Below are 72,089 nucleotides of genomic sequence, written 5' to 3' on the forward strand. Positions count from 1 at the left end.
ATAAAAAGGCTCTATTTTTTACACAAAAGGTTTTTTGTGGTTGCTCTAATGTACGTTTTACTATCAATGTCACTGACCTGCCTTCAGCGCTGAATCCATCAGTAAGTGTTCTAGGGCACTTAATGAGTCACAGAAAATTGGATGTTAGCTTGTGCTTCATGGGAATGGGGGGAAAATTGTTAGGAAGTTGGGGATATGATTTTCATCCTAGTCACTGTCTTTTAGTGGCTCTATTTTGTTTCCCAACTGCAGACTTCTTTAGCCACCATCACATCTGATACAAAAGGCTAACAAGTTGGACTTGTTCAAAGTCAGTGAGTGTTTTGAAATGATTTGACAAGGTGAGATCAAGGTGTCTTCTTAATTTCAAAATGAAGAACAACCAAAATTATTACTTCCACTGATCCAGGCTGTGAGCAAATTTGACTGGTGCACAAATCCATGACAAAGAAATGTTAACAGAAGTCATAATTCTGACCCCTCCTTGAATTGTGAAAAGCAAATCCGAAGCCATACAGCATACCCAGCTCCATTATTAATCTCACACCTGAGTAGAGCTGAACAGTTAAGTCTTCACTGCATACATTCAAGCCACAACAGACAACTGGACTCAATGATAACACAAAAGAAAAGTTTAGTTTAAAAAAATGTGAAAACAATAAAATACAAGGCTTCCTTTCACCAAAAGTTGCTTCAACTAAAATTCAAGTATTGGATGTGATCATAATTTATGTGAAAATAATGTAAACTATCAATGAAGCCAAAGCCTAAACTAACAGAATAAATTAATTTATAAAAATAATTTTTCAGGTAATTCCACAAATGGCTATTCCTTGACTATTCCTTTTGCCTGAAATCTGAATTATGGTAAAAGTATTCTCCTCTCTTTATTTTTCTATCCTTAATTGTCATAGTTATTTTTATATTCTGATCAATGTTTCAGTTTGGTAATGCAGGTCTCTCCTAATTATCAATTTTTCTCAAATAATTTTGTGATCCTTAGAAAGCCTATATAAAGTGTTGAATACATAGATCATCATTAAGACAGTGGCCTGTATTATGAATAACTATAAATATATCCATTGACTGAACTGTTAAATAAAGGGGCAATGTCAGTTTAGAGTGGTATTGGCTTAGGATGGAAAGAGCGGAAATCACTTAGAAAATATTTTGCTTACGTATTTATGGAAAGCTGTTTTTTAAGGTATTATCGAAGTAATTTTAATGTAATAGTTTCACCTGACTTTTAGCTGTTTTCAACATAAAATATAACAATTTCTGCACACAGACACCACACACAATTGTGCTTGCTTTTGTCTTAAGCCCTACATCTGTTTCAAGCTGATAAATGAGACTTTTTGGTGGTGTGAATTTTCTAGTCATCGGACATAAATAATGGTCTCATGTTCACTTTGCATTTCACTTTCTTTGAACAAGGAAACCTATATTCAGTTTTCTAGATGAACATCCTCTTTCCTAACCTAGTAACTACAGCTGTGACCCATCCATCAGATGAGTAGATGATGTTAACACAGATGTTAACAACAAAGACAATTAAAAGAGAAAAAAATACTGGCCCAGCTGGCATGGCTCAGTGGTTGAGCGTTGATCTATGAACCAGGAGGTCACAGTTTGATTCCTGGTCAGAGCACATGCCCGGGGTTGCAGGCTTCATTCCTGTGGGGGGGAGGGGAGGCATGCAGGAGGCAGTCAATCAATGATTCTCACTCATTGATGTTTCCTCTCTATTCCCCTCTCCCTTTCTCTCTGAGATAATTAAAAACATTTTTAAGTGAAAACATTGGTTTAAAAAGTCATATGTTCCTCAAAGCTAGTTGTTATTGATTTTCATATTTTTTGAAGCTTGTTTCAAGCAAAATCATTTAGCAAAGTATAATTTGAATTTTGAGAACTCAAACCCTTTCCTGAAAGCAAATGTCAAAAGCTTTTGACTTAAATGGTTCAGTTTTGCCCTGGCCAGGTAGCCTGGTTGGTTGAAGTATCATCCCATACACCAAAAGAGTTGCAGGCTGGATTCCCAGTCAGAGCATATACCCAGGTTGCAGGTTCCAATCCCTTTCGAGGTGCATGTTAGAGGATGGGGGACAGTCAATGTTTCTCTCTCATATCAGTGCTTTTCTCTCTTTCTCTCCTTCTCTCTAAAATTACTTTTTAAAAAAACACACACACACACACACATATCCTCAGGTGAGGATTTAAAAAACGCTCAGTTTAATCTTTCATGGTTAAAGGATATAAAATTTCTCCTCATGACAAAAGCACAGTTTAGTTGGAAAATATTTTCAAGAGGTTGAACAATAAATAGGGCAATTTATGCAACAGGTAAGAGAATTGTAACTGCTTGAGATCTAGATAAAGTGAAAAATGGACTAGGCTGATAGAGTTTCTGAAATGACTTTTTTGAACAGATTTACTGGTAAGACCCACCACCGTCTTGCCTCATGTTATGACTAGCCTACACCAAATCTCACCTCAGAGGAACATTTTTAAGATTTATGAGTATATTTTGAGCTATTATGATTGCCATTTGATTTATGATTTGTATAGTATATTTTCTAGCAATATGCAGTAAAATGACATATAATTTGCAAGTCATTTTTCCATCAAAATGCAGAAAAGAGGGATTGAAATAATAATACATTAGATAGCATTCCCTAACTTGTCTCACCTCCCCTTTATTCCCCATGTCCCTTTTGCCAACAGTCTCATGTCATAGTCCATCCTGTAGGCATCTTATGCTTTTACCTCAGCTTTCGGCTAAAACATCTTTGATCTATGCTAGGGGTGTCGAACTCAATCAGAGAAGGGGCCAAAATCTAAAATCCAGCCTAAATCGCGGGCCGAATGGTTTACTGAACAGTCATAAACTGTCATTGTGATGGAAACGCAGCGAAGTGCAGTGATGACAGTGCGGTGCGGGCCACATTGCAAGGCCTGGCGGGATGGATTTGGCCCACGGGCCTTGTGTTTGACACATGTGATCTATGCGTTCACTGTGTTAATGTTCCAAAAATTTTCATAAGAAATCAATGATGCTAATTTTTTCTACAGATATCCAGGAGGCCAGGGGTGAAAGGGAGGTTATTATTTAATCTGGTGATTACAGTTAAAGAAGTTTAAAATCTAATATGGCTTTCCATATTCTCACTCCATAGGCATAGTATCTAAGTTCATAAAGAAGACATTTTGTTTGATAGAATCTATATATATATATATATATATATATTATATAAGGCTAAGTGACCTTTGCATCCAAAACAACAGAATGGATGACTGAACAGGTTATGTGGAGTGACCAGGCTGACAAGAGGGTTAGTGAGGAGGTACAAAATGACCAAGCAGCAAGCCTCATGGGGCGACTAGGCTGGCAGGGGGGTTAGTGAAAGTGAGGAGAGACCAAACTACCAAACAGCAGGTTGTGTGGGGTGACCAGGCCCGCAGGGAGGTAGGACAGTTGGGGCAACCAGGCTAGCTGAGGGGGGGGAGGGGGGGCAAACAGTCAGCAGCATCCAAAGGACTGAGCAGCAGGCTGCATGAAGCAACCAGGCCAGCAGGGGGGTTAGTGAGGGATGACCAAAGGACCCAGAAGCAGGCTGCATGGGGCAACCAGGACCACAGCGGGGTCAGTTCAGGGCAACCAGGTCAGCAGGGAGGTTAGTGAGGGACAACCAAATGACTGAGCAGCAGGCTGTGTGAGGCAACCAGGCTGGGGGGAGAGGGGTAAGGCAGGGCTAGAGATGGGGGGGGGGGCAGTTGGGGGCAATCAGGCAGACAGGCAGGTGAGCAGTTAGGAGCCAGTGGTCCTAGATTGTGAAAGGGATGTCCCAGATTGGAGAGGGTGCAGACTGGACTAAGGGGAACCACCACACCCTTCCCGTTCACAAATTTCATGCACTGGGCTCTACTATTTACATAATCAGAAAAAGAAGACTGAACAAACAGCACTGATGAATTCCCTTCAGCAAGCATCTACTCTGTTCTTTTGGTGGTAAAATCATAAAATCACCACTCTGATCATGTTTAAACTAACAGAAAGCCTCAAATGTTTTTCTGACCATAGAAAGATGTTTGAAGATTGGGCCAAATAGATAAAGCCATGAGATATATTCAGTTTTTAGTCAGATATCATTATTATATTTATAGTAGTTATATCACCTCAAAGACATAAAAAGAATATGAATGTAGAATCTTCTAGATTTTGAAGATTTTTATAACTTACAAAAGATGATATTTAAATATGAAAAGCTAAAAAATGCAGAGTCCAATCAGATAATATAGAGCATCATGGGTGAGCATTTATGATTTCCATGAGTAGCCTTAGAAAATAGACTTCTAGGGCTACTAGAGTTATGCCTTTAAGTACAAGAAATTATAAATTCAACCTAGGACTTCCCATCATTGTCAAGAAAGATTGTATAATGAATATTCTGTCAAATGTCTCTGGTTATTATGTAGTCACAACAGGTTTAGACAATATCCCCCAAATTGCTTGAGAGGATAAAATTATTAATTTAACAAATAAGTTTCATTAAACCTAAGGAAGATATAAAATTAAGTACAGAAAGGCCTAAGATCAAGCATATGGTGTTAATATTTTTTTTATTAAGATATCTGGGTTTTTAGTTTCTATGATATGTAATGTTCAAGAGAATTTGTCCTATCAATACAACCTTGTAATTCCAATTTAATATATGTCACTGAATAATTTATTTCAGCTCCTGATTTAAAGTTGAAAAGTGTCAATGAACTGCTAATGAAAAGTATTGGATATTTAATGGAATTTACAAATACCATTTTAATAAGTTTAATAAGTAAAAATATTACTTGATTACTTAAGTACTTGAAAGTTGGTCAGTCATAAAATTAAATTACTTAAAAAGTACATTTGACTACATCAAATAAGAATTTAGTTAAAATATTTACTGTTAATATTTAATGAGCACCAATCATTAATTAAATATCTCTTTAAAGTATTACTAAATCCTAGTTTATAACTATATAAATTCATTTATTAGGCTAAAAAAGAAATATACATTAAAATGAATAACTAATATATTTAATATTAATTTTAAATAAAAATATCTGAATAAGCATTGTGTGTGTGCGTGTGTGTGTGTGTGTGTGTGTGTACAAAGAAAGCTAAAAGTCATCTGTAAAATCACACTCAAAGTCATCTGTAAAATCACATTCAAGACAATGACTTTTGAAAGAAAAATAATTTTGATTTTTTCCCTTTGAAGTACATATTATGCCTGGACTACATAACAAAATGTGAACAAGAACTGTTAGAAATCAGCAATTTGCTTCTAAAGTAAGTACATTGTATAATAATTTCAACAAAAGAGGTGATCTAACTATATTCATTCTTTTTTTCTCTTGAACTCAGTAAAATTTAAATTGTATGGAAAGACACAACTAAATCTATTAATGATCTGGTTTGACTTACAACATTCCTACTTCATTTCACTTAAAATTTAGTGAACATAATTTTGAAAACAATGGAATGGTAGTTATTTTAGTTAATGGGGGGAGTTCAAGCAAATAATCATTAGAAATAATTAATTTTTATTTTAACATAAATACACATATATTTGTTCACCTTTCTTTATATATAGTTATTTGTTTTTATTATAAGTTAACAGGCTATTACTCTCCACATTCAGAAACTCACTATCTAAAATTTCCAGTTCTGTGTTTTTTTAAAGGGGTCTAAGACCGTACATGTACTAGCAACAGAATCTGAAACAGAAAACATCAGATGGTATTCCTTATCTGAGTCTTTTCACAGTTATTGCTCAGACCTAGAAACCCTTTCTCAGTGACTCATCTTTAGAATTTTTCCAAAGCATTCAAACTGGTTTTCATAGAAACAAAAATAGATCTTCTACTGTATCTAGGTAGATATGTACATATGTCAAAAAATATAATGAAAGTGTGTATTATAAAAATCTTATTTCTATCCCCATGTCAACACCATAAATGAGTAACTTTATTATTTGTCCAAACTGACTTCTGCCCATTCAAGTCCTTGATGTGTGCAACAAACCACCAAGAACAAAGAGGAGGAAGAGCAATGTGGGACAGAAGAGGAAAGAAGGAAGGAAGGAAGGGAGGGTTGGGGGAAAGGCAGACATCATATGAGTTCAAGCTTTACTATTTTTTACCTATGTTAAAACAAACAATATCAGATAGCATATATACAGAGTAACATTCTAGAGCCAGCACATATAAGGTCATAAGAGTCCATTTTTAAATTTTCAGGAAGTTTGAAAGTCAGTCACTAAGCACAGCCATTATTAAAAAAAAAAAAAAAAAAAAAAAAAAAAAAAAAAAAGAATTATATAAACTTAAAATTAAATAAATTCCATTAAAATCAAAGGCAGTAAATGCTCAAAACTCATTCCTTCCTCGTTATTTTAATGCCTTTTATGTCTTATTAGCTATGTCCTTGAGGGTATTTATATTTGTTATATGTAGGGTATCCAAAAAATGTATATACACACTTTGAATAATTATGAAGGCAGTGTTTATTAAAATACACTTCATTTTCAAAATTGAGCTCTCAGCTGGTAAAGTGTGTATACAGTTTTGGGGGACATCCTGTATTTCTAGTGGAAATATCTATCTCTCCCTAACTCTTCTCAGCAATATTATACTGGACCTTGAAATTAGCCATGGTAGAAGTATTTATACCATGGAAACAAGAAAATGCAGCAAAAAGGGGTTGATGCACTTTGGGGTGAGGAGGATGGAGGACACAGCTGCTAAACATTTACCAGCATACCATTGTATTTGGACCTAATATATTATTAAAATACATATTGTAAATATTTTTGTCATCTTCTTAAAGTACTAACATTTATTTCTGGACAATGAACCTTCAAAATATTCCTGTAGGTCATTTCTAAATGTGTTATCCAACTGTACTCAAAAAGAAGAATAGTACTTTGGCAGGCTCCATGAGAAATCAATAAAACACTCTGTCTTCCAGTCCAGACTTGACTCATTGAATTTCATTTCATTAATTGTTAAAAATATCTGTCAGCATATATTTTCAATCATGGGATGAGAGGCCAAATGACTTCATGTTCTATTTTATACATTTATATAACACTTACAAATTGAATTGAAAATGTTCCCACAATGAACATAATAACTTCCCAACCTCAGTTCCCTACCACTTTATTTCTTAGAAAGATTATTTACCTGCTCCAGACTTGTGCTGAACTTCAGACTTTCATTGGGCTAACTGGAATAATGGGTTGAGAATTCTGCCTGTACAACCTAAGTTGGTTTATATAAGAAATAACTGAGCTACACTTGGGAGAAAATTTAAAAATCAGATCATCTAAGGTCAATGTGGGGGGGGGGGGCGCGAGATATATGTACTAATATATGTAATATTTTAAACAATAAAAAATAAATAAACAAACAAACAAAAATATCAGGTAATCTGGAACAAAAGTGTGGTAATGTAATAGACTTTTTAAAGAAACAAGAGAGAGACTTTTGAAAAATAGCTGCCACTGTTAGGAAGAACAATATATAAAAGCTTTTAGAGACTTATCACAATAAACATTTTGTTGATTATTAATTACATAACAGGTACTTTTTAAGTGACTTGTATGTATGAACTCAACTTAATCTTCCTAAAACCCCTATAAGATACTAATTTAATCTTAGAAACATCTATTTTACACATGAGAAAACCCTGGAACATTGAAAATGAGTACATTGCAAAAATCAATTGAAAAGTGGCAGTTGGAATTCATACCCAGGAACTGTGCCTCTTAGCTCATGCACTTAACCTTTAGACTGGAGGTAGTTTATTTAAAAATATGCTTTCTGGCTATGTCAGAAACATTTACAGAAAACATCAAGAAAGACATTTTACTTTCCAATACTTTTGGAATTAAGATTTGTGTTTCTATTAATCATGTTAACACATTTGAACTGGCCTCAGTGGAGTAGTTTTATTCAGATTATAGAAGCAAAATTAAAAGAATCTGAAAACCAATGCCTTCGTCACTGTGACATTCAAGGAAAATTAAATATAAAATGCAATTGTCCTACTTAATGTGCTGTGGCTAAACACTAAAAATTTGACAAAATTTTCATTGTAATGTGGGTGCGGTTTTTTGGCAATTTATATCAATTTGCACATTAAAAATCTTTATGTATGGTCTCATATCTTCTTTTAGTTAATGGGAATTACAACAGAAAAAACTTCTAGACTAAAAAAGACAAGAAATATAAATTCAAAGTTTATTTTGCATTAGGTAAGAACTCATTAAAACAAAGCATAACCTTTCTAGGCATATGCTATCCTAGGAAAAACATCCACTTAATTTACTTGTGGCCAGAGATTCAGTCTTTGACCTGTCCTTAGAGGTTTATGTGCTAGAAAATGCTGGAAATTAATGAAGTGGATATGCCATTTAAACATTAGCAGCAGAGAACCAGGAAAAGGCCAGAGGGAAATTAAGAAATAAACCAGGTTCAGAAAAGAAGGGAAAAAAAAAAGTAGTCACACACAAAAAAAAAGTTTGCACAGTCACCCTCCCACCCCTCACTCCTTTTAACTTCTGTCTATGAAGGTGAATGGCATTTTATCAAATTTAAGACATTACCAATTTTAAGAGGCACCACTGGTTCCTGTACAGCTTTTATATTTTTTATTTTCTTCCAAGTACTTACCATTATTTGATGTCATCTTGGTGAAGTGTTTCTCTACTTAGTTGGCTCCCTCTACCTTCTAGAATATAAGCTCCACACTGGCAAGAACGATTTACCATTATATTCCACTGCGGAGACCAAGGCCTGGCTTAGAGCAGAGGCTCATTAGTATATACCTAATGAATGAATGGAAGCCAAACAATTAATTGTTAAACATGTTTATTCTATAATTGTAGTCATTCAAACGACTAGTGAATGACTACTAGGTCCTGGTTCACTTAAGCAGGGGCTCACATAAATTGGAGTAAACTATGAGCATTTCAGAGAATTATGATATATCTAGAATATCAGAGTATGGGGACATTTTTACTTAATTTAATACTTTAGCTATCTAAATCACTACTGTGTATCTGTAACTTGGGTTATATTCATGAATACTTTCTGTGAGGCAGGGTTGCTATAGGCCTCTCTATATACTATATGACATCATTTTGTCCTTCCATAAACTCTCAGAAGATTAGGTGACTTTCCAACATCTCATATCTAAAATGCTGTGTCACTGGGATTGAATTCAGATTCCTTGAAGGACAAACCTGAAGAAATGAATGTAGTCATTCAATTTATTAACTGATTCTAACCGTCTTTTAATAATTCAAATACAATTCTGAAAATATTGCTATTCCATAATGAAACGTGGGGTTGGGGGAGTGGATCTCCTCTCTGCAGGTTTTTGCCTCACGAAGTTTGAAAAGTAAAATGCATGGACTAAAAGGGCTTGTTAGTAAAATGGTGGGAATTTATTAGATGCAAATACAAACTCCCCCATAGGGAAGGATTCCCGATGGGGTAACAAACTAAGCCCCTTTTTCTAAGGTTTTAAAGGCTGGAAGTTCTTTGTCTCTTTATGCTCCCTTCTAATTGGACCCTTTCCCCGTTTGATGATGATGTGCTTTCCTAATTGGTCACTCTTTTGCAGAATATCAGTTTCAAAGTCCAAAACCCATGTGGTGCCCCCCCCACACACCTTATCTTGCAACATTTCTCTATCTCCTGTGAAAATATGTTCCCTCTTTCCAACATTTATCGACATTTCTCTATTCTTTGTGAAAGTATGTTTCCTTCTTCCTGATATCTTGTGTGACTTTACTTTATCCTCTGAGAATGTAGGCCTTCCTACCACACACTAAACCACCTTATCCTGTGACAGTTTTCTGTTCTCTGTGAATGGATGCCTTCTGGCAGCTCTAAGCCCTCACCTATGCATTCCTCCCCCCTGGACCCTCTTTATTCCTTAAACCTGTCTATTTTGTCCCCATTCTTTTCAATAACATAATTTAAAAAATAGTTATCTGAGCTCCTTGGGTTGTAAAGAACAAGAAAATAGGAGAGTTTACTGTTTCTATAAGTTATCTTCTCTGTGGAAAACCCCTATAAGCTGATGCCTCTGGGTTTATTTTCTGATATGTTTATAGAAGATGTAAAGAAAGAAAATCTTGTCATCAAAATAACCTGGTTTACAATGATATGATTTTAGTAAGGAGACCAAATCTGCCCTCTTCTATGTCCATGACCTGAAGGGAAATATATTTTCAATGAGAATTTAAAATTTTCTCGTGTAATATTTATAAGAATGTTAATCCTGCCATAGTAAAGAAAATCAATAATAATTATTAGGACAAATAATTTTTTATGTAATCAATTAAAATTATAAGAAAAGAATGTATTATAAGCAAATTGGTGTTAGGCTAGTCTCTTGAACAAGCCAACAAGGAGACAAAGAGAAAGTTTCACACTGTCTCATGGGCTGTTTATGTGCCTATTTAAAGATTGCCCTCCCACTTTGGACCTAATAACATTTTCTTTGGCTTATTTTCTCATTTCTTTTTATGTTGCAATAAAGTGCAAGTTTCCTCAAAAATGACACTCACATACACACACAAAAATAGAATTTTAAATCAAAAAGTTGTCTTGAGGTTTTGTTTCCAGATCTTCTTGTCAACACTTCTCCTAATGCTGCTATATTTAGTGGAACTCCCTTTATAAGCATGTAACGACCCCTTCGGCTATAACTATCCCTGCTAATATTAACAGCTAAAGTCTGAGGTGTGATTGTAAATGACTTTTCAATGCCAAAAGTGGTTTCTTTTATTTTATTTTTCTGAAGTGTCAAATCTTTCTTTAACTGCTGCCTTTACACAATGGCTACAATAATCCCAAAAGAGCGATTTCAAAAACTATTACCTAAAAGTTATTTCAAGATAAAGTGTTTTTAAATTATAAATACTCCCAATGTGTGCTAAGTATAGAAAAGTTAGCACTGCAGAATAATTATTAAAAACATTTGTGTCTCTTTTCAGTTGCCTTTAAGGAATCGTATAATGGCAAAAGAAAAGGTTAGTCTTCTGAATGATACACAAGAAAGAAATCTAAGCAATCCATGTGTTAACCCTATGGCCACATAAAAATTATTACAGCCATGATAATAACCATAGAGAAAAATATGGTTTGAAAATTTTTCTAATGGGTATACTCATCTTATTACACAGTGCTGCCATCACACACGCCCCAGGGTATATTGCTTCAGTGAGTTTTCAGTAATTCAATTTTACTAGGTCTTTGTTGCCCTGTTTCTCAGTCTCCCTCTGAGACTGAGAAAAGACCACCACATACTGGAGGAAAAGCCGTCATTATAAGAGCTGCAGCTTGTGTTTGACACAGAGCAGACAGATTAGCCTAAGTGGGGCTGATGTTGGGTCCTTGTTTATGGACTCCCAGAGGCGGGGCTGGAATTTAACCAGTACCCCCCGTAAACTATGTCTTTGCCAGTACGTGAAGCAGTAGACTTGGAGATTCAACTCCTACATTTCCTCCATAGGAAGGGACCACTGACATTCCTCATTGCGTTTAATCCTCCTCCTAACCCCACCAGCTCCTGCCACAGTCCAGCTTCTCTCACAGAGAGAAGATACTGAGGCACAGCCAGTCAGTCTTGGGCAAGGGTTTGAATAAGAGCATCTTTGGCGACAGGTTATTCTACTGCTCATACTTCCTTTCCAGATATTGAAGATCTGAGAGATTTGGAAGTGCATAAAGAGGGCAAGGCAATGATTCTCAGTTGTTTAATGAATAAATAATGGAATATGTATATGAACATATACATATATTGAAAGATAGAGAGAGAGAGAATATACATAATGGTATACTAATGATTTGGGTAGAAAATACCAAGTTTTAAGAATGAATGTAAGAGAAAGGTAATTATAAAAATTTAAAAACAGAAGGATTGATGCTGTGATTGCTTATTCAGAAAAGAGAACTTTTCCCATATAAATTTCCATACATGAAATGACTCCTCTATAAGTATTTAAAACATCCTTCATAATGTTAAGAACAATTAATTGCTTTCTATTTTAATTTATTCTTTCTTAAATGTAGCCAGTTTTTTCTCTCTAATGTTATAAACTCATGCTTCACATATAGCATTAACAAAGAAAAAAAAAAAAGGAGGAAATAAAAGAATTAAGAGCTTGAACTTTATCCTCAGATTGCCTGGGTTCAAATTAACTTGCTGTTGGTGGGAAACAGGCTTTTCCAGAGGATTGCAAGGAAAGAAAGCCAGGGATTTGTGCACTAGATTGTGATGTGACAAGGTGATACGGCCCTTACCCCTGGGCTTCCAATGTCCCATTCCCCTCAGTCTCACCATGGAAAAAGTCCAGCCAAGTCTTTAGCAGGCTCAAAATAAAGCCAGTGCCCAGAGTTTCTGCTTCATAGTTCTTGGGAGCCCATGCGCAGTCAGCAGTGACCCAGATAGACACTGAACCTACTTGTTCACATACTCCCAGGCAAGAAAGAACACCAACAGACAGAACAGGGCTAGTGAGGAGAGAGAGAGAGAGAGAGAGAGAGAGAGAGAGAGAGAGAGAGAGAGAGAGAGAGAGAGAGAGAGAGAGAGAGAGAGAGAGAGAGAGAGAGAGAGAGAGAGAGAGAGAGAGAGAGAGAGAGAGAGAGAGAAGCTCTTTATTTCCTGGGATGATAACCAGAGCTTTTTAAAAAGCAACCAATTAACTTCCCAAGATTTGGAGGACTTGCTTTGGGCTTCATCCTCCAGCCAGTGATCTTTCCCCCAGGTTCAACTGACAGGCCCCTATGGCAAGTACCTGCCTGCTCCCCAGGACAATCCAGTACCAGAGGATCGGGAAGGGGTATTAATCCTCTAGGATGCAGAATGATTTCTTGGGTGTGAAGCTGTAGCTTCCTGGTGAAGCACACAGACTCGGTGTCCAAACTCCTCTTTGCTTCTGTCTGTCCCTTCATTAACATCTAGCTAACTAATCTAATATCTAATGGTGACAAACTGTACCTCTTTTTCCTCTCCTATAAAATGGAAACTGAGGGTTAAGTGAGGCGATACTAGCGAAGTATCTGCACACCTGATAAGCATTAAATGATAGCTCTTACATCAAAATAACAAGCAGCAGTGATCATTTAAATTTCTTAGACAACAAAACTGTTTCAATTGTCAACAATTCATACGATCTGCATTGGATTATTTTGAGTCAGTTCTCCAGCAAGTAAGAAACTTATTGATTGCCAGTCTACCTAAATCTTCAATGATAAGGCTTTCTTAAGTGTGAATGATACTCTTATGGCTACAAATACCTCATGCCTCTTGATCTTTAAACCACATTCTAAACCACTCATGAATCTCTTCATTTAGGCATTTGGAAGTGTAAAACCTGCATAACCCCGTCTAACAATATCCCTAAAGTTACATCACAAAGGATGTACAGGTAAACAGCAAAGGAGTCATGACAAGCATTTTCCTTCTTGTGCCTTTTTTGAAAATCTGCAAAGAATAAGGTTTATAAGTACAGCATTTTACCTCTGAAATTCCTGGTTTTGTGAAGGTTAGATGAAGGAGATATGGTTAAGCAAATAATGCTCAGGACTTCAAGCGTCAACTTGTATTGCCCCAGAAGCAGCTTCAAAGTAGCAGCTAGCATTTAGCCCTTGAGAGCCAAGAGCTCTTTGACTGCTTATTTTAACCCCAGGCTGCTCGCTGCTGCCGGAAAGGGCTCCCAGAGCTGATGATGAGGCACATTAAAGAATGAAGATGTGGCAGATTCCATCCATTCCTTAGGATCTGTGAAATCTGGGTGGAGTTTTGCCTTACCTTGCTTTGCAGCCATTGCTCAGCTGCTTTTGCTTTGTGTGCAGCGGAAACTTAGTCATCTGATTAGGTAGACTTTCACTTACAATTAAAGTATTGCAAAGTGAGTGCCCGTTGCCCTGGGTGGTTCACTCAAATAGGAGGAAAGCTGGGTTTGTTCTTGGTGAAGCTGTCAGTAATAAGAGGAGTCATGTTGGGTGCCTACAGGAGTTTCAGAGATCATAGGTGGGATGGCATAATATAATATCTCAATGACAAGGACTTTGATTCACCTATCAGTTTCTAAAATAGGGCAAAGACAAGTGCTCATAAATACATGAGTGAAGAAATGAGTAAGCCAAAGCCTTGAAGTTAGTAATTTAGGCAGTAAAAAAGAAACCAAGACTCAGCGTATAGGAGGAAAGGGAGAAAGAACTAGGTACCTATTACCTTAGGATAATAATAGGGTGCCACAGGCACAGGAAATCAAATATTCAACTAACCCAAACACACATTTATTAGTTACCATTTTTGTTGTTCGTTTTCTATATTCCATATTTCACTCATGTTTTTTTAGCTCCTTCACAATTTGCCATATTTAGACAACACCATATTTATACAACACAATTTGCCATATTTAGACAACACCTGGGGTTAAAAGACACTCTGTTGGAGTTGAAAACAAAGTGCTTTAAATGCTTTGTTTTCAAGAAACAAGATATTGTGTAAGAAACAAAGATAATGTAGCGATTCTATTAGAAATGCTCTGAGAAAGCCCTACAAAGCTTGGGAGAGGCCATGGTAGAAGCTTATCTCTGAGCATGACGAGGTGAAGAGAGACTTCCTCAGAGGAGCCCAGAATGTACCACTGCCCCTGTGGCTGTAAAGCTGCACCCCAGGCAAGGAGCCCAGCCCAGGGCGGCACGGACACCCCACTTCTTTCTCCGCACAGTCTACCACTGGGCTGCCTCCGCCTGAAGTAGGGACATATTTTTGGAATCATCTTTCCCAGATTCAGGGGAAGGATGGCTTTTGGGGAGCTTATCTGCCTGGAAGAGGCCCCCTTCTCTAATCCACCTTCCAGAGGGGCATCTTTATTCTCATTTTTGCAGACGTCGTTGAGCCACATGCCATGAATTATGAACCTAATGTCTGGCCAAGTGAGTTTCAATTTCCTTCCCCTTTCTCCACTTTCTTATTCTTATAAAGTAAGGTGGTGTGTAGTCTGAGTGTGGGGGATGAGGAAGCTTTACTCCTGGCTCTCATAGACACAGTAGTCTCTCTTCACCATTCTTCTTATCTATTCTCAGCTATAGAGATAGAATAATGGCTCTGTTCCTGTTCTAACGTTGTCACAAATTCCGTGACAAAGGGGAATTACAGCTATAGATGTGTGGACGAGAGGGACCACACGCTGACCTGACAAAGTCAGGGGAGGCCTGCATGATAGTCTTGCAAACTCAGAGACCTAAAATAACCACCAAGGATGGTCTGAAATTAAACTTTAACTAAACGCAGTTATGGTGGACAGTTACATCCTAGGCTGGTATCTTCACTGACAAGGTCAGCCTCTACCTTAACTGAGCCTATCTGTCTTTTTGCCTCTATGATAACATACCCTTGAAATGTCTGGGTAACTTGTAACTTCCCTTTTTCTGGAGCCCCTGGGGCACAACCGAATGTCGTGGGCACCTGGACAGATGCCACAAAATCTTCATTATCATGTTAATTGTTCCTGCACCCACCTAAGTATGTGTCCATCATTTTATTTTTTATCCAATCCCAGGGGTTTCCTCCGCTTTGCTTTATCCCACCTCCTTAATCGATCATCAATGAATTTCATGTAACCCACCTTTGGTTGCAATGTATAAATACAGATGTAAGCTGCCATTCTCCAGAGCATTATCTCAATTCCTTAAGGTTCTGCTTCCTGGCATATGTCAACAGTTTGGCTCAAATAAACTCACAAAAATTCTTTACAGGTCTCAATAACTTGTTTATGTTAACAGATGGAATTAGTGTTGCTAATTGGCTGACTTTAAAATAGACAGAGTATCCTAGAATACCCATGTAATTGGAATTTCCTTAAAAGTGGAAGAGGGAGGCAGGAAAAGAGGCCAGAGTGATGTGAAGTGAAAAGGACTGAATTCCGCACGTCTTCTCTGGAGGAAAGAGCCACAAGCCATGGACTGTAGGTGGCCTCTCAGAGCCAGAAAAGGATGGGCAGCAGAGCCTCCTTGCTGACACCTTGGTTTTAGCTAAGTGATACCCATGTCAGACCTACAGAACTCTTTAAGTAATAAATCTGTGTTGTTTTAAGCCACTACGTTTGTGGTACTTTGTAACAGCAGCAATGGGGAATGCATGCACCCTCTCTAGAGGTCCCAGAGATGACCTCCCTGTTGAGATTATTTTTGTTTACAGGATGCTACTTTTTCTTGTATCTCTTACCTTTTCACCACAATTTCTTTTGCTAATTTCTCTTTATTATCTTTAAAAATAAGTTCTTCCCCAGATTATTCAGTTAGCTCTTTTTTTTTCTCATGCTACAGGAATCACAAATATGCTGAACATAGGCCAGATTCAGTTTGAAGATTATTTCTGTCTATGCAGGGTTTTCCACAAGCCAAACTGAAATGCATTTCAGTGGATATTTGTCCGCTAGTTTCCCCCATAATTCATACTATTCCATACTGTCTTTCACCTGGCCTCCTTCCCTGGTTTACATAATTTGTTTTGTGTTAAAGGTTTTGAGTTGATGATCCCCCTCCTGAAACATAAGTTTGTGTTAAGATGTTACACTCAAAAGGATTCTTGGCTCAAACAGGTTTAGAAAATGCCAAGTTAGACAAAGTAAAGTAGCTTGTTATATGTCAGGAATTGACAGCCTTGATGATGCTGATTACCCCATATTCATGTACATATGTCTGCATAGAGTTGGCTATAGCATATAGCTGCATGTGGCGTGCAGCATCTCTCCATCTGATGGCCCAGTGGACCATCTTATAGATGAAGTGTTCCAAATATATACACTGAGATATACTTTCAATACACTCTTTTCATTTGGTCCCATTATATACAACCATACAGCTTTGATGACTTCCCAAAGCTATTAACATAATAAATCAGACACTTGTAAAGCATATACCATGCATCACATACTATTTTAAGCACTTCCACACACCTAAGCTGATTCACAACCTTGATTTAATAAGCATTGTTCTTATCCTTATTTTACAAGTGAAGAAACTGAAGTGCAGGGAACTTGTCATATGCTCAATGTCACACAATTAGAAAATGGCAAAACTGGAATTTGAACTCAACTTGCTCTAGAATCTGTGGGCTGAGCCCACACCTACATCTGGCATTCGCCTTGCTCTAGAGCTGGATCAGGGGGATTAATAGGAGTAAATACTTTTTACCAGAAGTAGATGAAATATATAGAAAGGTATCTCAGATCAGTTTGAATTCACTGCTCCTGGAGATGTTCAAGAAGAGGAAGGAAGACTTACTAATGAGGGAATTTTACAGGAAGCGCAAGTATTGAAGACATCTAATCCAACATTAAGATCTTTCCAAATATGAGATCTTAAGAAAATAAAAGAATCTCTGATGGCCAGATAAGTAACACGAGTAAAGGTGAGGAATGTTGTTTGCAAGACCAACCTGGCTATTATGACAAATTCAAGGAGAGGAGTAGTTGCAAGTCATGCTGCACAGGTAGGCTGGAAGCAGATGGTTGGAGGCCTTGAATATCAGAAAAATAGGCAATTGATCTTAATCCCTTAACTGATAGGAAGCTCTGAAAAGTGTTTCATCAGGAAAGTTATACAGTGATTTGAAGGAAATTAACCAGACAATAGTCTTGATCCATTGGGATTGGTCCATAATTCAAGTAAGGCCTCTTTTGCATCTTCTCCTCCTTTACACTAGGTGGCACCAGAACTCAAAATCAGGCATCTTGCAAAGTCTGTCTCTGTTCTAAGCCTTTATTGGTAGATGACGTGTATAAAGACATTCGATGTGATGTGAACATATAAAAAATATTTTCATTGCCAATTCCTAGTATGCCTTTTCATTCATCCTGGGGTATTTTTCTAGTAGTTAACAATTTTCAGCTCAATTGACTGTAACGTTGTGAAAAAAAGCTTATGAGGACCATGCCAGTGTAAAATACTGTTGTAGACCAACGGGATAACACGTCCTGCAGAAATTGATAACAGGCAGCTGGAAGTTGATACAGAGAAATTTATTCAACTCTTGATTACTTCAATGGGGAAGGGGGAAACTGTTCTCATTCACAATTCAGGGAGGATTTTTAAGGTGGCAGGTTGAATTACCTCCTAGACACTTAACTCTAGTTCGAGTGTGGAAGGGGTGAAAGCCTGAGCTAACTTATTGCCTAATTCTTCAGGAAAGAAACGTGAGAACCAGCTCTTGTCCCCTCCTTCCTTCCTGAATGCCTTTTCTCAGAACAAACTGGTTTACACGGAAGAGGCTCCTCCTCTATATATTTCTTAACTGAAACTTCTTTTCTTAGGGCCATAGTTCTACTTTTGCTTTGTCCTTTACAACAGGCTTTCGGTGTGTTGGAAAGTTAGTATTCTCACCAATGTAAATAAGAAGCAATCATTCCTGATCCCATGTAAATATGTATGTAGTGACAAAAGTACCCATAAATCAAGATTCCCATTTTAAACATCTAAGACTAATTCATATGATTCTAAGAATCAAAAGGCCAATGGCATATCGCCCAAATCACAGGTAAGTGAGCACATGGCACTTTTCCCTAAATCTTTCAAACTGAAATTTGAGAAGGTAACACAAAGTTAGTGAGCATGTCACAAAGGAGGTATTGTTAAAGATAAATAGGCTTTTGTCTAAATACCATAGTATCAATTTTTCTCTGATTCTAAAAAAAAAGAAAAAGGAAAAAAAAAAGAAAAGATGTATGGGCTCTACTTAATTTTGCTTACTTGAAATTTTTATGCTTTTCCTAGCCTGCCTCTTCTAAAATGGGCAGTGGAAGGGAGAGGTTAAAATAGATGAAAGACTTATGGAGTTGGATAAATAATTAATGGCCTGGAGTAATTAGCCGGAAGATACTTAATCATCAATCTGTCTGAGTCATCACAAGCATTTGAGCCTACTCTACTCACAAAATATTGTACTAATTATGAGTGTATCTGTGCATCTATTTTGTCAAAATGGAAATTAATATATGATGAGAATCAGCATCTTGAAAAATTCAAATATGGAACAAGACTGTTTGTCCACTCTTTATTTGTTAAAGATAAGTGCAATTTTACTTTTCTTTATTTTACCTAATACAAGGAAGTTGCATACACTCCTCTTTATGTACAACCAAGAAATCAAATTTCTTAGATAGTTTTGTCTTTCTTTAGGGACTTTTCCCAGGAGAGAAAAAAAAATAAAAAGCAAAAACAAAATCACCTCATTATTAAAGTTTCTGGTGAACAATTAGGGACTTAAGGGGGGAAAAGTGTCCTTTAACATAATGCAAAGTTTGCAATTTATGGCTGTGTTCTTCAATGTGGTGTTTTCCAATACAATTTTATTACAGCTTTTAAATTATACTTTCACAGGAAAGGTCTGCCTTTAAACTTTTAGGTCAGAATTGTTCAGATCTTTTCACACTGAATCAATCAGGTTTAAAGCTGGCAAAATCCTTGGCAGCCTTGTAAATCTTTCAAAAGATGTTATCCAATTACCCTTCATGGGCCGCAGGATTCTACAGAGTGACTATTTCCTTCTCTATGAGGAATTAAGTGCTCATTGCACATGAGAGGTTAGAAACCAATGGAGTTGAAAAGGAAGGTTCTGCACTCTTCTTCCGGTTCACATGGCATAGATATAGCTACTAATATGTTGTGGGATCTACCCCACACATTCTGACCTAGACAGTGGCCCTGTTATCACTGAAGTTTTACTTGTTTTAAATTAGCAAAAACACAAAGCAGAACAAAAATTATAATACCAGACTGTTTCCAGTCACAAAACTTTATTTTGGACATGTCTTAAGGATATAGCACAAAGAGAGACCCCAAATGGAAAGCACACAAGATTACTATTGCTCTTATTTTTTTTTTTTTTTCAAGGAAAACAGTTTTCAGGTACACCCAATAAATACACAGGGGATGGAAAAAGAAATAACAAAGAAGATAAATGCCCTTCCTTGGTTTGGGTTTTGTTCTTCTAAAAAAAAAAAGTGCTTATTTTCAATTTTAAAAAATGCATATTAATCTTAGTTCTTCCTCCTGTAGGTTGCCAATATAAAATACTAAGGAAAGGCTAAGAAGACATTCAATTTATATAAAAGCCTATTTCATGCCATTTGGTTTCAAGGGGAAAAAGCAATCATGGGCAGAATCATTTTGAAATAATTTTTCAAGGAAAAATGTGAGCATGCCTATGGATTCCTTCACAGGAGTTAGCAAAGCACTGCTCTCTTTTGTGATGTAAAAAGCCTAATGGAGGTTATGGGATTCCAGTTGCACTTTTGACCCCAAGGCCTCTGGAGTCATTCACTTGTCATGACCTTTGACCTTTGGCAAATTACAACCCTGACTATCTGTTTGGCTTGATTTTTACTACCTATTACAAAAGGTCTTTCCCTCTCTGGAATACATAAGCAGAAGTCATACAAATGTTTGAAAATAGTTTGTCGGCCAACAATCTGGCCAAGAGAAGACAAGTATCAAAAACAAAAACAAAACAAAAACTCACAAAGAATGAAGTAAAACACTGTGCCATTTAAAGTGTCCTTCAGTGGAGTAAATTGATTCCAGGGACTACCGTGTGCACACTTGGCCACATGTTCCCTCTTTTTAAAATCTTTGTTTTCTTTGATTTAAAATGTGATGTTCAAGTGGTAGGAAGGTCAGTGCTCCCATAAATAGTGCTTCTGATTCTTTGCAGGCCAGTCATTAAAAATTCCAGGCATCTCCTCTGCAACTGTGTGTTCATCAACACTTCCCTTTAACCACTATCTAGATTGCTTCCATCTCCAAAGAAATGCAATTTCTCTTTATCAGGACTGTGAGTGAAAGGTGATTATGTATAAACATTGAAAGTAACATGTTGCATTGAAGCCAACTCAAGTATAGATGAGGAAGCTAGGCAGTTCACAGTTTTAACATTTTATGTGAGTCCTCTGAATTAAATATTCAGTTATGTAACATATATAATTCTCAATTCCAAATATTATTTAGTCTTTATAATATCAACTGTTAAGAATCTAATACACACTGCTGATTGTTAGCAATCACTTGAGTAATCACAGGGTTGATCAGCGATTTTCAACTTTTTCATGGCACACAAATTAGTCAATAAAATCCTGTGGTACACCAAAAGATATATTATTTGCTGATCCAACAAAAAAAAAAGAGGTATAATTTTTATTAATTCACACCTGACAGCTATTATTGTGTTAGCTGTTGTCATTTATTTTATTTTATTTGTCAATCTAAGGAAAAGAGGTCAGTGCCCCTGACTAAATAGTCAGGTATTGCATGTTGTAAAACAATTTTGCAGCACACCAGTGTACCATGGCACAGGGGTTGAAAATCACTGCTCTAGATTGTGTGCTTGCTTGTTTGTATTAAGCAGATAATAGAGAAGGAAAAGCTTGAAGATAGAGATTCATAAAAGTGTCTAGAGAGCTTAATGGAGCAAAGAGTGATGGGTACTTTTTCACCAAGATGAGAACAAATGGAATCTCTTGAATTAAAAAATACTCTAAGATTTAACCACTTAAGGAATACTCTTATGGCTATTTATTTCCCAGCCACCATGGAGATTTTTATTTTTTCTATTTTCATTAAGATAAACACACTTAAATATTTATTTAGTGGACAGTTTTACTTTTAAGGATTTCCAGTGGCTTTTTACTATTCGTTCAAAATCCGCCCTTTTCCCCCGCTAGTTTCTCTTTCTCTAAGGATCAAAAGAAGTGCTTGCTTCTTTAAAAATACAATGAAGACTGGCTCATTGATGAAGTTAGTTGTAGGTGGGCCCATCTGCCTAGTTCAATCAAGATTTACAAGGAAATTAAGAATTTGTTAAATACTCAAACAAGTCTGGTTAAAATCTTTGCAACAAAAAATTTTTCAAACTTTGTAATTCATTGTAAAGAGAGTTGGAAACAAATCTCAGTACAAGTCTTTTTATACAAGTATATCTGTAACCTACCATTTTATAATCTCTAGACAGAAAGTATTTGATAAAAAGGTGCCCAGCTTTTAAAATATTAATCCTTCCTGAGTTAGAAAGAGGAGAGGAGATTGAATGGGCTGCAAACTGTGGGGTGAATGCTATGCTAAATGTCCTGAGACCTACTATGTGGCTTACTGTGCTATATAAACTTCCCCACTCCCCCAATTTTTACATCTACCGGTATCACTGCAATACCGAAAAAATTCCTACAGCAGTCAGGATCATTTCCCCTCAGGTCTTAACCTAACTCTCAGAATTTACTTTTCATTACCTTTCTACTGGAATATTTATGACTTCCTGTAGATCTAGGCTTCAATAACATTTAACCATATGGAAATGTGGGGAAATTTGTTGCATTCTCACCTGAAAATCTTTTTACGTCTGAAAGTTAAGTCAATAAAAAAATAAATAAATTGATCCATTAATTTCACAGAACTCTGTAGCATGTCATTTGAGTAAGGTAAAACTCAATGATGAACATTGTCCATGTTTTAATTTTTTCTCTTATGTAGAAGCCATTGGAAAAATGCTGCTTGCTGTTCAATTTATCCTTCCTGAGGGATGGGGTCCAGAATTTTTATAGCAATGATTTCAGAATAACAACACTATGAAAGAGAATTAAGTTAAACAAGTTTAACTTCATGTTTGACAAGGCTAATGTTTACAGCAGTATTTCTTAAGACCCCTTTGATTTGAATGTGTATCAACTATAGTCTTCCTCTACAGCAATATGTTTTTGAAAAGCAAAAGAACACTCACTGTTTTCCCCTCTCAACATCGCACCTCAACTCTTTGTGTAACCCCTCTACTCCCCTGTCCTGCATAAATTCTTTCCTGGCTATCTATTCAGATAGAGCACGTTTTCTCAACCTTACTATTATTGAAAATATAAATAGGATCATTCTTCATATGGAGAACTTTTTCACTCTAAAAGGTTTTAGCCTGCTCTCCGCCCTCTAGATACTGACAGCATCCTCCATAAGTGGTGACAACCAAAAATGTCTCCTGACATTCCCAAATGTCCCCAAATTGCCCCACTGAGATAGAGATGAAATTCTTAGGAAATACCTCAAAATGTTTTCCTACTTACCAAAATCTGCAGTAGGTGTTTCAGACAAACACACCCAATAGAACGTGTTACGTACATGGAGAGAGATTATTACAAAATTAACAAGGCTGGCAATCCAAGTCTGCGGTGTGAGCCAGGAGGCTGGAGACCCAGGGGAGGGTTGGTACAGATGAAGGTCGAGGCAGACAGCCAGATAATTCACCTCCCTCGGTGATCGCTTCCTCTGATCTCCAGGCCCCAGCACACAGTCCTTTTAGTTCCTTGACGCGTGATGGGTAAGAACTATACATTCTGAGCCCTGGTCCTGGAGTGCGTTTTCCCTTCACCCAGTGTCTTTAGGTAGTAACTCCTCAGCTCACCTTCAGTTGCACCTCTTGAAGGGATTCTTCCTGAGGAAGTGAAGTCTCCCTATCGTTTGCTTTCACAGCACTTACATATCTCCTCACAGCACTTGCCACTGTATATCTATATAATCTTCAGGGCTTTTAAAAATATACGTTTTTATTTCTTTTTTTAGAGAGAAACGATGGGAGAGGGACAGAGAAAAACATTGATGTGACGGCAAAACAGGCCCCTTCCCAGGAGATGGAAACCAGTACCTGGGAACGGACCCTGACCAGGAATCAAACCCCCAACCTTTAGGTGCATGGGCTTACGAGCAACCAACCGAGCCAGACTGGCCAGGGCTAATCTCTGGGACATTTTCATTTTTATCTTATTTCATATCCCCAGCGTTTACCATCTAGTAGATACTCCTCAGATATTTGTTGACTAACAGAATAAATGAATTAACTTTTATCCACAATATGGTCTCCTTTTTCTTTTTCAGAGAATTATTGGCTTACAGAGTAACATTACCATGGTCTAATTCAGCAATTCTCCACTTGTGTGCCCCCAGGATTTTTAAAACATGCAACACCTGACTATTTAGTCAGGGGCACTGATCTCTTTAAAAAAAAAAAATGACAAGAGTTAAGAGAACAATAAGCTGGCTGATGTGAATGAATCAAAATTATAACTTTCTTGGTCAGATCTGAAAAATATATATATTTTGGTATGCCACAGAATTTTAGTAATTAATTTATGTGCACCATAAGATGAAATAGATTGAACACTGCTGGTTTAAATCATGAACTTGTATGCTATGAATATTGGAAAGTCATTATAGCCATATGTTGTGCTTAATTTGACAAACTATTACTGTCAGCTATCTATAGGAAGGTTGAAGAAATTACTAATGCTCTAGACCTCATTGCCACTGTTTCTTGTCCTAACTCTTTGAATATTGTAAAATTCATTACTTTATGTAGGATAGCATAAAATGTGCAATGAGCACTTTATAAATGCACACTACATGTTTTGGAATGTACTGACATAAGGAAAGGAAGGTATATCAATTAATTACCAATGCATTGCCTCTGAGATAAAAATTCACACTGCATCGCTCTGCTTCGAGGTACTGGAGTTGGAGCCCTTGATGATTCCTCCTTAAGCTGAAACCATGTGAAGCTTGGTCAGTAAAGGGTGTCAGGAGAGGGACAGCGTCCAAATGAGACTTGGCTCAATTTGGTTGCTTCCCCTCTCCTGGTCCCGAGGGCGTGGCTACTAGAGGCACATGTGCCAGAGGTCCAGTGACACACGCCCTTCAGCAAGTTTTGCTGGGACGCCAGTGGAAGGCTTTCTGAACCATCATCCTTGCCCACGTTTCCTGTCAGCTGGCTGTGACCAGATTTGTTTTTGTAATGAACTGACCTGCCATCCAGTGGGCCCAGCCACAATTCTCCAGTGGAAACTCACTCAGCTTCAGAGACAACGCCCTGCTTCAAGTGCATTCCTACATTGGGTACTGTCTCTCAGGCCCAGAGTATCCTTCAGGTTCCCTTTTATGCCCTCTCATCTGCTACCGATTACTAATACTTCAATGTAAATGTGCCTTTCTCCAATTCCTGAGTTCTGTTTCCTTCCTGGATTCTGTCTGACCCAGTTGATCAGTGAGTAAAATGTTGGTATACAAACATACAAACACATGCACCCAGGCTTATTTCAACAATCCTTTCTCTTTCTACGATGACAGAGGTTAGCAAAAAGAGCTTTAAAAGAACCTACTATCATGATCAGAATCTGAGAAACAGAATTTACTGCTGGATGGAGCCCAATAGGTCACCCATGCCCTTGTTTTTCAGTGGAAGCATCTTGGTCACCGAGAGGTTAAGTGACTTCATTTACCGAGTGGCAGAGTGGGTGGGAGGGGGCCCAGGCGGGAGAGGGGGCAGGCCCTCAGCCAATGCCCCAACCCAAAAAGTGAGGATGCTCCCAGCTTCACAAGATGACTCACTGCCTTTCTTATGAGGACTCGAGGGAGGAAGAAATCTCTCTGAGTCTGAGTATCAGGTGCAACGATGCTTCTTCTGACCGAGTACGTCAGCTTTAGCTCATGCATAATGTGAATCATGGGAGTGCTTGTTTCCCTGTTAGTACAGTGACTAGAATCTGGAGGGCAAAGCATGGCTCTCTCCTGGGCAGGGGTCAGCATCTTCTGGCTTCATCTCAATTGCTTTCTCACCTGCTTCCCCCTTTGCCTTCATTGCCTCACATATTTTTTATGATCCCATAATACATCAGACATTTTAAAACAACCACTTGGGAATAGGTTGGCTATAAACAAAATATTGAAGTACAAGTCTTCAGTTTTCCTTATGCGAACGTCAGTGTTCTTTGCACGACACGGTGGCCGACGATGTAAAAGAGTTTAAATATTACATCCATCCAAGAACTGGCACCCCTCAGTTGCCTGTTAGTAATTTGTTCAGACATTTCGGCCCCTTACTTACCTAATTAACATATTTAATAAATTACCAATGTCATATCCAAATAATAAAAGTTATTAGACTTCTTAGCAATTCTTTCAGTGCAAAGGCATCCAGATGAATAACGTTTGACTCTAACCAAGCTGCCCATAGGCTCAGAAAGGATCTTCTTTTACTTTTTTTCTTATCTGTCCATTGAATTGTAGTGCCAAAATTTATTTATTTCAAGGATGGTCATTTAGCAGTATTGCACATAGTTTAAGGGGCAAAAATCTGTTTGTTTTTTTCTTTCTTTATGGTTGTGCTCTTCTTATTTTTTTTTTCTTGCTGAATAAGCATCTTTCTCCTTGTGTGTCTCCCTCGTCTCCATGGTGAGAGATGGCTATTCGAAACCATATTTATACCTGGATCCCCTCCTGTTTCTGTGCTTCTGCAGCCCAGATTCCACACTTAACCATTTATCATGGGCAGAGACTCAGACTTTGCAGGGACAGAATGCATACTTGCTGAATACATCCTCAGAGCTGCTCCAAAAATGGGATATGGTGGGAACAAAGAAGGCGATCGCAAAAAATAAAGTAACTGCAGCTGTGGAAATAGAGAAACTGCGTGATATTCCTGCTTTTCACCTCATAATTCCTCTAAGGAGAGAGCGGTGTTGTTTTTCTGTGCTGTGGCTGGAAAATGATACACCTTCGCCTTTGTCTGCTCTGAAAGAAATCATTCTAAACAATGTGTGTCTTGTTTTCCTTTACTTCAGAGAAACCAGGGCACTTAATGCTTCGGGTAAATATTCATTCTTTCTTTCAAGTATCTATGTGAGACTTTTCCAAAGCTTTTATACAAATATACCTGGTATTAAAGAAAAAAAATTAGTAAATTAAAAAAATCTAATTGGCTGGATAGGGCAATTTGTGTATTATTAAGCATCCCGTCTGTAAATAGAAAGGTGCTCAGAGAAGTTGTGCAAAATGAAAGGCTTTTATGGGCAGAACCTGGTGAAACAAGGAAGGTATTAGCAAAAGAGAAGATTGTTTCAACCAAAGGCACCTTTCTTTGGGGGAAGGGCATCAGGGGTCTTACTGGGAAGACCAGCTCACTAGTGTTGGTCAGGAAATGCCAGACGATTGACATAAGGTCGCATTCCTGGGAGGGGCTGAACCTGCCATTGGGTCAGGTAGTAAGTCTAGGTTCGGGTGTCAAGGACCTTAGCACAAGTGACTCCATTTGGGGCCTGTGATTTTTCTCTTTAACACTGGTAACCTTTGGCTCCAGCAAAACAATATCAGGCAAATTGGCCTGCTAACCTGAGGGGCATAGGGGAATTCTAGAAACTGGACCGCAGAAACAAGTAGGCTAAGTAAGGAAGAAGAATGAACCAATAAGGAGTTCACGTCTCTGTCCTCTTGGTGGAATCAGTCTAGAACAGCAGTCTCTTGTTTAACTCTGAGCATGGTTCACAGGTAGCGGGTCAGAGACTTTTTAACCATCAGGTTTTCCATTTATTTCAGAAAATATAAGATCAATTTTCCATGTGATTCAATTGCCATATTGGGTTAATGCCCTTCATGCCTTCACATATATTCCGGTGCCTATTCCTATTACCCAAGCCTTTGATCTTCAAAGCTAAAGCCTGCATTTCTCATAGGGCTCTTCTGGAATGAATAGCTCAACTGAATCAGTGAGGAATGCATCCTTATCTTTGGGTACCCTAAGTTCTTTACGCATCTGAGCTGACAGAAATCAAAACAGGCAAAGGAAATGGGAAAGACACATTCTAAACATCGTATTCTTTTGCTTGATATTTGTTAAAAGAGGCTACTAGATGTGCAGGTATGTACTTGTCTTGAAAGTGAGTTGTTTTTGAAATTGTTTGTAGGGAAATACGTTTATGTTCTTCAGTGTGATCAATCACATGAAATCTTCTGATAAGCACTTGTAAGTCCCTTTAACAAAATAGTTTTTGCCTAAAGAGTGTACCATTTGCTTAAGGAAAGCACCTACATGGTAAGTGTAAGTTCTCCGGGCACAGTGACGTGAGTGAAGTCAGGCCGTGGTGTAGCAAACACGAAGCCCAGGGTCTCTATGCACAGGCAGGGTCTCTGGTAGCCACGGGAAGCTATGTTGGAAGATGCTGCAGTATCATCTCCTCTTGCTCCCAGAGGCCTGCTAGCTTCTGAGGAGATGCAGAACTAGAGTAATTAAATCAGGACCCCAATCTTCCCAGGAGAGAGTGTGCCATTGGCATTAGCTGTGGCATTGACCCTGGAGGAGGTACTCCCTGAGCGTCCCCTCAATAATGACACAAGCTTTTCACAGGCCATTCGCAGGATAATGTGATCGAGTAAATATGAAGCAAACCATGGCTTTCATGGTACTTAGTAATAGAAATATGACAATTCGTATTGCTATTTTTTACTCTTGCAGAATTACAATGGCAATAAGACAACACTGAAGAGGCTATGGCTTAAGAGTGCTTAGTTTGTGGTGAAGGCAGAGATAAGGATTGCAGTTAAAAATAAATGATTCTGTTGCCATGGTTTCCTTCTTTATAAATTCTTTTTCAACATGAATTGCTGTTGTTGTGTTTAATTTTAGATTCATGCAGATTTTCCACAAATAAGAATTCCTATGCATCTGAGAAATGGTTTTTATAAATCTGTAGGAAACATTTTTTTGACAGCCTGGCTTGAATATTTCTGAGCAAAATAACCTGCGGGGTTATAGCTTTAGACAACTACCAAAGGAAAGTGAACAAAGAGAATGAGAACTTAAAAAAACTTGTCATGTTACGTTTAAAATTCTAATTAAAACATGAGTTCATATTATTGCAAAATTTAAGGGCATGTTGAGTATTGGAGACGGCCTCTCAGAGCCATATGGAGACAGGTGCCACTTCTAGAAAGTTGTTTTCTTGACAACCAATCCACAAAGGATTATAGTTACCAAATGTTAACTTAGATAAATATGCACTTATTAATATCAAAGGCTCTAATTGTGTTTTCAAAATCTATTATATTATCTCAAATGCAATTCATTTTGCTTGAATAATGTGTCAGAATTACTTATCATGTGTTTCTGCTTTGAAATAGCTGCTTCACTTTTTTTAATTTAATAATGGATATTTCTGATTTGGAAAACATAAATGGAAGGGAAGAGTTCAAATTATTTTTTTAAATTTATTACAGGGTTGTTTAAACAATGAAATCCAATGCCTCAATTAAAATAGGACATGAGTTTTTTAAAAGGGAAGAATCAAATTATTTTAGCAGAATGCATTACATTACAGTTGCTATATAAACAGTGAACACCAAAATATTGGTAATACTTGTTTCAAAGGTATAATTAATGGTTAAAAGATTCATAGTGTTTTTTAAATTTTCTTTTCACTGTGACTTTCCTTTCTAAAAATTCTAGGGCTAATCTTACAAATCTAGTGAAATAAAAAGTTCAGAAGTTAGAATATATTAATTTAACATAGTAAGGAATTAAATCCTAACTGAAAGGAGATGAGTGAACTATATTTGTCTTTGCAAACTTATTTTCTAATTCTATTACTCTGCCTTTTATGGTAATTAATCAACTATGTTTTTAAGTGTACACACAGTGTTTTAGTCATACAATTAATTTTTTCTTTAACAAAAGCAAACAAAAAAAAAACACAAAAAAAAAACACCTAAAAACTCAGAAAATAAAAAAGTGATTCTTGCAGTATTCTAGGCCAATTAAAATTGAGACAGAAGTTTGTGGCATTTCTCTTGATGTACCTTACATTTAAATTTATACATACAAATTTGGAGGGTGTGTGTGTGTGTGTGTGTGTGTGTGTGTGTTTAAGTGTGTGTTTGGGAGTGAAAAGGAGCTTGATTATTAAGATATTTCAATAGCACAAACATTGTGCAAGTTGATAGAATAATTACACCAATCTTCACTTCTGTCTTTAAGTATGAGAAAAATTGTCTTGTGTTTTCTAATATTCATACATCAATCAGACAAAAAAAAAGTAAAAATTCAGAGGTTGGCAATTCTGTGCATAGATCAGAGATTCTTCTTAGAGTAGACTTTATCAAGCACCTGCTCTTCCTGAGGAGGTGGGATAGTCAAGACACGCTTCTTTGATTTGCTTTGAGCTTTGCTTGTAGCTGAATTGGAAGAACAGCTGACCAGGTTTTTCTTCATGGCAGCTTGCCTCTGCTCTGAAGCTAAAAGTCACATGGCCTTTGGATTGTTGCAAAATCCCAGGGAATCTGTGGCTATTAGGTCAGTTGGCTTTGCCATAAAATCTCAAGATAAATACCTCTTGCTATGATAGATTATAGTATATCCTGGTCTTCCAAGAACAACTCGGCAAGCTTTACAAAATACTTTTTAAGGTTCTGTTTGAAGACTTTGGAGAGCTATCAGAGCAACCAGACTTAAGAAGGCAAGACCCCAAAGGGAAGAGAAACTCATTGAGATAAACCTCACATTTCAGGGGGTCTTTTTTTTCTTGAACTATCTATCTTCCCTAAGCAGCTCAGACTATAGAAAGTTTAGAAGAATGTAGATAGGAAGAGGCAGAGAAACTCAAGTAGAATTTTCTATAGTCTCACAGATGGAGGACCAGTAATTGAACTCCAAGACCTGAAGGGCCAACATTCTGGAGAGAAGATAAGCAGAGAGAAATAAACCCAACATTCTAAGATGGGACCTAGAGAGAAAAATAAATGACAGAGGAAAATACATGACAGATAATGAAATTATGAGGTGCAGACTGCAACTCAAAAAAACAAAATACAAAAAACAAAACCTAACACCCAATATGATAGTATTAGGAGATAGAGCCTTTGGGAAATGATTAGATCATGAGGGCTATAGGTGAGTAGACATGTTTTATTTCTTAACCTGGAATGTGATTAACCAATGTGTTCATTTTGTGAAAATTCATCAAGCTTTACATTTAAGATTTAGAATGGTCATTGGTGCTAATTCAATGCCAACAGAAATTCCTAATTTAGGGGGCAGTGAAGAAGGAAACTTTATTCAGTGTAAAACAGCTCAATTGTAATGTGAAAACAGCATGGCTGAGAAGTAACCCTAGAGACCAGGTCTCTCTCTGGCTAAACAGTTCTGCTCAGCTTCTGTATGCTCTGCTCTGCTCTTGCCAATCTGCTTTGCACTACGCTAGTCAGCTCTGCTGTGCTTTGGTCAGGGCTGCAGCTCAGCCAGGGAAACTCAGACTTAGGTGGGAAGGGAAAATGTACTCTGAAAACCATAAAGGCATTGGCTTATATAAACAGAAATCCTCACTCCTGGTCCCTCATTGGTCTTAGGTGGGAACTCAGTCTAAGTCTTCATGCACATGAAGACTCCAAATCCTCACAGTTTGATCCAAAAGGCACTGTCCTGATTGGTCAGAACAGACTTGCTCTGTTAGTCAGAGCTATGTGGTTCCATTTAGATGTGGAAAACCTTAGTCCTGTTGGTTGAAATACAATTCCAGGAACTCCTATATAAGGGCTGGCTCAGGTGGCAGAAGCACTGTACAGGTAGGCATTTCAATGTAGGCTTTTCCCTAAAGCACAGTTTGTGAGAGGCCCCTGTGTAGAAATGTCTGCTAGGCTGATTTTTTACTTATTTAACTAGAGGCTCAGTGTATGAAATTCATGCACAGGTATGGTCCCTAGGCCTAGCCTACTATCAGGACCATCTTACCCAGCAGCTGGCAGCCGGCCCTGCCACCCACCACCACCACCCCCAGTTCCCTATTCCCCATGGGGCGATAAGGGCCTACAGACTGTAAGCAGTTCTTGTGCTGAGCATCTGCCCCTTGGTGGTCAATATGCATCATATTATAGAAACTGGTCATTACACTATTAGGTTTATTTGCATATTAACCTTTTATTACATGGGATTTGAACCCAGTTAGCCACCAGGAGACCTTTTCGGTGGGTGTCTTCTTTCTTGGGGTTTACTCTAAATAAATTAAAAATTTGACTTACAAGCATGAGGCAAATTTGTCCCGGCCCACGGGGCAACAACGGGGACACGCAGGAACCACCTAAGAGAATGAAACAAACAAGGAACATGAAAGAATGGAGGCAAGACAAGGTTCTGATCAAGCCTCAACTTTATTCTTTGAAATGGCTGTATTTATACAGCAGAAACAAAGGGGGGCAGGGTTGCCTATGCAGAGGGGTCTTTGGCATCTGGCAACACAGGATTGGCTAACTGCCTGGGCGGTGTAACATTCCAAGGTGCAACATTCCAAGGCTGGGCTATCTAGGGGGGGAGGATCAGGAAGGGGAAGTTGCTAAGCGGCAGGAAGATGCTAAGCATCAGGTTAATCTTATCTTCTGGCCAAACTCTCAGAGCACCACATAACTTCTGCTAGAAGGAGCTTAATTCTATTTTCTTAAGACTGAGTTGCTTGTCTCAACTCTGCTGGCTCCCAACACAAATTCTTTAAAAAATTTTTAGTAATGGCAAATCTCTTCTTTGAGGATTTGACTGAACTTTTGAAAACTTCAGAGGTAATTTTGAAGCCGTCTGATGAATAATGTGGGTGATTAAACCAAGGAAAGGTGGTCTACTCAAAAGGAACACTGCTGAAACATTAGGAAAGTCATTCTTTTATGAGGCACAGAGAGTGTTCATCATGATATCATTTAAAAGATTTCCAAAAATTTTAATGAATGGAAATCTAGGAGGAATAAGTATATGAAAACAAGCTATTTGTTCACATAGGTATGTATGCATATATTTAACCATGTTTTCATATATAGCTTCTCATTTTGACTATTCCAGCAATCTGGTGAAGTGTTACATTTACTTTGTGAAGGCAGGTATTATTCTGTCACTCTAATTATTATTATTATTATTATTATTATTATTATTATTATTATTTTGGAAGAAAGAGATGGATACTAGGTAGTGGGAAGGTGCTAGAGGATAAACTCACCTGAGGTCTTCCAATTCCTGCCCACTTTCTACTTCTGTGCATTCTGGAGAGTAAAAATGGTACCTGTATCTCTTTTTATCTTTGAGCTGTTTCCTTGTCTACACTACGTTTTGGCCAAGTTTCCCATCTTATATTAAACTAATGCACGCTTTTTAGTATTTGCAGGGCAATTATTTTAATGTTTTAAGATCTAGCAATTTTGTATCAAGGTTTATATGATCCATGCACAACAAAGTGAATAAGGAATTTTTGAAAATTAGTATGTTTTTAGTGCCATTTATAAAATCAAGATTTGATTTGTGGGTAGACTTGCCTAATTCCAATATTTTACTATGAATTGCATAGCTATTTAAATTCAAGTACAGCGTTCCAATTTTAAAGTTTGCTAACACCTTTATTAATGTTTGGATAGTATCCTAAGCTATTTTTGATGAATTACTTTGTCCTCAGAGAATTAACTTGGAGCACAGAAAAGTAACCTTGTACAATGCATTTTACATAGTAGGTGATCAACAAATATTTTTAGGATGCATTAGTGAGTGAACAATTAAGGACCCGTGGCATTTGGGTTAGAGGAGAGGCTCAGAGCATCTCGTGGCTACAGGATCACACCTGGGACATGAGAGTTTTTCTCTGCCTTTTCTAACAACTTCAGTGGTTGTGCTAGGCAATGTCAGATATGCTCCGGATGCCATATGTTCAAATGTATGTGGATGGTGCTTTTTTTTTTTTTTTTTTTTTTTTTTTACTGTTAATTTGAGTTTTATAGTTTTTTTATGTTTGTATTTTATTTTTTCATTGTGTAAAATCCACATGACAGATGGAAGAAAATAGCGAGTGGATATAACCAAATTAACCTTTGGTTGATGTATTTTAAAAAAAATAGTGTTAGCTTAGATTTTTTATCATAAGTGGAAAAGACAGAAACTGTCCTTTGTCTTTCTTGTTCTATGTTCACAGTTGCTAAGTTTTTTTTTTTAATGGTGGCATATATATTTATAGACAAAGAGCCCCTGGCTAGACAATTTTTACAGAAGCAGAGACTGCTTATATTTCCAGCATTCTGTTTTCTTTCCAACTTCAGTGTATCAGTCCCAACAGGAAAGAGATGGCTTACTCAAAGGATTATAAAGAGGATATTTACAGAGCTGTGGGCAAGGCTGAAATGGAACTCTAATACAAAACGAAATATGCCATTTCTACACAGCCCAGCAAGTGTACTCCTGGGCATTTTCTCACAGAGAAATAGAGACCTCTGGCCACACAGAAACCTGTACGTGAACATTCATAGATGCTCTATTCCTCCAGGACAGAGAAAGGCAGAGAACTGACCTGAGAATCAGGGAGCAGGTGGTAAATAGAGACACTGCACATCTCTGCCATATGCAGACACTTTCTTCTATATTTCCCAGAGCAGGATTTGTTTTGTAAAAAGGTGTGTGCTTTTGTTGTTGTTGTTTTCTTTTAATTTTCACTACATTTTTTCCCCTAGTTGTGTAACTATGCTTCTGCCTGCTTGGATCTATAGTTAGTATTATTCGACCTGTTGTGAACATAAGTTTATAGTTTTTTGTTCGGTAAACAAACACCATGTAAACGGGATACATTTCATTTCTTAAGTTTTAATTTAAAGTATTTATTAAGCCCTCAAAATAAGCAAAGTGATGTGGTAAATCTTACTAGAAATTATAATAGCTGTTAGTGGGGCGGGGAGAGGGTTTCCCTGGCCTCAAAGTTATTCACAATCCAGTGCAGATGGTAGAAAACACCAGTACATGGAAAAACACAGAAAGGGAGAGAGTGCTCTGTCTTTCCTCAAATGTAAAATTCTACATTGAAATACTGACATCATTGCATGCATGGCTTTAAAATTCCATCACAGTTCTGCAAAGGTTGTGGTGGATTGAAATGAGGGATGTGATACTTCTGAATCTCAGCCCAGGAATGTAGTTAATGGAGTCCTGAGCTGGCTTTGCTTTTCTGAGGCAAACAAGATTTTCTTCCACTTCCCCTCGTTTTCCTGAGGATGTAAGATGGCTCTTGCTGCAGTGCCCCTCCCCCGCTTCCTTTCATACAGAGAGTGGCAACTCTCTGGACTACATCAATCTTCCAGCCCTAATCCCAGACCGAATCTTCTATTTTCCTGCTGCATCACAACAAAAGAAGCAAACATACAATTGGATTATTGTTTGAACAAGGTAGGAAAGTTTATGTATATCATCTATCAATTTTGATATGTATGCACATAGGACATCAATGTGACATGCAAGTACACTTACATATAAATTACAATTTTTTGTTGTTGTTGAGAGAAAGATTCAACCAGGATTGTTCTGAATGAAATAAACATGCTATAATCAACTTTGCAGTATTTCCATCTGTGGAAATGAAAATAGATCTACATCTCCTCTAAAATATTTATGTTGATTTTTTTTCTTTAAAACTATGTTTTCTTGCATTGTCACCAGTGAAAATGAAAAGTGATAACTTTCTAAAGGCTGGAACTAAACAAGAATTCTTTCTACATAGCAAGAATTGTTCTTTGTACTCACTTTTCTTGCACAGTGACTTTTAATTTGCCTGACTGTTATTTTGAAAGTAAAAGAAACAAATCTGACTTATAATCAACTTGATTTGCTCAGTTTTTGAATAATTATTGGGTTTAAATAATTTATGCAACATAAAGACGTCAAAAATGGTTCAAATTTTACTTTTCTAAAATAGATTTGATTTGCAATCCAATCTAAATAGTACAATACATTTTGAGACTATTAGTCTTTAGTGCACATTTTTATCACAGTATCTCTACAAAATAATGCCACTATTCTGCCTTTTAAAAATATCTTTGTCTTTTCAAAGTGTCTATATATCTTATCTCCTTTTATCCTAATACAGTTCCAGTAGCGATCCGTCTTGCAGATGAAGAATTGAGACAAAGATGAATGATTGGTTGCCCAAAATGATGTCTGCACAAGGGCTCCCTGTGCATGAACAAGATTCTCTACCTCTAGTACAGTTCACTCACAGGAGCCACACCACTGGAGTAGCCACCATCTCGTGAACAACAGAGATAAGAGTTCCCATCTCACCCTGCAATCCCGGGAGTGGCCGTCCCTGCTGCTCTCAGACAGCTTTGCAAGCTTGCTTCAAAATTAGAAACTCAGGAAGCCACTACCCAGAGGTCAGGCTTGTTTTCCGGGGGAGGAGGAAGTAAGGAGGATTCTTCCCTGCGGGGTCCTAAACTTTTCACTCCAAAATGACAACTAAAGGAAATGGATAACCCCTGCCATTCTGCCCTTAACTTTATGTGAAAAGTACTGCAACCCACAGGGTACATGGTATGTGTGAAGGCAAGGAATGGGAGGAAGAGAAGGGTCAACGAAAAACAAAGGCTGATGGCAGGTGGTGAGGTCACAGGAATGGGGGGAACTCGAAAGAAAGAAAGAAAGAAAGAAAGAAAGAAAGAAAGAAAGAAAGAAAGAAAGAAAGAAAGAAAGAAAGAAAGAAAGAAAGAAAGAAAGAAAGAAAGAAAGGAAGGAAGGAAGGAAGGAAGGAAGGAAGGAAGGAAGGAAGGAAGGAAGGAAGGAAGGAAGGAAGGAAGAAGAAAGAAAGAGAACAACAACAAAAAAGAACAAAGAAAAAGGGGAACTCACATCCATCAGCTACACAGACTAGAAAGCCCTCATAGTGATACTTCATGACTATGAGATCATCACAGCAAAGGCCTGTACGTCCTCTAAAATACAGGGTGGGAGAATCAGGACGGGTAGGCCTGAGATAAGGCCTGCTTGTTAATAACTCATAAGTGAAGAATAGAAAAGTGTGTGCCACTAGCAAACAGCAGGTCTGTAAACAGATCCACTGAAATGTTTAATCAATTCTCTAGTGAATGTCCACTGTGCTCAACGTTCCCTTTTTGTTACACATCCCTCCCAGAGAAGGTGCCTCAAACCTGTTATCCTTAGTGAAACTGCTGATGGTGGGTGGCCCCTGAAACAAAGCAGCAGCAAACAGGTTTCCAGGCAGAACAGTGTTTGGGCAACTGGAGACTTGGGGGGATGACTTGGTTGCCTGCTCCAGGCTCCTTTATCTCTTTCGTCTCAAATTGGGAAGAAAAACCTGTTCTCCCTGACTGCATTCCTTTAAAAAAAAAAAAAAAATGTTCCTTTCTCATAGCCAGATGGTGCCCTTTGAACTTAAGAGCTAAAGAACTTTGTTCCCCACTGTAAATTGTCCCCGCGGCCATGTTGCTTTTCCATTTAGCTGCCAAGCTGGGGAAAATTGGCAGTTATAGCAGACAATTAGCACTTTGAAATATTATACCAGCACATATGTAACAGGTTAGCACAGTGCCTGGACAGGAGAGCACTCCGCCTGTGTTATTGCCTTCCTCCCCTCTGGGCACTGAGCTAGGCCAGGTCTATTTGCACTTCCAGCATGTATTAATAGATGCAGGGAGGGAAGAAGGGGCAAGCTGATGTTTGGTGTCCTCCCAGGATCTAGATAGACCCAGAAGGAAATAAATGCATGAAAAGGTATTGCTTGGACCTTTGTTTCAAAACTGGGTTTGAGATTGATAGGTCATTAAGCAAAGGCTGGAAACGTCAAAGGGAGAGCAAGACAACAGAAAGTGGAAATATTCATATTGAAACCCCTGAAAGCAATCACCTTCACCTCTGCTTGTAAAACAATCCATGTTTTCTCTCATAGTCCAAAGTATGACTGACACTAGCCAAAGACCTTAGTGGGCTGCCTCTATTAATAATTGGAGACTTTTAAATTCTCCCCGCCCCAGCACTTGGTTTAGTGCAACACAAAATGTTATCACAAAAGAAGAAATAAGCAATAGCAGGGTTGTTATTTATATAATCTGTGAAAACAGGCACTAACCCACTCCTTTAGTCTCTGAATAAAACCAGACATCTGGTGGTATTAAAAAGGAACTGTAGTCTATCGCAACTTGGTAAATTCTTATTTGTTTGTTTTTTTCATGGAAAGTCTAACTTTAAAAAAAAAAATTCTCTGGCTTAGGTGACTTATCTAAAACACTGTCCACTCCTTCAAAAAAAATCCTTAAATCCCGAGGAAAGTGATTCCTAAAAGTATTCAGATTAAGCTGGGAATAAGATGGTAATTTAGCCAGCTAAGAACTAAGTGGGTCTTTCTAGTTTATTCTCTGTAAGGTTTCCTGACCAGAAGAGAGAATAACCTAGTTTTTCCCTGAGCTAATAAGTGGAGAGAAATTTGAGCCAGTGTTCAAGTAGGGTTTACATTATCCAGATTGTTATACAGAGAGAGAAAAATGCATTTGATTTGATTGAGTATTCAGAGTTTGATAAAAAAAAAAAAAAAAGACTAGACCAGGAGTCAGAAGATTGAATTAGTCTTACATTTTTAACTTGCACAGTTCCTCTCCAACTCTCACTTTCCTCATCTACAAAAAAATGATAAAAGAATCTGTTGTGCCTATCTTTATGTGATAATTTCATAATTACAATCAGATACACATTATTATTCACAGTTATATAGTATTCATTTAAAATATAGTTTGAGAAATCTTCTTTACAAACAAATTTTATTGCATTTGAATGTTTATTATCATTAGGCGAAGCCCCAAACCTCTGGTGTTTCTGGAAAGACTGAGGAAGGTTAAATTTCAGTTATTACAACGTTCCCTTTATTCCTCTGACCTCAAGCCCTTTGCTTGGAAGTCCTGCCCATTCTCTCCAAGCAAACTCCTCCATCTCACTCGGAGTAGGGGGGAAAAATGCTTCTAAATTTAGTCTAAATGGATTTAACATATGGCATCATACCTTCCAGGGTCAAGAGGTGCCCGTGTCTCTGGAAAACTGGAGAATAGACTTTGCTGGGCGGTAGAAATTGGAGAAGGCAGACCAGACCATTCGACTATTTAGAGAAAAACAGTGACTTGGGGGATTTGTTTTTTTAAGCTAAATGCCTAAAAGAATGCTATGCCCTCATGCTAAAGGCTTTAGGCCTTTGAGATAGTTCCCCGATGGCATCTAAGATATATTAAATTATTTGGCATCTGGTCCATGGGCAAAATGGATGCTGCGCCAAGAGGTGGGGACCTGGTAAATTATCCTTATTGGATTTGAAGGAAAGGATAAATAGAAGCACAAGGAGGGCTAGAATAGAGCTTTTCTTTTCAACAGCCGAAGGGTCAGCATCAATATAAAAAGCAAAAGAGAAAGGAATAAGGAAAACGGCAACAGGGAAATTGGATAAGAATTTGAAATTAGGAGCCATCTTTAATAAAGACTGTGATTTAAACCTTATAAGTTTCTGAATAACAAAAGCATGCCTTTGGGTTTAGGGGAGCGTGAGTGGCTTTGTAGTAGCAAATGGCAGCCATGCGCATTTCGGTGAACCTAACAGACCCACAGGTAAGAAGCAGGTATGATCTGCCATATATTTCTTTTTTATTGCTTAGGTAAGGCCTAAGGATTCAAAAGGACATAGAACATGCTTTCATATCTGTCACGGGGTATCCACAATGACTAACATGCTTCTTTCCCCAGATACTCCGAAGGCATAAAAGGAGTCTGGGGAAAGAGCAGCTTTGGAGACAGAGCTGGCATGTAAAATCCAGAGCGAAGGTGTGCATGGGGCCTGTGCAGGGAGACGCCTGCAGGCAGTGCCATTGTAAGCTATGTGAACACTGCCATCTAATGCATCGCTCAAAAGCAGCAAGCGCTTTGGGAGGTTATGCTGAGAAGCAGGAGAAGCTGAAAATAACCACCAGGGACGTTGTTATCAGAATTTTACTTTAAATTAAATGGAATGTGGTATTTAAATAAATTACGGCTCTTGTGCCTTTTTTTTTTTTTTCCCAGCACACCAGCAATATTTATTTTTCTAAAACCTGCCACCCTTATGTTTTCTCATTTTCAAAAAAGAAAAGTTGTTTGTTTGTTTTTTGTTACTGGTACTATGTAGCTAAGAGTATTTAGATTATGAAATTTTCTCTCTGATGACTATTTAGTTTTTGGAAAAAAATAGCTCATCGAAATCTATCAATTCCAAAAATTCAAAAACTTAGGAAAGATCTAACAGTATTGTTTATACCAAATGTGGGATGTAATTAAAAATGTCGGATATCAATCCTATGTACACCATGGCCATTTTTATTGCTTCAGGGCTACTTAGAAAAAAAATTGAAAAACTGTTTATCATAGATAAAGAGTTAAGGTAAAAGAAGCCTCTCTCTCTCTCACTCTCTTTCTAACTCTAACACTCTCTCTCTCTCTCTCTCTCTCTCTCTCTCTCTCTCTCTCTCTCACACACACACACACACACACACACACACAAAACTATCATATCCTCTAATCTTTATGTAAGGAATATTTGGGAAATACCTAAAGATGCATGAACCACTTCTTATATTGTTATTTTGTTAAATAGCTTTACTAAAACTTCAAATGAGTCTGACAAAATCATTTATATAAAATCTATAAGCAAGTAAATTGAAGTAATCCTGTATTCTTTGGTCTTGCTGTCAGGAAGTAGCTGATGGCTATCTTGCTACAACAATTCCCACCCTGGAGAAACTGTAAATTGCCTGGAGGAAGAAAGGATGAGTAGTGGGGCAAAGGGGAAGTGGTGCAGTAAACTTGATAAATTTGGGGAAAGGGTGCTGCTATAAACTTCCCAGCGTCAGCTGAAATAGGTCCTTTATATTAGCAGGAGATTTGTGAGCTCAAGGATTTAAAGGCAGTTGTTGGCATTAACAACGATAGACTATTTAGGAAATGATTGCATTTGTGCATTCATTAATTCAGTCAGTTTGCTGAGCTGAGACCAGTGAGGGATGGAGAGATCAATGAGATAATATCCCTATGTTTTAAAACTTACACACCAGTAGGAGAAAAACAATACTTCACAAATACATAATATACTAGTATAACAAGCTTTGAAAAGAGGATAGTATTTAGCAGAGTAGGTACCCAGTAATTTTTTTTTAATCTCACCTGAGGATATGTTTTCATTAATTTTTAGAGTGAGGAAGGGAAAGAAGGAGAGAGAGAAACATTGATGTGAGGAAGAAACATTGATCGGTTGCCTCCTTTATACATCCCAACTGGGGAATCAACCCAGGTATATGCCATGACCGGAAATTGAACCTGCAACCTTTTGGTGTATGGGCCAATGCTCCAACCAACTGAGCCACCTGGCCAGGGCCCAGTAATTATTTTTAATGTCTGATTGTGTGGGAAATTATTTGGATAAATAAATTATGAATTAGTGCTATAAGAGAAGTTATGGGAGTTCAGAAAAAACATTATTTCTGTTTACTTTGGTAAGCTGGAAAGTGGAAAAAAGATACAGGGGTTTAAGAAAGACTACAAAATAGAGTTGATATTTGAGCAGTTGGTATTTGAATGATTGGTAATTTAAGTTCAGGTAGGGGTGATATAAAAGTAATGTAGACAAAAGAAATAATAAGGCTTCAAAACAGGAATTTATTGTGGATAAGTGTGTTTCTGTTTGCCTGAATATTAGATGATATTTTAAAAGGGGAAAAACTCCTACCTCACACCATATACAAAAATTAGCTCAAATATTTTGAGCTAAAACTATAAAACACTTAAAAATAAAAGAAAAATAAAACTATAAAACACTTGGAGAAAACAGCAGTAAATGTTTATGACATTGGATTTGTCAATGGGTTCTTAGACATGACAACAAAAGCATGACAAAATTAAGAATTGATAAATTGGGCTTCAGCAAAATTAAAAACATTTGGGCTTCAAAGGACATTATCAAGAAAGTGCATCAGCCAAAACCGGTTTGGCTCAGTAGATAGAGCGTCGGACTGCGGACTGAAAGATCCCAGGTTCGATTCTGGTCAAGGGCATGTACATTGGTTGTGGGCACATCCCTGGTAGGGGATGTGCAGAAGGCAGCTGATCGATGTCTCTCTCATCGATGTTTCTAACTCTCTGTTCCTCTCCCTTTTTCTCTGTAAAAGATCAATAAAATATATTTTAAAAAAAGAAAATAAAAAAGAAGGTGCATCAGCAACTTACAGAAAAAATACTTGAAAAGCATGTGTCAGGCGAAGTTCTGGAATATAGGAATACAAAGAACTCCTCGAATTCAACAATGTAAGGACAAGCAACACAGTTAAAGAATGGGCAAGGGACTTAAATAGACATCTCTCCAAAGCACATGAAAAGATGCTCAACATATTAGCCATTAGACGAATGAGCGTAAGTTAAAACTACAATGAGATACTACTTCACACCATCTATCATAAAAAAAGAAAAGAAAAAAATACAAGTGTTGGCAAGGAAGTGGAAAAATTGGCAACCCCATGCATAACTAGTGGAAATGTAAAATGTTTAGCTACTGTTGAAAATGTTTTTGGCAGTTACTCAAAAAGTTAAACATAGAAATTATGTATGATCCAAAAATTTACTCCTAGCTATATCCCCAAAAGATATGAAAACAGGTACTCAAACAACTATATATACATACATGATTGTACATAGAAATACTTTTCACAATAGTCAAAAAGAATCCAAATGTCCATCAACCATTGAAGAGATAAACAAAAGATAGCATATTTACACAATGCAATATTACTTGGCCATGAAAAGGAATGAAATTCTGATACATGATATACACTGATGAAACTCTGAAACATTATGCTAAGTGAAAGAAGGTAGATACAAAAGGTCACATATGGTATGATTCCATATATATTAACTATCCAGAAGACTTAAATCCATGAAGATAGAAAGCAGATGGGTGGTTGCCAGGGAAATTGGAGAATGGGGGATGGGGCAGTGACTGCTTAATTGGTATGGAGTTTCCTTTTGGAGTGATGAAAATATTTTAGAACTAGAGAGAAAAGTGGTGATTGCACAACATTATGACTGTACCAACTGTCATTGTTCACTTTACAATGGTTAATTTTATGTCATGTGAGTTTCACCTCAATAAAATTAATTATTAAGAAAAGAAGAGGAAGGTTAAAAATGTAAAGATGCCCTAGTCAGTTTTGCTCAGTGGATAGAGTGTTGGCCTGGGGACTGAAGGGTCCCAGATTTGATTCTGGTCAAGAGCACATAGCTCCGTTGCAAGGAAGTATGTCGAAGGCAATCAATCTATGTGTCTCTCTCACATCAATGTTTCTCTCTGCCTCTCTCTCCTTTCCACTCTTTCTTTAAAAATCAATCAAAATACTAGTATCCTTTGGTGAGGATTAACCAAAATAAAAATGTAGAAGTAACTTGAATAATTTTATTCACTGTCAATAAGATGAGCATGCAGAGAAGAGTCACTCACTATAGGTTCTTGATTAGAAGAGCAACATGTGCTAGGGGAAATTTGAAGCAGCTTCAGCGTATGGTAGAAATTGGATGAAGTAACAGGAAGCAACATTATCTGTTCATAATTTAAAATATATTTCTGCAGGAATCTACAAAAGTCCAAATGATGCTGGTGGCTACACTGGGGATAGAAATGCCATATTGGGTGTCAGATATTGAAAAGTAGTGAGATACTCAAATCAATTGATGAAATCCGTGTAAGATGGGGTAAAATTTGCAGGGAATTGTTCCAGTTATGTTTCTTTATAATTGAATTATATGGCCTAAATTCGCTGAAAAATTCAAGTAGAATGTCTCACCAGAGAGCAGTACAGACAGTTATTCCATGGACTCCTGTGCACAAGGCATATGAAAGAGTGATCACAGCTGTAGTCACAGTTTAATATACCTCTCAGAAAGTTTCAGTCCCTTTATTCAATTTCTTCTCTTGTGGAGAAGAACTAAAGTATCCACTTAGCAAATATTTATTGAACACACACAATGTACCAGTCACAATGATAGACACTGCATTCATAAAAATGAACAGGTTGAGCTTACATTCTAGGAAAAGATAACTAAACAGGAAATAATACTATAATTAAAGGGTGAGGAGAAGGGTACGTATAGCCAACACCAGATACAGAAAAAGTCTTAGTTTTGGATGATGGGCAGTGGGGTCGGGTGGGAGTGGGAATGGGGTTAGACTTTGGAAATGCTTCTTGAAAGGAAATCACAGCTGCAACCCAGAAAGAGAAAAGACCTATTAGACTGAGGAGGGAGGATTTAAGCAGAAAAACCACCAAGGTTTCTGTTTAGATCTGTAAGAATTACTGAGAGGAAGTTGTATAGATCAATGAGCCTACCACTGATGGGGAAGGAAATAACTATTTTTACCTGAAAACTGACAAGCCGATTGTGTCTTGCAAGTGACAGAAGTTATATGTATGTCATCTACAATGGGGATCCTCCATTATAGCTGCTTCTCCTTGGGCTCTCAGAAGGAATTGTGGACTTCACACCAAGACTGGGCCCTCACCTGTTACTGTCCCATAAAAAGTCCTTCCTAGGATGGAATATGATTCAGCCATAATAAGGGAGCAATCCTGACATTTGCAACAACCTGGATGAACCTGGAGGGTATTATGCTGTGAAATAAGCCAGACATGGAAAGACAAATACTGAATGATCTCACTTATATGTAGAATCTAAAAAAGTTAAACTCACAGAACTAGAAAGTAGAACAGGGTTGCCAGAGGCTGGGTAGTGAGGGAAATGAGGAGATGTTTCTCAAAGGATACAAACTTTCAGTTATAAAATCATGAAGTTCTATGGATATAATGTATAGCATGGTGACTATAGTTAATAAAATTGTATTGTATACTTTGAATTTGCTGAAAGTATAGATCTCAAGTGCTCTCACCAAACACACACAAAAATGGTAACTATTTGAGGTGATGGATATGTTAATTGACTTGATTGTGGTAATGTACATGTACATTAAATCAGCATACAAATAGATATAATTTTTACCTGCCAATTATATTTCAGTAAAGCTGGAAAATACTTTTAAAAGTCCTCCCTGATCCATACTCTGATGATCACCATTTCCCTTACTGTTTGGTGATATCAAACTTGCACAAGGATTTTTGGTTATATCCTATTAGATTTCTCTCCTTTCACTATATTGGCTGCTTTTAATGTTCTAACTAATGCCAGCCAATGATTGTTGCTGCCAATTCAAGTCCAATAGGAGTACCCAGTTTGGGATGAGGCAGAGAGGGGGTAGAGGAATGTAGTCTTCAGCGGAAAGGTAAATATCCCCAAATCAGAGGGAGCTAGCTTATATGGACATAAATCCCTGATTGGTCAATCCTCATGCAAATAAGGACTCCAAATCCTCCCCATTTGATTGGTCCAAAAGACACTGTTCTGACTGATTAGAATAGAGCCATTCTGATTGGTCAAAGCTGTACAACTCATATTGGATGGGGGAAAGACTTAGTTGAAATAGTATCCCATGAAGAACAGTTTGGGTGAGAGGCCCACTTGCAGAAATGGCTGCTAGGTTCTGCTTTTTGTTTGTTTATTTGTTTGTTTGTTTGTTTGTTTGTTTTGGTCCAGTTAGCCACAAGAGCACTTCTTAGTAGGTGTCTTTTTCCCTCAGGATTCACACTAAAGACTAATGTGTTTCTTTTAGTTTTTTTTATTTTATTTTATTTTACTTTTAAATGAGAAACAGGAAGCAAAATGACATGTTGAATGTGGTGAACAGCTCTCAGTTCATACAAGTTAATCATTTTTTTTTCATAAATATTTTTTTGTTTTTTCCCCACCAAGTCCTCATTCAGCACAGCAATCTATATTAGGGGGGAAATATTTGGTTGAAAATATCTAAATACCTTTTTTTCAGAGAGCTACTCAAATAACTCTTTCTGGGGAAGACTTTATCCATGCCAGGCACTTAGTGTTCATATGACTATCCACTCCACTGTGAGCTTCAGAACTGGCAATTACAGCAAAAACAAATACTTATTTACTTCTTTTTTTTAAGTATGTTTTTATTTATTATTTTTAGATAGAGAGAAAGGGAGATGGAGAGAGATATCAAACTTCTGCCTTCTGCACAACCCCCCCCCCCACACACACACACACCCCATGAAAAATATTCAGCCTAAAACCTGGGCATGTGTCTGGATCAGGATTTGAACCAGGAACCTTTTGTTGCATGGGAAGATGCTCAACCAACTGAGCCACACAGGCCAAGCAACTATTTACTCCTTTATTGACATACTAGGGGCCCAGTGCACAAATTCATGCACACTGGCAAGGCTGAGGTGGGCACAGGGGCAGGTCTTGGCCCATCCCGCCCGGCCCCTTCTGCTGCAGCTCTGGTCCCCTGTCTGCCAGCAACCATGCTCCTGCCACTGCTGCTCCCACTCACTGATGGTGCAGGTCTCACTTACACCTGCTGACAGTCTGGAGCAATTGGGGCTAGCGCGAGTGGGGCCAGCGCCAGTAATAGGTATGAGCGGGAGGTGGAGAAGCCCTGAGTGGCAATCAGGACCAGCAGTGACTGTTTGCACCTACTGACACCACAGAGCAACTGGGGCTGGTGCTGGGCTCCAGCAGCAGATGTGAGCTGTGGCTCTGGTGCTGGCAGTGAGTGCAAGTGGGCCAGAGCCATCAGCAGGTGTGAGCCCATGGCAGGATTGTGGCTCGCCCCAATGACAACAATTGGAACCCAGCCTTAGTCTGGTGCTCCCTCTCACCTGTTCCACCATCCCACCATGGCCGATGCCTACCATGTTCCATGCTCTGCCGCCTGCTGCTGACACCCTCCATGTTCCCTGCCCGCCCCCTGGTGGTCAGTGCACATCATAGTGACTGATTGTTTGGTTGTTCGGTGTTCCACCCTTCGGTCTATTTACGTATTACCGTATTTTTCGGACCTAAGACGCACTTTTTTCCCCCCAGAAGTGGGGGGAAAAAGTCCCTGCGTCTTATGGTCCAAATATAGCCTACACATATACTTTTAAAAAAAAGTTTTTTTTACTTGCCCGGCTCTGTGTGGTCTCTGTGTGCTTGCCCGGCTCTAAAATGGTTCTAAATGCTGCTGTTTACTTTACAGGGTTGATTACATGTGTTTATGACTGTGATGTTGGGTTTTGATGCACATAAAATATTTTAGGACACTATTTGTTTCAGAATCTTTTTTTCTTCATTTCCCTTCTCTAAAAACTGGTGCATCTTATGGTCCAAAAAATACGGTACGTATATAGAGAGATAATTTAAGTTGGTAGTAACCACTATCTGCTACATTACATGTGGATTACAGATGGTTTGTTTGCTCTCATTTTTTATATGTATGGCTTTTCCAGAGAAGGTAGAGGGAGACTCAGATCTAGTCACCATTATCCTACCAAAATCTACATGTTCTTAAAAAATATGATAAAATTCTGTATTTTAAGCTTTAACCTGAAGTTAAAGTTTAATCTTCTGAGTGAAAATTGCTTTATTCTGAATTGCTTTATAAACGTCCAGCATTGAAGTACAGCAACATTAAACCAAAATATTTATTTCAATATTACTGTAAACTACCTGTTGACTTTCTGTGGTGGTGGCAATATACTATTACTATAGTATAGATTTTTATGATTATTGATCAGCTGATGCATAATGTAATGGGTTAGCTTAGAATAAAATAGCCATTCTTACTCTTCAAGTAGAAATTTTATTTCCGGTACCTCCTGAAGGTGAGAATTCATCCCAACCAAAATGCAAATTGGAAACAATATATTATTTCAAATGCTTTAAAAAGTAAATCTCATCAACTTTTTTCCCCCCAACACCTTTTTCCTTCTCTATTCTCCCTTCTTCTTCATTCTCCTTCTATCCTAATTCTCTAAGAAGCCCTTACCTCTTCCCTCCTAACCATTATAGCTCTCTAGTGTAGATATTACAAATTCCAGCTGGAGGATTATTTCCATGGATTTTAACCATACTTTTTTTTTTAACTTGAAAATTATCCTCAGTCATAAAAAGATTAACAGACCTATTGTATTAAGAATTTTTTGTCTACTGTTGGATGTTATATATTTGAAATCATAAACATGAATGTAAAGGAGCAGACCACATCCTCTCCATGATCATCTATAGGAAAATAATTTCCATTACATAAACATTCCCATTAAGAAATATATATCCTAAACATGCTTAGTTAAATTTCTGTTAGATGTTTGAATATATATATATATATATATATATATATATATATATATATATTTGCAATTGACTAATGATCTTGGAGGAAAATGCCTTGAACATGCTCATCTGATTTTAGACTGTGATAAACAGAATTAATGCCACCTGGCTATTCATTTAAGAGCTATATTTACTGGAGAATAATAGACATTTCAGCATGTGTCTGCTTTGCAAAAGGCCAGGGAAATAGAAGACGCTCCCATGCTTCCTTCTGCCTTTTTCCATTGAACCGTTGCTCTCTTTGCTATAGCTATTCTAGTGTCTCCTTTTCTGCTTTCCCAGTTGGTCAATTTATTTCCCCAAAATGATGGCTATGCAGTAACAATTATAACCTTAATATATCCTCCTTTAGAGTGCTCCTTCCTCTGATCCATTTAGAGAAAGAGAAACTGTTTCATGTCTATTACTGAGTTATTTCCTCTCTGCAGCTGATGTCCTTATCCCACTTAAGATCTCTTGGGTAGCAATTACCACCACCACCACCCCCTCAGCCGTTCATACCCCAGAAAGTCATTATCAAAAGGATATGTAATAGTCTTTTCTGAAGATTTGGAATAAACCACTTAAAATCAAATATTGGACATTCCACCCACAAAAGTCCCTCAACCATCTTCATCTCAAGAAAATAGTTATCCTTCTCCTAGGGATACCTCCTATCATATTGTAAAATCTCATCTGGTCCTCTCACTTCTGGGTAGCTCCCACTATTCAAATGCTCTTCATTTTATCTGCAGCCAATTCACCAATCTTCAGTTTTGTTGTCTCCTTAAAAATCAAGTAAGTAATAGCTTCCAAGGTCAGACAATTCAGTATGTTTTTAAACAAAAGTATCCAGAGAAAAATTATGCCACTTCCTTAGAGACAAAGGCAGCTATGCTAATTGTGGTTTTAACTAGCATATTTTTTCCTCTTTGCTAGGTTACTTTATTCCAAGAGAGCTAATGTAATTTTTTATGTCAAGGTCATCATAACCAAAGATAGTTCATGAATACCCTGAAGCTTTAGAAGTGCTGCTGCAATAAATAAATAAATAAAAATAGTATAGCATTCAACTCGAGGTCATAGAAGATACAACAGTGATGAAAAAATTAAAATACTCATTTTCTGTTTTGATATAAACCAATTAAGAGATTTTTTAAAAAGGCAACACTTTTTTTATTTCTAAATTGGAGTAGTGCAGAACCTTTAAGCTGACTGTGACTAAGTCATTAATTGAACAGTGTGCTAAGTAAATTAAATAGCAAATGCCTTGTAAAAGTGCAAGGCAATCATGGTTATGATTAGGGAAGCTGAGGTGCAGAACACCCAGAGAGAGAAAGCTGATGGAAGTATTAAAGACTCCATATGTGGCCCACCTGGCTGGGAAAGAAATCCGGAGAAGCAGTCAAATGAATAAATCAGAAGAGTAGATCAAAAAGAAGTTTGAGAGTGAGGTAAATTTAAGTGAATTAGAAGAGAAGGGGGAGGGGGCGGGACAACAAACCTTTTCTATAATATGACCAAAATTTTTCAGGGAACTCAAATGTAAGATAACAAGGCGGGGGGGGGGGGGGGGGGGGGGGGGGTGTCGAATCTGTATCAAACATCTGTATGTTTCTGCATATAATTGGCTTTTTCTAAAGTGTAACAGTCAGTATCAGTATGAGTTCCTGGTGGCAAGCAACAGAGATGAACTCAAATTTAAACAAAGAAACAAAAAAATCAGTATCTTAAGACTTGATTGGAGGGACGTGGGGGACAACTGGAGAACGAGTCTCAGAATTAGATGCACACAAGGAAGGGGAGGGAACCCTAGTCCCACCACTGAACAACCTGATTATTGGCTCTTATTAACAGCACTCGCAGTGGGCACTCAGGACTCGGCTCCTCCAATGCATCCATCATTGTTTGGAACATTTCTCACCAGTCACTCTTTCCCTGCAGATTCAAAGTCCTAGACAAGAACATCTCCTTGGCTGAGCATGAGTCACACGATCACTTCTAGGGAGAGGGAGACTACAAATTGCTGTCCCTTACCACAGCTAACAGAAGGGGGATTTCTTCAAAGACAGAGAAGTCTCTTCTCTGCCCTCCCACCAAAGATAAAAACATCTCCATAAAGACTGAGTGTTTGGCAGTGTTATCAAGCTAACTTAATAAATGGAAAAAGCTAGAATTTTGTTATCCTGATTGATCTTCCCCTCATGAAAAGTGGAGGGGGTAAGGAGACCACAAGGACAATAATGTGTGTGTGTGTGGTGGGAGGGGGGGGTGGCATTGAGAGTGAAGGCTCTAAAGTCCAGGATTAAGATCTCAGTTATAAGAGATTTACTATCTTTGAATATGGATACATTTATTACAGCTTCATATTGGTGTTAGTCAAAATGGAAATTAGAATGCCATTCATCTCATAGAGTTATTTTGAAGACAAAATGAAAAAAAAAACAAACACACACACAAAAATCAAAAACCCTGCCTATCACTTGCTTACTATGTTGCCTGGAAGATGAGCAAGTGCTCATACAACATCAGCAACTCTCACCGCTCAAACTGTGTAGCTCCACTCCCCCTCACTGTGGTGCCTGCCACAAATGCCTTGCGAGTTCTTGATCTTTTGGTTCCTCGTCCTCCAAAGCTAAGAAAAATCCTGCTGTAAGCCTTCTGAATCCCATCATCTTGGCTGCTTTCCTTTTTCTGGTATCTCCTATTGAGCCGTGATCTCTGGCTGCTACCTTGTGAATAAAAAGAATTCTGTCGTTTCTGTATTCTTGAGTTCCATATTGAGGGGGAGAGGTATGTATTTTCCCATGTATAAGATGCTCCCATATATAACATGCCCCCCCCACTTTTTCAATACAAAATTAAGAAATAAATATTTTAAACATTTTGCTTGTTTCCCTCTTAAGGCTTTCTTCTTCTCCTTCTCCTTCTCCTTCTCCTCCTTCTCCTTCTCCTTCTCCTCCTTCTCCTTCTCCTTCTCCTTCTCCTTCTCCTTCTCCTTCTCCTTCTCCTTCTCCTCCTTCTTCTCCTTCTCCTCCTTCTCCTTCTCCTTCTCCTTCTCCTTCTTCTCCTTCTCCTTCTCCTCCTCCTCCTCTCCTCCTCCTCCTCCTCCTCCTCCTCCTCCTCCTCCTCCTCCTCCTCCTCCTCCTCCTCCTCCTCCTCCTCCTCCTTCTTCTTCTTCTTCTTCTTCTTCTTCTTCTTCTTCTTCTTCTTCTTCTTCTTCTTGGCATCTTAAGGAGTTGTTCTTTCTGTTTTCTCCATTGTTTGATCATAGGCTCAGTGGGAGGAAGTCCAAATTGTCTCTCTGCAACTCTATTTCTATGCTCTTTTGCATAGCTGATTGCATTCAGTTTGAATTTTGCAGAATAAGACAATCACTTACTGGTATTTATCTTTTTATTTTTTGACATCTTTATGGGCTCAGAACGCTCTGGTGTCTGTTACACCTGCACATTCTCCACCTCCACCTCTAATTAAGACATCAGCTAACATCAGTAACAATAAGGCTTGTGATTGGAGGAAGCCTGATTGACAAAGTATGGGCAGCTACACATCCATCTGGCTCCCTACTTGACTGACTTCCATATATAAGACACCCCTCAGATTTTCAGTCTAATGATCTTAGAAAAAACACACAGAAAAATACGGTCTTTTCACAGCTCTTTCTAGGATTAGAGACCTGCCTGTTTTTATATTGCTAGCCACTTAGCAACCAATCTCTAGTTCTCTGGTAGCTGGATCCCACTATCCTGAACTTGAGTTTGGAGGCTAGACCATGTTGGCTTTGAATCAAGCTCTATCACTCAATGATCGTGTGACCTTCGACAAGTTACTTAACTTCTCTGGGCCTCACTGTCTATATCTGTATAATGAAGGTGCTAATGAATCTGGCACCTAAAAATGCCTTTGATTATTATTTCAATGACTGTTCTGCACTATGAGTAGACTGAAGCTGTTGGTAATAAAAAATTTCTACAACTGGCCCTGATTTTCTCATGAATGGTTTCAGTAAGGAATTAATAGAATATGTGACAATCATGAACTCTTAAAAGGGAAGGAATAAACAAACAAACAAACAAACCCTAAGATTAAGATTATTCTATTCAGGAAAAAAATCATTTCATTCGGGAACTTTATAAAATGATCATAAGACCAATGGGCAAAGAGCTTTCCTTCATTCACCTCAGCCAGGAACATGTGGGTCAAAAAGGGAGAGGAAGCTGGTGTGGCTCATTTAGTTGGAGCATTGTCTGGTTTGCTTAAAGATCGTGGGTTCAATTCCCAGTCATGGTACACACTCAGGTTGCAGGTTCCAGACCAAGTTGATATATGATATTTCTCTCTTTCTCCCTCTCTCTTCATCTCTTTCTAAAATCATTTAAAAAAAATACGCTCCAGTGAAGATTAAAATATAATAGAACAAAATAAAAGAAGATACAACTACGAAGCGACAGTAAACAGGACATTAAGGTAGGTATTGAATCCCATCACAACATTTCAGGCAGTCCCTACTAGTCTCTGGGACCTGTTTAATCCAAGGAGCTGGTCCCAACTCCATGTACACAATGGAATGATTTGCAGAATTTTCTAAAATCACCCATTTCCAGGCTCAACACTCTCAAAGTCTAATGTGTAACTGGTTGAAAGCAGAAAAGAAATATATATTAAAATATAATCTTGGTTTAGAAAGAGAGAGAGAAAGCAATCAGTGTTCTGAGAAGTGACTGATTGAGGTCTCCAGGTCATTTCTCTGCCACCTGGACGTGCCCTAAAATCTGTGCAGAACACATAAAACCCCTGGGTAAGTTATTGTTAGTTCTGCTATTTCTATGAACCAATAGTTCAAAACCTTTACAATCAGGAAACTCTTACTTGAGTTTAATCGAAATCCCTCCTGTTGAAAGCTAAGTCCCATCATTCCGTGTTTAGCTCAGGATAAGACCTGCTGTAGCACTCAGATTTCACCCTTCTCTATCCTTGACCTGTCACTGCAGTTTACATAAGTGAGCTCTTTTTGTGCTTAATGAAATTGATTTGCCATTTCTACTGGACTGTAGTGTGAATCAGCTCACAAGCAGCTGAGGGCAGTACCCTTCTCTCCCAAGCCAGATTTTGTTGTGAGAGCAAGCATCCCTGGCTCTAGGGCCATTATGGGGATGAGATGGCAAGACACTTGGCCTCCACTCAGAGCAACCATTCCACTGGCTTTTGGAAACAAGTACCTGATAGTAGCCTGACAGGTTTTATTAAGCCTTCTGCCAACCCTGGAAAATGAAAAATGAGACTTTGGCAATCTTTAGTCTGACTCAGTGTGCATTTAATCCAAGGTATGAAATATAATAGACCCTGTTACTGAGCATCTAGTATATGCCAAAGATGTAAAAATTAAAGAAGAAAGTTTATAGACAGAGCACACTGCCAGGAATATAGCAATCTCAATAAATGTTGACTAGTATAGACATTATTACTAATCCCAAGAGTGGCCTTGAAAAGGTGACATGATTATTATCATTTTACAAGGATAAAATCCAATAACTTGTTCAAGGTTACACAGTTCGTCAATGGCAGAGCAGTCATTAAATGCAGAGCAGCTTTTTAATAACAGAGCCTTGCTCAGGATCGAGAGGGCAGAACATTTGCAACTCTTTGTGGTGGTTTCTCAAGGTCGGTAAGTGGGTTGAGTGGAAATTGCAATGAATTACTATTCTTCTGCATAGAATCACAAACCACCTAAAATTAATCCTCCAATAGACTACTGGTTTTGTGGTGAATGTGATTTATTGGTTAGTGATAATGTTAGAGGGATGCAGGTGATGAATTGAATTGTAGCAATAGCACAACCAGATCACATTCAATGCGATTAATCAGTATAATTTATTTCACTTACCTAAGTATTTATTATGTGTTTTATAGTGTGTGCTTAGTTTCTTAGAGGATATAAAAGATAATGGCAGGGCCGAAACCGGTTTGGCTCAATGGATAGAGCGTCAGCTTGGGGACTGAAAGGTCTCGAGTTCGATTCCCGTCAAGGGCATGTACCTTGGTTGCGGGCATATCCCCAGTAGGGGGTGTGCAAGAGGCAGCTGATCGATGACTCTCTCTCATCGATGTTTCTAACTCTCTATCTCTCTCCCTTCCTCTCTGTAAAAAATCAATAAAATATATTTAAAAAATAATAATAATAAAATTAAAATAAATAAAAGATAATGGCAGGGTCCCAGCACTCAGAACTCTTTGTTGTAGTTAAAACCCACTATGAAATAGGAAATCAAACAATATAAAAAGTTGTTCAGTAAAGTGCTAAATTAAACGTAAACTTAAGTACCAAAATGTATAATAGGTACCTTCAGGATTAATTAAGGCAAAGGAAAGTGTTGGATCATTATCAAGGAAAACTTCAAGAGGGAAGAGAGACAGGAGATAAGCGCTGAGGATTTAAAGCTAAACAGGGAAAGGGTGTGAATGTTCTTTCCTTTTATCTCAGATCTCTCAGAAATCAGTCTGAGCAAAGCACTTAGGTCAGGAATCATTTAATTATTCATTCATTAGAACAAGCAAACCTAATGTATGCCCAATTTCTGGTGGGAGGAGAAATAGACATGATGTACAGGAAAAGACAGAAGAAGATTACTTGATGGAACAGAGAGTTTGATAGGGACTTGTAAGAAAAAGGACATAGAGGTGGAGAGGGGACGGTGTTCAAATTCTGGACACCCTGAGAGTCAGAAATGAGATGGCCAATGAGAAACTTGAAGAGGGGAAAGAAAGGTACAGTGAAAGTGGTGTTAGTAAAATTTCTCCAGGAGCAGTGCTCCAGCTCCTTGGTGCCAGCTTAATCCAATATGCATACATACATATGCATTCCCTCATTCATTCGCTCATTCATTCATTATATAAATATATACTAGAGGCCCAGTGCATGAAATGTGTGCATGGGGGTGGGGGTCCCCTCAGCCCAGCCTGCACCCTCTCCAATCCGGGACCCCCTCAGGGGATGTCCAACTGCCTGATCCCAGATTTCCCACTCACAATTTGGGACAACTGACTCCTAACTGCTCACCTGCTTTCCAGCCTGATCACCTCTAACCACCTATGTCTGCCAGCCTGATCACCCCTAACTGCCCCCTCTACCAGCCTGGTCCGCCCCCCCCCCCCGCCCCCACCATCCTGGTTGCCCCTAACTGACCACTGCCAGACTGGTCTTTTCGGTTACCCCCATCTGGTCTTTTTGGCTGGCCTGGTCACCCCTAACAGTCCCCACTTGCTAACCTGGTTGCCCCATACAGTCTGTTGTTTGGTCATCCCTCACTAACCCCCCTGCCAGCTTTATTTCCCCACGCCGTCTGTGTTTGGTCATTCATCTGGTTGTTTTGGTTGTGACAGCCCCTGGCTTTTTATATATTAGGATAATAAATCATTTGACCATGCTAAACCTTCAAGAAAAATACTGTTTGTAATGGGTACTCTCAAGGCAAAAACAGAGGCAATGATCCTCAGTCTGGTTTTCAGTTAATATCAGATAGCCCTGGTCTAACCTATTCTGCAAAAATGTTCTCTAGCACTCGCTGGTTTGGCTCAGTGGATAGAGTGTGGGCCTGCAGACTGAAGGATCACAGGTTCAGTTCATGAGGGCACATACCTGGATTGAGGGCTCTATCTTCATTGGGGATGGAGGGGTTACAGAAGGCAGCCAATCAGTGATTCTCTTTCACTCTTTCATCATTGATGTTTCTGTCTCTCTTTCCCTCTCTCTCTGAAATCAATAAAAATTTATAAAAGCAAAAAAAAAAAAAATTATCTAATCCCATCATCCAAAACATAGATATGTTTTTTTCACTACCAGTAAACAGGGAATATCAGGAAATTTCCTACCTTCCTCAGAAATCTATGTAGTTAGTTAAAAATTATTTTTTTTTTTTTTTGCTCTAGAGACACAAGGCAATAGATGAAAAAGCAAAATCTTTTCAATGAAATAATAAATTTCAAACAGCTACATGAGCTTCACAGCTACTAAAAAGGCACAGAGATCAAATCTTATTTTCCTACTGTCAGACCCAAGGGCTCATTCTTTAAGGAATCCATGACACCAGAGTTAATTAGAATAAATCTGCCCTAAATTGCAATTGGCTTCATTAAATGACAGGAAAACATATTAGAATGTCTCTCCAGTAGGGGGTTGGGGGTGGGAGAGGAGGAGGAGAGGGGGGAAGGTGAAAATTACCAAAGAATGGCTTTAACTTTAGAATACTGGGAAGAATTCCATGCAGCAGCAAACATAATTTCACTAAAGCTGCATGAAAACATTATATACCTAAATAGCTATAAATCTTTGCTTGTAAAAATAAAAGTAAGTGCAGGACTCTTAATGAATAAAAATGAAGTTTAAATCTATATCCAGTATGGGCTTGGCTGCTAACAGATTTGGTCTAAATCTTACTTTATGACCCTATTGCTCAGCTCCAGACCATGTGGGTTTGCTTTTCCCCATTATGGGTTTATCAAATATGAAAGCAACCATCCGTTCCAACCACCAGTCACTTAAACAAAAGGAGATGTATTACTCTTAGCCTAACTAGCCAATTGGCAGACTAGGAGCGTCAGCAGCGATAGACGTGCCCTGAAACTTCACAACATGGCTGATGCCCCGAAGATCACTCTGCCCTTTCCTGCTGCTGCCCAGGGCCATACAGGGGAATGCAGCCAAGGAAAGGAATTCAGAAACACTCTCTACACAAATGTGTTGTAATCAATCCAACCATTTCTCTGGTTTGGTGTTAATAGTTTCTGAAGAAATGGAAGCTATCGCTCCAATTAACCTCTGGCCTGTTTTTAACCATCATCCCAAGTTCTTATAGAAGAAGCTCTTCTAACTGCTCATATCGAATATATGAAGGGAGCAGCAAAGTCAACCACGGATTGGCAAAGTAAGGAAGTGGCTTTTGTTCTTTGCAACATTGATAGGAATCATGGGAAGCAAGGAATTTGGATGATCAAACAACAAAGTGCTTTAGAGCAATACTACACCCATGTGTTTCTCTTTTCAAAGGCAGAAAGGACATGTAAATCTATGTGCAATGGGGGATGGCCAATTTGTCAGTGTTTATTTACACTGGTGTGTTAATACATTAGGTCTAACCTGATTTAATACATTACAATGAAATAAACAAATAAAATGATGCATATCCATTGTTTTCATCAGTGGTAACTAGGTCATACACAGTACCATTTAGTAAGTTTTACATTCTACTGTCTTCAGAAAAGATGGTTAAGTGTTCCAGAGGAAGGCATGTTCTGGGCCAAAGGTGGACTAATGGTTTCCCATACTCAGAAGGCAAGTGGACAAGAATCCTATCTAATAAAGGGTAATATGCAAATTGACCATCACTCCAACACATAAGATGGCTGCCCCCATGTGGACAAAAGATGGCCTGCAGGGGAGGGCAGTTAGGGGTAACCAGGCCTGCAGGGGAGAGCAGTTGGGGGATACCAGGTCTGTAGAAGAGGGCAGTTGGGGACAATCAGGCCAGCAAGGTAGGGCAATTAGGGGTGACCAGGCCTTCAGGGGAGGGAAGTTGGGAGTGATCGGCAGGGTAGGGCAGTTAGGTAGGGGTGACCACGCTGGCGAGGGAGGGCAGTTTGGGGAGACCAGGCCTGCAGGGGAGCAGGTAGGCATGATCAACTGACAGGGTATTGGTTAGGGGAAGCCAGGAAGGCAAGCTGTTGGGAGCCAGCAGTGGGATTAGGCTTAAATGGGCAGTCAGACATCCCTCAGGGGTCCCAGATTGAAGAGGATTCAAGCTGGGTTGAGGGACATAACTCCCACTCCCACCCCCATGCATGAATTTAGTGCACCAGGCCTCTAGTTAATAACATAAAAAAGCATATAATACACAGCCCAAAATTGGCCTCATAAGGAATAATAACAAAAAACATACCCCTAAGGTTTTGCCTTTTTTCCTAATTGAGGATAACAGAATACGTGTGACCCTTGAACAATGAAGGGAGTGGTGGTATTTTGGAACCAATGCTATACTTATACAAACTGAGGGACAATTCCTTGCCCAGTAAAAAATCCGGATATAACTTTTGACTCCCCAAAATTCAATTGTCCCTCAGTTGGTATAAGTATAGCATTGGTTCCAAAATACCCCTGGATACCAAGAATTCACAAATGGCCTTACACAATGCAGGCAGTCAGCCTTCCTCATCTGTGGATTTCCAACTGTGAATGCAAAACCTGGGGTTATGGAAAGCCAACTATATTTATTTGTGCTAGAACTAAATGACAACTTAGTTCTATAAAGAAGGTTTTTTGGATAATCAGGGGAAAAAATGGCTGGAGCAGTAGAGATGCAAGGAGGATGACTATCAGGCCCACGTGAGAACATCATTGTTAATTAGATCACATCTACTTGAATGTCCTTCCCCCTCCTTTATCCTCTCTCTGGATAATCTGCCTAAAAGACAGACTCTCCTTCTTTTCAGAATATCTCCCAATATGAGATTGAATCTGTCCCAATTCCCATGTTCTCAGAATAAGCAGATGAATCAAATATCCCTATTAGTGAGGCAATTGGTATACCTCCTAATTATTGGAAAATGCCTTAAACAGGTGGCTGTAAGGGTGTGATTTGCCAGTACTATGACATGGGGTTCAGTGATTCATGAGAATCACTTGAGAATGACAGCAAAGTAGATTTAAAAACATATCAGAAAGGTCAGGTCTGATGTCAAACCAATCAACTCATACTATCTGGTGGTAGGGCTGGGACATATTTTTGCTATTGTTTTGTTTATATTTTAAAGCTCCAGAGGTAATTTTTATGCTAATGATCAATGAGGATTGAAAATCAATCCCTAGGACAGTGGTTCTCCAAGTGTGGTCCCGAGAGCAGTGTCAAGAGCAAATGCAGACTCTCAGGGCCCACTCAATCCTACAGAATCAGGAACCGCATAGGTGGCACCCACGCCTCTGTACCAGTAATACCTCCAGGTGATTCTGGCATGCACAGTCAAGTCTGAGAACCACTGCATTAGAACAGTCATTCCTGTGTCCAGGGAATTGGCATATAAAGATGAAATAAATAATTTTTTAAAAATCCAATTTGGTGTGGGAAATATCATTAGGAAAGATTAACAACATAGTATAAAAGTTTAGAAGAAGGAACTTTTAAATGTCATTGTGGGAAGGCTTTTCACACAGCACTTTCAGCAGTCTCTCAAATCATAATGCGGCCCAACGATTTGATCTTGACCAGGGGACAAGGCCATGTCAGATGAGCCACCTCAGACCATAGACCAGGTGACTTCAAACCCCAATATCCTGTTTACTTTCCATCTCCTGATGACAGATCTGCTACTGCAGTTACAGAGTGAGCTCATCATCAAGTGGCATATGGAGAGTTGTGTTCCTTGTGTGAGAGGCCAATGGTCTCATCAACTCCGCCCTACTACCCCCCTCCCCCCCCCCCACCACCATGCCCAGTGTCTATCCCAGGAGTGGACTGGTAATATTTAAAGGCTGAGGCTGAGCACTGGGCACTGAGCAAGTGACTAAGGCCCTCACAAAGCAGGTTCCAACAGGACACACACACACACACTCACACACACACACACACACACACACACACACACACACACCCTGGTGTGAGCCTTCCTTTTCAGGCCAGAGGCGTAGCCCAGCTTCACCCACTCGATCCACAAGGAAGGAAGGGAGCAAGTAAAAAGCCAGAAGAAGAAAAAGGGCTGATCTGCTGCTGCTTCACACCAAGAAGCTTCCAGAAGGAGGGCACCACACAGCAGGGCTTTGTCTGCACAGGCTGTTTGTGTGTAATAGGTTGGCTTGCCCAGGCTCCTGAAGGACAGAAAATAGAAGCCACACTTATCTTCGTATTAATCTCCTGAAGTGCTGTGATAGGTTCACAGGAGGTCCTTAAATGTGTAGGTACTTAATAAAAGTGCTTTATTTTTTTTTTAAATACCTGTATATAGTTCTCTACCATACAGTGCCAACTCTCTGCAAATGCGCTATGTTAGGTATTTGGAGAAAATGTACCAACTGTCAGATAGGGAGAAGGCTGATAAAATAAATGTTCTGGGGCATCCAAAATAGTCATTGGTTCATACATATATATAATTTTAAAGAAAATAATATCTGCCTTTGACACAACATGTAACCCTGAATAAAATGGGAACCTATCTTTAGCCACTCAGGACAAACATTTCATTGCAGTTATTGTTGGTTACTGTTGTTAGTGTTATTTCTTCACCTAAAAGAGTCACCTTCCTAGTCACCACTCCTCAAAAGTTGAGCAAACTATATAAATGTGTATGCTTAGATTTCAATTTTAAAATTCAGAATATAGCATCCATTTCTACTGAGTGATGCTATTTCTAGGTCCTGGCTGATAGCCATTACTAATTCTACTTGGCTAAAAATAATTATATTAAAAGAAAAAAATTAAATAACAGATATTAAGTAACAGATATGTTCACATGTTGCTCTCCATTTAGCATTGAGACTGTTTTAAAATATGTGACTTTTAATCCAGAATTAATGTAAAATTATTGCATTTCAACATAGTGTTATATATTTAATAAGATTTTTTTTTTTTTTTTTTTTTTTTTTTTGCCAAAATGTCATATTGTAATTTTGGGGAAAGATAATTGTTTTGAGATTGGGTAGCCTTTTTCAGAAACAGAAAAAAAGAAAAACAAACAAACATGTAATTGATTCCAAAACTAATGTTTGTTTCCTCAAACTTAATTTCATTGGAATGAATGGCCATGTTTCAAGGTCATTTCCTGCCATCCAATTTATTTATCATTAAAGTCATAACAGGTATAACAACACCTGCATGATCTACTACAGTGAAACCTTGGTATTTTTAAGATCTAGAAATTTGGCATTACCTAGAGTCCCTAGGTAAATCCATTTGGAGTTAGCTGTCACATGAAGTCTCACTTATGCATGTAATTGTTCTGTTTTGTTTTTTGTTGTGGTTGTTGTTGTTGTAACTTTTTAAAAATTATTTTAAAAAATATTTATTGTTAAAAGTATTACAGATGTCCCCATTTCCCCCCATTGTTCCCTTTTAGCCCACCCTCCCCTACCCCAGGCCTTCACTACATGATGGGTCATGCATACTATTTCTTTGGTTAACCTCTTCCCACCCACCCACTTTCCCTCTGAGATTTGACATTCTGTTCCATGCTTCTATGTCTCTAGATCTATTTTGTTCATCAGTTTATTTTGTTCATCAGATTTCACATATGGGTGAAATTTTTAAAACTATGCATATAAGTGTAAACACACTAACTTGTGTCTTTTTTTAAATATATTTTATTGATTTTGTACAGAGAGGAAAGGAGAGAGACAGAGAGCTAGAAACATCAATGAGAGAGAGTCATCGATCAGCTGCCTCCTGCACACCCCCACTGGGGATATGCCCTTGACCGGACTCAAACCCAGGACCCCTCATTCCCTAAGCCGACGCTCTATCCATTGAGCCAAACCAGTCTCGGCAACTAACTTGTGTCTTTTGCACAGTAATTTTTAAAAATCTACTGAATGACAATATCATTGTATGAAAATAATATGAATGTATGAAATTATAGATTGAAGCTGCCTCGGGGGTTGAAGTATGTATAGATGCTGAAATAACATATTTAGAACACTACCAAATAGCAAAAGTCACCATAAAGACAGTGAAGACCATCATTTTCTTAAAGACATATAAATACAATATACAACTCTTGCTTCAAACTTGTAATATCTTTGCCTATAAAAATCAGGTTGTTTTTCTGTCTACTTAGCACCACATTTTCCCAAGCAATATACACTTGTTTAAAAATATGGCAGGAGAAAAGATATACATAAGGAAAATATATGTGCAGTGTATGCCCCAAGGTCAAGTCCTATACTTCAAACTCTCTTATCAGTTATTTATATATTTTTGGGCACCCGGACCCACTAATTTCACCATAATATCCCTATGGTATTAATTTGCTGGATGTTTCTAGAAGGTCATGGGGGTCATATGAGGGGTGTTGATTACTAAGGTAAGGATCTCTGCAGCAGAAACATATGGCACCTGCTCTTATAATCACATATTCTTAGCAAATTGGGCTTCTCAGAGTCACCTCTTGTAGGCACTGTAATTGTTTATGCAGTTCTCATGTTGAAATGTCTCCCTGTCACAAAATTTTGAGGTTGGAATATTACCTTGCTTTAAACCTCCTCCCCAAAAAGCATGCCAGGAGATCATATTAAATCCATCTTCTTTTTTTCAGAAAATCAGCTATAAGATCAACCAACTGTAAGTTCCAATCTTTGTTATTGAGAGACTCTCCAACAACCTTATAATGTATTCTCCTTTTCTGAATTAGCTTAAATTGCATTGTTTTCTAAAACCAAATAATACCAAGGTAATCAAGAATTCAAAACCGAACCATGATCAAAAGACTGGGATACTTTAGAGGAGGCTAGGAAAAAATTACTTATTGGGAAGATGTATAGGTATCTAACTGTATCAATTATAGACCCTTCAACAGAACCCATGTCAGATTTTGTGACACAGGAGTCTATGTCTTCTGCCACCACCCTTGAAAGTGTAGCAGGCTAACTTGTTAGCTTGCAAATAGGATAAAATCTCAGATGCTTCCCAGTCTTTGAGCCTAGGGAAAGGACCAGGTAAGACAAGAGAGATGCCTGAGACTAAATTTAAGGAGGCATTGACTCAGGACCCTGCAAGCCCTACTCTTCCCAGATATCTCTTAACTCACTCTAGTCCTAGCCTTGCTTCACATCTTATACAGTAAGTTTTTTAATGAGTATGTGTTCTGCTCATTTTATATAAATCGTATAGATAATACTTTTAGCTCAAGTTCTATCTCCATCCAAATCACATTTTCCACTATCCTATATAATAAAAGGCTAATATGCAAACAGACTTAACAGCAGAACAGCAGGCAACTGAAACAACCAAACAACCGGTCGCTATTACATGCGTTGACCACCAAGGGGTGTGCATGGAACATGGTGGGTCTCGGACATGGTGGGATAGTGGAGCAGGTGAGTGGGGGCACTAGAACAAGACAGTGTGCCGGTTGCTGTCATAGGGGTGAGCCTCTGGTGGTTACTGAAAATTCTTTGCTCGGTCCCACCCCACGCTTGCACCTGCTGCTGGTGCCAGCCCTGCTCACAGCCACTGCCAACACTGGAGCTGCTGCTCACACCCACTGCTGGTGCCCTGCACCAGCCCCCAATCACTCAGGTGCAAGCGGTGACTGCCATCCCCAATCACCCCTCAGGGCTTCTCCACTTCCCCCTGCTCCTCATGGGTGATCAGGGCAGCAGCAGCCACCACTCACACCTGCTGATGGCTCCAGCTTCGCTTGCACCTGCTGCTGGCACCATCCTCAATCACTCTGCACCTTTAGCAATGCAAGTAGAACCAGCACCATGGTGTAAAGTGGGGCTGCCAGCAGACAGGGGACCAGGGGCCTTGGCAGGAGGTGCCAGGAGGGGCCAGGCAGGGGCACGGAGGAAGGGCCGAGTCCCACCCCTGCGACTACTGCAGCCTTGCAGCCCACAGTTCCAATCAAGGTGCACAAATTCATGCACTGGGCCCCTAGTATGTATAAATTCATGCAAGAAGTATAAATTCATGAGCAGATATAGAGGCACCAAGATTTGTTAACAAGAAACAGATTATTGCTGAAACCGGTTTGGCTAAGTGGATAGAGCATCGGCCTGCGGACTGAAAGGTCCAGAGTTCAATTCCGGTCAGGGTCATGTACCTTGGTTGCAGGCACATCCCCAGTAGGGGGCGTGCAAGAGGCAGCTGATCGATGTTTTTAACTCTCTACTCTGTATCTCTCTCCCTTCCTCCCTGTATAAAATCAATAAAATATATTTTAAAAGAAAAAAGAAGAAAAAGAAACAGATTATCAAACAGAACAAGCTTTCAAACTGTTTAGCAGAACGTGGACATTGTCATCTGTGATTCCACTTCGGCATTGGCGTTAAGGATGCAAATCTTCGCTTGCACCACAAATAAATCACAGTCTACTGGGATTTGCTGCCCAGCAACACTAATGGATTACTTGGCCTTCACAAGAAGACATCAGCACTCCCTTTGGAGTTTTCTAAGCTGAAGAAATAGCCACACTATAGAAAATTGGTTGCTATGAAAGAATAACTCAGTCTGAACTAAAATGCTTTGCAGACCATGAAAGAAAGTGGCAGAGCTGTAAACATCAATGGACCTTGTAAACAGTGGTTTCAGACATTATACCCAAACATTGTGTCAGATGAGTCCCCCCCTTTTTTTTCTTTAGTGTCAGATACTGGGAAAACCACCACTGGCAGCTTCATTAAATGCCACTGATACATTTTATGGGATGTAAGATAAAAGAGGATGTCAAGGAGACCTAAAATGATACTTTCACTCAGATCACTTAAAATAAAATAAAAATCCCGCCTAAATGAGGTGTTTAACTCTATTAAAAAGGTTAATTTGGAAATGTTTAAGTGAAAAGCCTGATTTCCACTAGTAGATATTAAAATTTGAATCTAATGTAGCTCTTTCTTGATAATATAGATGAATGGAATAATAAGGACAGGCAAGGTCAAATTTAAATATTGAAGTGAATGTTATATTTTAGAAAATGAAAATATATAAAGCATTGTCCATATGACTCAGGCTGGTGTGGCTCAATTGGTTGAGTATTGTCCTGTGTACTGAAAGGTTGCTGGTTCGGTTCCAGGTCAGAGCACATACCCATACCCATGTTTCAGGTTCAGTCCCCAGGTGGGGACCATACGGGAGGCAACTAATTGATATTTCTTTCTTTCTCTCAATCTCTCTCTCTCTCTCTCTCTCTCTCTCTCTCTCTCTCTCTCTCTCTCTCTCTCTCTCTTTCTCTCTTCTCCCTTCTTCTCTCTCCAAAAGCAATAAAAATATTTTTTAAAATAAATAAATAAAATATAGCAAAAACATTGTCATGTCAGACTTCCTGAAATCCCAACTTGGAATGATGAAAATTATCCTATATTTAATTTTATTAGATGCTATCACAGACATGAAGAAGGCAAGAGCCTTATACATAAATGGAGACATTCACATATAACTACAAATATTATATGTGTGTGTGCATGTGTATGTGTACAGACACACATGTATACACATAGGACACCCAAACCACAGTCAGTCCTTTAAGGTAGTCTTCTGTAAAGAATAATACTTATTTTGTTTATCTACCTGGGGACCCAATATTTTTACTAAGATCATCAGGTAAAAGCCTTTCAGTCATACTGCATCTGTATCAACCCGAAGATATCTTTAAAATTACACTTAACAGACAATGACAGAACTAGCATAACACAAGACATATTCAATTTTACTAATCAGTTATCGTATGCACTGCCAGCACATTACCTTGAGCAAGTTACTGAACATCTCCTAGCTTCAGTTTTCTCCTGAGAAACTAATAGGAAAGAATACCTTTCCATTACTGTGGATTAAATGAAATCATGCAAATAAAGTGCATGGCGTGTACCTAGGTTTTAAAATGTTAGCTATTGTTTTTTTAAATCATGCATGTCATGAAAAATATACTTTCTCCTCACCGAGAACTGGTGAAAACCATTAGCTGTGTATGATGCTAAGCATCTGATGTTTAGCTCTGTCCTGATCTCTGAGATGCCATCTTCAGAGCCCCTCACAATGTCCTTATTCTGCCCTTCCTGGGGGTCGGATGCCTCCCAGCACCCGCGCTGAGAATTCTCAGATGTTATCTGCAATATCTCAAAAGTTCGCATTTCAATATCCAAGTCTTTGTCTACCAGGGTAAATGATCTTCCGACTCTCCTCAAAGTGCCCCTCTGAATGTCTGCCAAGGATTACTCATGTCCCTGCCACAGGCTTCTCTCTGGGAATATGCATCCTGCAGCTTCCTGCTCCGCTGGAGGGCTGACACTGGTGTGTGCTGCCAGACCCGTGGCCTGGGCTGTGCTCGGCGGCAGGGGTGGGGAACCTGATTCCATGACATTTCCGGCGGGAAGAATCACCTCCCCGTGGGGTGAGTGCTGAAAAGAACCTCCACTGTGTGGCATGCGAACCATGACGCCGCCTGCTTGGCTCCACTGAACGCCAACCTGCCTGGCGACAGCAGCCAAGAGAGCTCACTTTTTACAAATGCCATTCCCAATATTTTGTGTGCAGCAAAGCACTTGAGACAGAAAAGAAGAACAACAACAAAAAAGTAGCAGACTGATTTTATAGAAACACACTCTCAGGACATTAAGGATTACACAACCCAGTGGCGTCGCCCACCCCCTCACCAGCAAACATCTATCTATGTAATTCTTTCTATATGCCAGATACCATCCCATGCATTTTACATAGAAGAATTCACTTAAAACTCAACAGAAAGACGATGAGACAGAAACTAGTATTAGTACTATTTTACAGGTGAGGAATTTTAGGCACAGAGGGATTCAATTCTGCTGAGCACAGACACAGCTAATAAGCGTCTGAGCAAGAATTCTAGTTCCAGGTGGCTCTCCACTCCCTTTCAAATGGCACTTTCTAAGTGAGAGTTCACAAGACCATTATAAATAACTCGGTGGGCTATTCTCTGACTTTGAAATTGTAATCATTGACATAGATGCAGTTATAGTCACAAGAAGAGGAAAACTAAAATTTGCAAAATAAATACCTTGGACACCTAATTTAGAAATAACCCGCTGAAAATAAAGCCACTCGTCTGTTAGCGAAGTCCCTCAAACTAAAGTCACGATCAAGCACAAAATATTGCAAACGTAGACCTGCAGTTCATTCTGTACGTTCCCTTTGCAGAACTAGAAAATTCAGGATAAATAACTGTTTCGTGAAACGTTCTTAGGAGAATTATGAGTACCTGTAGAAATGGCTGCAACATAAGTCAGCTCTAAATGTCTTGATTAATACTGCCATCTAATGCCCAATGGAAAACACCAAATTTAGTTTAGACTGAATATGTCCTCGTGCTGTCCTCCAAAATTAATAACAGAAAAACGGCAGCCCAAATTGTATTAACAATGAGGACCCTTTAACTGCATCAATCATGTTGAGATAAATTTTAGAAAGCAAAGGGGGCTTAGACTCTCTAACATTACGGTCCAGCTCCAGGCACCTTGGGTTTCAGGGAATGGTGGCTCATTATAAAAGCTGATTTATTATAACTTCCCACAATGTATAAGATGAAACATTGCAAAGGAGTGACAATAAAACTCTCTTGATATAATCAAAATTTATTCAGGTTTCTATTTAAATCTGTAGTTTGCTCAGGTTTTCCCCCCTTCTCAAAAAGTGTATCAATAAAACATTTTTCCCCCTTGGATAAAACATTTCTTTAGAAATATATCAAAAGAAAATGCAGAAGCTAAAGAAAGCCAAAAATGTGAAGGTAAAATCAGGTACAGGATGCATACAAAGAGACACAATCTGCTTGCATATATGTATTTCTGTAAACGTTGTAGATTTTTTTCATTTTTAACCCTCCTGTGTTATTCCCCAACACTTGATTGAAAATTACTGCTGAGTATACATATAATGGGTGACCTTAGATTAACAAATTTCAGCTTGTATATAAAAGATAAAAAGGAAAATTTATTTATTGTTATGTATATATTTGTAGGTTAAAGATTATTCTCTCTTCCTCAAAAGTCTTTTTGGTTTTCACATGTTTATTTGATCTTTACTTAAATTTAAAATATTTTATATACTACTAGAGATGTGGTGCATGAACATTCATGCACTGGAGGACGGGTCCCTCAGCCCAGCCTGCCTCCTGTCACAGTCCAGGAGAACTTCAGGGGCTGGAGGCAACCCAGCAATCAGGGGAAGGTGATGCCCCTATTACATCTTTGCTGCTGCCACTGCTGGCAGCACAAGCCTTGGCTGGCCCTGATTACCTGAGCCTCAGGAGGCCCTGGATGGCTGGGCAGCCGCCATCTGAGGCTTGCCTGCATCTTGGGCTGGCCCTGGGAGGCTGGGGGGCTGAGGGAACTGGGGGACTCTGGAGGCAGGCATGAAGAGCAGTCGGACCTGCCTGGGGGCCGGCCTGACCATGCCACGCACCTGCCACCCCATCGGGGCTGAGGGGACTGGGCGCCGCCATCTTGTGGCTGTGGGCACTGCCACCTTTGGGAGCATGGCAATCAATCAGCATATTCCCTCCTTATTGGCTGTGGGTGCCACCATCTTTGTGAGGGTGTGGTGGTCAATAAATATATTTCCTCTTTATTAGATAGGATTGCATTTTTATCATCCAAGGTTTTGGCTAATGATAGTCTCTTAATAAGACTTCCAAAAATTATGTTCTCATTTCTGTCAACATGGTTGAGCAATTCAAAGAAAATTATGGCTATGATAGCCAAATGTGTTTTTATACCTAGAAGAATTCAATTCGTAGCTTAAAGCTCATTTGATCATCCTTCTTCTTAAAAGCAAAGCTACTGTGGTTAGTATGACTAAACAACAGCAGACCATCAGTTAATCAGTTTCACAAGAACAATTGTCACATTCTGGCCTACAACATGGCTTTACCCAGAGCCATGTGGCATATGGAAGGACAACTTGAACAGTGCACTGGGCATACGATCAGGGCCAGAACAGAGGATGCCTAGGTGAGCTCACCGTAGTTTATCCACATAGCACACTCCCTTCCTTTGCCTTCAGCTCTGACTTCCCTGCCACCTTGCTGGGGCACAGTTGGCAAAGGGCAGAAGATCATTCCGGGTTAGGCCTGTCTTTGGATATAGACCAATTCCTTCCTACAACGTTTACACAGGTATCTAGGGAAAAAGAGGCAAAGATGGTAGCTGAGCAATTTCAAACCAGTTTTTTATTTTTTTTAAAGAGTTGAATGAGTTACTGCTAAAAGTGATACAATACTGTGTAAGGTGCAACTAAGTGCCTATTTTCAGAATAGCAAGTGGTTTGAGTCTATTCAGACCTCTACCGTTCAAATCTGTTTGTGGTTGCCACAGCCAAAACCACTTGCTGGAGTACTTGAAATTGAGCACAAAGAAAAGGAAATAGCTTGACCTGACATTAATTAATATAATGGTGTGGGGAGCAATTTAGCTTGCTAAATGCAAGACCAAAATTCTTTGAGATTTAACCTTCTGGTACGGAAGCACTTCTAAGCAATTTTCAGCAACTCCACGTGGAATTTTTAAAATGCAGATCTAACATTATTAGGATAATGGCTATGCACCAAGAATGGGAAGGAGGCAGGTATTCATCCTGACAGAGATAAATAACAGGCAAAGTAGATTATTAGCTGGATACTTGTTACACATGAAGTCAAACATATTTATACACAAAGCATAATATAAAAGGAAAAACAACTGCACTGGAATCCACTCAAATAAGCACAATAGTAGTTTCTGGGGGGAAATTATTTTGATTGTATCATTAAATTTAAAGCATTCACTTTAGACTCTGAACACAGCCCTCCAGTGGGCCCTTAATCACAAGCTTAATGTGAAGACTGCAAAAACAACCCCGAAAACTTGCAAGCTAATGTTTTTAGCATCTCGGGCTCTTCTTTTGAGGTTGGAATATTGAAAGTACACACTCTGAAAAAAAGGCAAGGAAAAGTTCACTTGTTTTACTACAAACTGAAATTGAACATTGGGTCATTATGTAAGTAACAGTTGTCCATGTTTTGAGAAAAGTACCTCTTATTTCGTTACCCTTATTTCCTCTCCCTAAAACAGAAATATCCATCCAATAATTAAAGTTGAACAGTTACCTGTAGTGGTCCCTAATCTTCGTAGTTACTTTTGTTACATATCCCACTGAGAATCTGATGTTCTCCCCACATCCTTGTCCCCTCAGTTCTGCATATTTCGAGGATAAACAAGGGCTTTTCTCAGTTTAATGATGTGATAATGTGTAACATTGACCAAGAGCAACTCTGGAACCAGGTTTGGATGGTTCAGGGTCACCGTGCACAGGTCCACACAGTTATGTGGTAAATGGCATCCTGGCCCTGAGGGTGATGACATTCTACACCACTATTCACAGGTTCCATGGTTTTGGACAATTCTTCATCTGTCTCCTCACCCTAACTGCCTTTTCAACAAAGGAGTCCTAATACATAGTAAACTCACAGCAAATGTAGCTGTTTCATGATGTCCAAGTTGAAACTAGGACAATCTCATAGAATGGCATTCCAAGTGATTTCTCTAATCTTTCATTGCCAACTTCTAGGATGCTTTTTCTACCAGGCTGTACCATGCACATATTATTCTCCATTCCCTCTACTGGAAATGTCCCTTATTTTCCAGAGCTCTTTTCATCTTGATAGGCCCCTTCTTAATATTTAATACCCAACTCAAATATCCCATCCATGGGGATGGTATCCCCAATTTCCTTGTGCATAGTCAGCTATGGCTTTTATGAATGCATAGCATGTGTTATTTCTATTGTTTAAGTAATCACATTACAATGAACTAAATGACACCTATTTACTCTTTACAATTATGATTTATTTATATAACTATTCCCAAGAAAAGACTGGCAAGAAACCAAATGTTCGATAATAGATGGATGTATAGATGGAAGGAAGGAAAGGGTAAGAAAGAATAAAGGGGGATAAAGAAAACAAAGAAGGATGGCGGTAGCAGCATCCCACCAAAACCGGATAGAAGTGAATCTCTATTCTTCCTCCCATGCCTCAACTTCCTCTGCAGTTGTCTACATTTGTTTTTCACTGCTGGCACTACCTCCTACTCCCAGACTAAAGTGAACCTACCTTAAGAAATGGCTACAAGAGAGTGATTTACTATTCACAGATGCCTTGTCTGAATCTAAACTGCCAGAAGAGGAAGGGAAACTGAAAGTAGAATTTCTTAAAATAAAATTAAAATTTTGGTAATTTACTCCACTTAATACAATTTTCTCAAAATTAGTGAAGCCAACTAAATTTGTGACATAGATTTATAATGTTGTTCCCCAAATCCTGTCCAATTAAAGATTGTCTCTGCATCATGTTTCTGTATAACCGTAGTCCCAGATCCTGTCTTCTCTACTGACTTTCCTTTCACTCATGGAGAAGAAAAACAAACTGATTCACCACATCATGGGAAATTGAAACTATTAATGAATGTATGCACATAAATTGCATTGAGACCACCAGATGAAGGGTCATTTATAAAGACATTAAACTGGTCATCATTATAATGCAAACAGCATTATGAGTATTATGAGTTCAAAAAGGGAGGGACAAAATATTGCCATTATATTCCTGTAAACTGGGAGTTGGGTTTCTAACCAAAGGAGAGATCTGAGGGAAATCAGGAAGTAAAAACGTGTATAAGAATATTCATCACAGTAAACTTAAAAATCAATTTGTTGAGTAATATGTGTATAAAAAGTATAGTCATATAAAAATCTTCCAATATAAAAAAAGCTGTCTACCATATGGCAGACATATACAAAGTAAAATAAAATAAAATAATAAAAAATAAAAAGAAATAACAGCAACAGGGTTACCCTTTCAAGAGAAGAGGAATAAGGAATTGTCAGAGAGGAAATATTAATAACTAGCAGAGTGAAGTGTGTGGAAAAAAATCTCTGAGATGTGAGAAACAGAAGACAGAAAACCTAAATCCAGAGGCTGGAGAGGAAAAATATGAGAAAAAGAAGATGCATTTATTGGAGCAAATGAAGATGATACATCCATGTTGCTATATCTTCTAGAGATGGAGACACTTAGGAAAAAAGTGAAAAATAAAATCTGAATACCCTGATAAACAAGTACTGTAATTTATGCATTACTAGACACTTCTTAATTTAAAAAGTAATTTTAAATTAATATTTTCATTTTAAAATGCCATTTTTTTTCAATTGTTCGATCTTTTTTTCCTCAGGCATGTTACTAGTCAAACAAAAACAATCCTGCCCCACTTCTTTTCTTGAAGAAAAGAAGAAAGAAGAGAGAGAGAGCATCTCAAAATACAGACTTCTTTTTGAAACTCGGATCACTTCATCCAAATGTTCTATATTTCAGTTTCCTCATCTGTAAGTGAGAAAATCGGGTGATGTATTAAAAT

The 72,089-nt window shown here is 38.5% G+C and overlaps 1 long non-coding RNA gene across 1 annotated transcript; it reads right to left on the reverse strand.

Moving 5' to 3' along the window:
* Positions 1-6,482: 6,482 nt before the first annotated feature.
* On the reverse strand, positions 6,483-32,008 carry LOC118729864. The gene is made up of 4 exons (XR_004991286.2): positions 31,998-32,008; positions 16,029-16,038; positions 8,671-8,676; positions 6,483-6,629 (listed from the first exon to the last, which is right to left on the reverse strand). It is a non-coding gene; the product is annotated as an uncharacterized LOC118729864 (long non-coding RNA).
* Between the last annotated feature and the right edge of the window lie 40,081 nt (positions 32,009-72,089).

The sequence above is a fragment of the Pipistrellus kuhlii genome, unplaced genomic scaffold, assembly GCF_014108245.1.
Source record: "Pipistrellus kuhlii isolate mPipKuh1 unplaced genomic scaffold, mPipKuh1.p scaffold_m20_p_3, whole genome shotgun sequence".
Lineage (NCBI taxonomy): Eukaryota > Metazoa > Chordata > Mammalia > Chiroptera > Vespertilionidae > Pipistrellus > Pipistrellus kuhlii.